Source organism: Dendrobates tinctorius, unplaced genomic scaffold (genome assembly GCF_039654945.1).
Source record: "Dendrobates tinctorius isolate UK_male_01 unplaced genomic scaffold, ASM3965494v1 ptg000017l, whole genome shotgun sequence".
Classification (NCBI taxonomy): domain Eukaryota; kingdom Metazoa; phylum Chordata; class Amphibia; order Anura; family Dendrobatidae; genus Dendrobates; species Dendrobates tinctorius.
Window position 1 is genome coordinate 10667839 of NW_027361685.1, and position 72089 is coordinate 10739927.

Here is a 72089-nt window from a genome sequence, read left to right on the forward strand (position 1 = left end):
CACTCCTCCTAAGGATTATAACCCTCAGTGAATTAATTTATAAAATGGAATCACTTTATGGGGATTTCTACTATTCTGGTTTTCTGTCATTTAGTTATATTAGGGCTTCTGCATATGGTGTGTCCAATCTCATCTGGGATCTGTTCCTGCTGTCCAGCTGGAGTAATCTGCTCCCTACTTCAGCCAATTGGAAAGTACCACACCCTACTAAAGCTCAAAGCACATGGCCGGAATCTGCCAGATACAGCGCTGTTCTCCTCTGGTTCAGTCCTCTGTGCTCAGCTTGCGGCTTGTGCATTTGTTTCCTGCTGTGACCGTGGCGCGTTTACTGACTACTCTTGTGTCTTCTGATTCTGTATTCTGTCCTTCTGGTTCTGACCCAGCTACCTGACTATTCTTCTTGCCATCTAACACCACAGAATAGCAGGTAACACCATGGTCCAAGTCAAGGGGTCCCTGTGTAAGTCCAGATTCCATGTGAGGATGTTAAAGGGCGTTAAGCAAGGCAATCCTTGGGATATGGAAAGCAGAGAAGATAGAATCATAGAATCATAGAGTTGGAAGGGACCTCCTGGGCCATCTGGTCCAACCCCCTGCTCAAAGCAGGATTCGCTAAATCATCCCAGTCAGATGTCTGTCCAGCCTCTGTTTGAAGACTTCCATTGAAGGAGAACTCACCACTTCTCGTGGCAGCCTGTTCCACTCATTGATCACTCTAACTATCAAAAAGTTTTTTCTAATATCTAATCTGTGTCTCCTCCCATTCAGTTTCATCCCATTGCTTCTAGTCTTTCCTTGTGCAAATGAGAATAAAGTTGATCCTTCTACAATGTGACAGCCCTTTAGATATTTGTAGACAGCTATTAGAGCCAAGAATGTTCATGGTGGACATCTTTTGAGCTGCCAGGTGACCACGAACAGTGCTCCGAATACATTGTGTCTGCAAACTATTCCAGCTCGATCTGCATTCAAATAGCTAAATGGCGCTCCTTCCCTTCTGAACACGGCCATGTGCCCAGACAGTAGTGTACAAACGTATGTAGGGTATAGTGCGAAGCTGGAAAATAATTTGTAAGATCCATTTGTTTCCTATTTGGCTACCAGCCTCGCTAAAGCTGAAAACTGGGGGCTGGTATTCTCAGACTTGTAAGGGGCCATGGATATTGACCCCCCAGGCTAAAAATAGCAGCCTGCAGCTGCCCAGAAAAGACGCATCTATTAGATGCGCCAATTCTGGTGCTTTGCCCGGGTCTTCCCACTTGCCTTATAGTGATGGCAAGTGGGGTTCATATTTGTGGGGTTGATATCACCCTTGTATTGACAGGTGACATCAAGCCCACAGCTTAGTAATGAAGAGGTGTCTAGAAGACACCTCTCCATTACTAATCCTATAGTTATATGGTAAATAAAGACACAGAATAAAGTCTTTTATTAGAAATAAAACAAAACGCAGTTTTTGTTTTTTACTAAAAAATAACAAACAGAATTCTCACGGTGATCTGCTGTGAAGTGACTTAGCTTGAACAGTGGTGACCTCATCACTAACTTTTTCCCTGAGGTCACTGCAGTTCAGCCTGGCTGGAAACCTCGACGATGTCACTGCTGGTCAATGATGTTGCGCTTGCAGCAGCTCATTCACCAGTGGTTCTCTGCCTGCATGGTTGCATCTTGGCACCGTCCAGGTTGAAAACTAATTATCCCCCAGACATGGATTACGGCGTGGGACAGAGCGACAGACAGATATGGTATAGTGTTGTATTTTATTTTTATTGCAGAACGAGATCTCCGGTGGAAATAGGCGTTAGGTGAGTATAACGGTGTTTGATATTTTTAAATAAAAAAGGAAAACTGTGTTTAGTTTTATTGCTAATAAAAGGCTTTATTCTGGCTGTGTCTTTATTTTCCGTGTAACCAGGGCCGGACTGGGAGTGAAATCCAGCCCTGGCATTTGTAAGACCACAGGCCCACGTCTTGTACCCTCTGTAATCTTGCTCTCTAGATAGTCTAATACAGGTCCGCGGCCTACAATCACAACGTTTAGTGTTGTGACCTGCAGAGCTGACAGCCACTGAATTATGGCCACTTTAGATGAGCCAATAATCATGAAATGTGGGATTGTAAGAGCGCGGCTTCCTGATTATCGGCTCATTTCAATAGGTCAGTAATCACCTGATGGAAGGAAAAATGATTATTAGTCACGGCTTAAAAATCCAGGTTCTTGGTGGCACATTGCTCGGGGTAAACAGGACATGCGCTCCTGAGAACAGGACAGTCTACGTGCACAGAACATATTACCAGTCGCTGTGTGCACAGAGAAGTGCGTCCTCCTGTGTGAACAGGCCGTAGAGGACACTGACTGACGTGTATATGGCTGGTCGGTGGTCGTGGACATGCTGGAGCACAGTAATGACAGGAAAGTCTCAGTCAGACGGCCGTTTCTCACGTCCATGTTCTCTCTGTGGTTTTCATTAGTTCTCTTCCATTATAGTCTATGGTGCTGCTCACAGGCTCATGTTCTTTGAGACTGTGTCTCCCCAAATAAAAATCAGAGACATTTTCATTTTTTATCGTTGTCACAGACACATTCCCTTCCACAAGTCTCTGAACCTGCGCCGATCACAGGCCCCACATAGATCGCCCCAGTGCACACTCTGCGCGGATTAACACTGTGATGTACAGGAGAAGATTTTCATTCATTTAGTTTTTTCAAACGTGAAAATCACTAAAGTTCCCGTCTGGGGGCAGCACCCATCACCGGCCCATGTGTAGTGACTCATTAACCAGGTTATCGCTGCCTTGCCTTCCTTATAGAAGCAGCAGAGATTGGACAGATGGCTTTCATGCTGGGATGCCTGTATTTTGTGGCTGCAGAACCAAGGTAAGGGGATGTGCACACATCTTTGTCAGGCGGATTGAAGAAGCGCCACAAACCTGCCGCTAAACATGAACTTAGTGCACGGCAATGGAAAACCACATTGCTGTACCCGCTCCGTCTCTCACGTCTTTTATCTGCTTCAGTGCTTGGAAACTGAGGCCATTAATACAAGTAGCACATTCTGTCACCTGCAACTATAATAGAAACTATCGAGAAAAGACGCCGGTGGCACAAAAGACATGGCGCCTTCAGGTAAAAGACTGGAGACACTTTCCTGAAGCAGCTCTGCCCCCTGAAATAAAACTGTGTGCACATACCCTAGATACAAACACTAGGCTACAGCACCCTGCAAACGCTGAGTACAAGAATCATTCTAAGGCCGGGGTCACACTAGGGTGTGTGATGCGAGAAACAACACCCGGCACTGCAACCGGCACTTGGACCGGAGTGTGCGGCTACATGGATTTCTAAGGATTTATGAAAAATGTTGTCCCAAGCTTGCGACCTTTTATTTAATTCCAAAGGTGCATAAGGACCCCCTTAATCCACCTGGGAGGCCGATTATTGCAGCTAATGATGGCCTTTGTGAAATAGAGTGTGATATTGTGGATCACTTTTTGAAACCTCTTGTGACACAACTGCCCTCTTTTATTAAAGACACTAACGCAGCTTAGGGTCATTTGGAGAGCATTCAACTTACTGAGGAAACGGTACTTGTCACCGCAGATATGGAGGCATTATATTCTTCTATCGGTCATTCAGACGGATTGAAGGCAGTAGAGAAATATTTGAGTCATAGTAACTTGAATGGAGATATGTCCTCCTTTATCTTGAAACTGTTGAGGTTTATCCTTACTCATAATGCCTTCACTTTCGATGGGAAGATATTTTTGCAGCAAAGAGGAACAGCAATGGGGGCCTCGTGCGCCCCCTCTTATGCAAATTTGTTTATGGGGGCCTGGGAATGGTCCATCTTCCAAGGTGAGGAGATCCCTAATGTTGATCGGGTCCACAACTGGATTCGTTATATCAATGATATTTTGTTCATCTGGGAGGGTCCAGTTGTGGACCTTGAGACATTTATGAATGCACTTAATGATAACGATCAAAATATCAGACTCTCTTATAAATTTGGACGAAAGATCGATTTCTTGGATTTATCCATTTCAGTGCTCCCTGATGGAAGTTTGTCTACCACGGTTTTTCGTAAACCAACATCAACTAATTCCTTACTGCATGCGTCCTCCGCTCATCCTAAATCAACAATTCAAGGCATACCAATTGGCTAGTTTCTGTGTATCAGGAGGATTTGTTCGGAAGATCCTCAGTTTGAGGAACAATCCAGTATTCTTAAAAAACGGTTCCAAGATCGAAGATACGGCCACCGGGCCATTCAAAGGGGATATAATAGAGCCAAAAATACGCCAAGAGAATCACTTCTTCACAAAAATCAGCCCCTGGTGTCGTGTGATGAGGGGGGCAAGCAGGTAAGGTTTATTACCAATTATAACAATTATAACCAATTATAAGGTGGCCGGAATTGAGAGGGATTATTGACAAACACTGGAAAATCCTTCTCACTGATCCCATTCTTAAACAATGCTTGCCAGATGCACCATCTTTTGTGGCAAGAAGGGCCCCCAACCTGCGGGATATATTGGTCCACAGTGCATATGACCCCAAAAGAAAAGAAAAAAATAAGAAAAACTCAGAACGTAAGGTGTTTTTCCCTTGCGGGTTTTGCAAGGGTTGTGCTAATATGAAAAAGGGCTTTAGTTTCTCTAACTTTGACCAGTCTAGAAAATTTGACATTATGGTCAATATCACCTGTTCATATAAGGGGGTTGTGTATTATGCAGAGTGTCCCTGTGGAAAAATTTGCATAGGTATGCAGTCATGAGCTCAAAGTTCGTGACCGTGAGCACTGTTTAGACATTCAGAAAGCTAAAACAGCCACTGTCATCAGCTCTCTAAAGACCCTTCCTAGGCATTTCAGGAAGTACCATCAATGTAATTCTAGACTGTTTAAGGTGAAGGGGATTGATATGGTGTTATGTGTTATGATGAGTCACCAAAGGAGGAAAAAACAAAATACTAGCTAAGTCCAGAAAAACCAGAGAGGTTGGCAGCTATCGGATTGCAGACCCCTGAACCTATCCACAACAACTAGCAGTAGCCGTGGGGGGTTCCTACGGTGCCCTAGACCCCTCGATCACAGCCGGAGAACTACATAGCCTAAAGACAGAAAGGGAAATCTAAACTGCCCCAGAGCAGACCCCAAAGCAATAGGCAGCCCCCAACATATAATGACGGTGAAGCAAGATGAAAACACTAACACAGATAGAAAGATAGGTTGAGCAAATGATGGGGCCCAAGCTAACTAAATAGGACAGGATAGGAAAGCCGCTGTCTGCCATCCGCAAAAACCCTATCCAAAATGTGCCAACCGACTGATAGGAAAACAGGCCCTGAAGTCGCTAGGCTTCAAAAGACTATATCAGCACTCAGGTATATTCTGAAGACAGAGCAAAAGATCAACAGATCAGAGACAAAAATGGAATTCAGCTCACCCCCGGCCGGGGATGGCAGAACTCCCAAAAAACAAGGCAAAACAAAAACAAAACTGAAGTGTACAAAGCAGAGCAGAAAAACTTAGCTTTGAGACGCAGGAATCAGACTGGTCTCCAAGAATCCAGCAGGATCACCAGCAAGGCAGAAGGGCGTCGGCTGCCTTATATCCAGTTGTCAATTCCAGCCATCCAGTCATCATCTAGCTGCCCAGGTGTTTGGTAATCAGTCTCACTACCTTCCTTCACCAGAGGAGGGAGTTCATCAGACCTCACCAGTGAAGGGAAAAATGAACTCACAACAGGTGACCCTTGGCCCTAGAGGGGGGGATGTGTCTAAAATACTGGCCAAAAAAGAATGTCAATGGATTTATAGGCTGGGGACCCTCACACCCCAGGGTCTAGATGAAAGCTCTGGCTTTAGCGCTTATCTCTGATAACTTTAGGGGTGGTTACTTTGAGGGTAGGGGGTTTTAATGTGTCAATTAGTTTGTGTGTCTCTCTTTAATTTTATTTATTTTTATGTTTAGTACTCCTGCCTCCACTCCTGTTCATATCGCAGAATGATGTACATCTTTCCTCAGATGGGATCATGAAGAGGATTTTTTACGATGGGGTTTCGTTGTCCTGCACTAATAGATGGATGGATGCCATTATGGATACGAGATGACCATGAGATCTTGTGTTTGCTGTTTTTGGTTGACACCGCAGCAGTGACGCCTTGTGTGACATTATCATCTCTTGTGCTTTGCACTTGAGTGGTGATGTTGCTGAGTGATACCGCTATGCGATATTAATAATACCATTCTAGTACGGCATTCAAATATTATGTATAGTTTTTGATATTGTCAGGTCAGTTAAATACTATAATCAAAAGTCTGATATTGCTGAGGAATATTATCATGTGATATTAATAACAAATGTATTGGTTAATCCTAGTACAGCGTATAAACGTTATATATACTTTTTTGATATTGACAGGGCATTGGAATGTCATAATCGAGTTCATGTTTGCACTAGATATGAATATTTAGACATAGCTCTTTTATCGATTTACTGATTGATACTTTAATTGCACCGTCACTTTATTATAGCTATGTATTCACTAATATGATATGATGGAATTGTGGTCGTGTTATTTCATGCCCACCCATTTGTGGTAGCACGCGTGCGTGGTATACGGGGACGGTGGAAAATGCAAAGCGGTCTGTTCATGAATTAGGTGCGCACATCTCCACATAGGACCTGGCGATGCCTTATCATGTGACCGCAAAGTATTATTCCCATTGGACTCTATGTCCCACGTGATGCAGAGCATGCGTCATAAACACCTCAGTATTGGGATTTGAGCAGGACCTTTGGTGTTCATCGCACGCAGGTGCAGCTGATCATTTGGTATAGTGACTATAGACCTATGCTGCGCAGGCGCCACCACTGATCCCCCACAACGGTACAATTGTTTTCTGCACAGGCGCCAGTAGAGATCTATTATGGTGGACATAGTGAACGCAGGTTTGCGCAACTTTTAATGATTATGCACACGTGGTACTGGTATATAAATCGGATCTCCCCCTGCCCTGACACGCCTCCCGAAGAAGCAGTGCGAAACGCGCGTTGGGGTCGAGGGACGTCCAGGCATCTCCACCCGCATTTACAGGTATAGAATTGTCTAGCCTTTATTATATTCACCGGCATTAATTTTACCTCAATTGAGGTTCATTTTTGGGATAATTGGATATAGCTGCTTTTATGCAGCAATGAAATGTCATAATACAAATGATGTGGCCAGCAAATGTTTTACCATTGCAAGGTGATGATCTGTAGGATATCAGGTGCATTGTTCTTTTACCCCCTTACTTTTTCTTTGGTGAATTTTGGTGTTTGGTGTTATGTTCCATCACTTTTCCTGTGTATATATTTTTGTGTCTTTTTGTGCAATAAAATATAAATTTTTAACAAGTATACACTATTGTGTGGGGTCAACATTTGTTGTTACCACAAAAGTAATAATATGATTCTGTGGTGTATTATTTATGCATGGATTCATGCTTTTTGCGCCAATTTTGTGATTGTATGGACTTCTAAGGGCCAATGCAGACGGCCATATATATTCCCTGATCTGAGAGAATCGGCCAATTCTACTGTACAGCTGACACTTGGATCAGGATCTGACCCGAGTGTCAGCACAGTGTGGTCCGATTGTCTAGGATGAGAAAATCAGAGAACACTGAGGAAAAGATGGAGAACAAACGCTTCTCCATTATGTCATCGGAGTGCAGTCCGGTGTTTTCCACGCACTCATTGTATTGCATTACTGAGCGTGATCGGAATATCATACGTTAACAATATATAACATATAACGTATGTTCCAACCCCATGGATAGAGACAAACACCTTGGTCGCCTCAGAAAGACCTTTTTGAGTCAGGGCTACCATCCAAGAACAATTGAAAACCAAATTACAAGAGCCACCAGAATATCAAGGAATCACCTGCCACATTACAAAGCTAAAGAAGAGAATAACCGGGAGCCTCTAGTGGTCACCTACAACCCAAATCTGGAGGTGCTAAGGGGAGCGGCACGGAAATTACAACCTTTACTACAAAAAGATGCCCGATTACAATCCATGTTTCCAGACCCCCCACTACTGTGTTTTAGGCAGCCCCCTAATCTAAGAAGCGTCATTGTCAGAAGCTCCCTGTCCTCAACAGCTGCAGGAACCTTTCCTTGCAACCAGAAAAAATGTAAAGCCTGTCCATTTATAATAACCACGGGCAAGATAAAGATCCCCACCTCACATCAGGACTACAAGATCCCAGGTACTTTCACCTGCATCACATCTAATGGGGTGTACTTAATTATTTGTACTAAATGTCCAACTGGGGGTCTGTATGTGGGGGAGACCGGGCAAAAACTGAGAATAAGGATGAATTCTCATCGCCACACAATAAGAGAAAAAAGAAGGGATCTACCTGTGGCAAACATTTTTGTATCCCCGGTCATAGCATGATGGACATTAAATTACTTGTATTAAATGGTAACTTCAACTCTCAGAGAGACAGGAGGGTCTGGGAGTATAAATTTGTGACATCTTTTGACACACTCAGTGCAGGAATGAATGTGTCACATGGATTTATGTCTTTTTACATCAATTAAGGAATTTGCTCTTCAGACCTTCTGGGGTCATCACACAACACAGAACTAGACCCCAATCAGAGGGCAATAAAACTTTCACACTCCTTATCTATGAACTCTTCCAATATTTATGTTTATACCTCTCCCATAATGACAATTCTGCTAAATGTCACTTGTCTTATCTATTGCATTATTTCTGTTTTGTTTTGTGTATAAATATGTGATTTTTCAGATGTTGTATTAGTATATCCTGATGAGGAGACCTGAGGAGTCTCAAAAGCTTGCAATGTGTTTCCATCTTTTCAGTTAGCCATTAAAAGGTATCAACCACTGAGGACTCTCAATTCTAAATATTCTTCTATCTACTGGCTAACACGGTACAAAGATATATATCTTTCCTGTATCAAAGTCATTTGAACAGTTTTGGGTGGAGGAGAATGTTGTGGTCTAGAGGCAAAATGGTGATCATGGTAATACGGCCGGACTACACCACCGATAAAGCAGCCACAGCCGGTGACTGAGAGGAATCTGTGACTTCTCTGCATTCAGTGGTTACTACTCACCTGGGTAGTCATATGTGGGAATCTCCTCTTTACACCACTCATCACCCCTCACATATGTCTCTGTAGTATTAATATGGGTCAGATCTTCACCCTGAAACAAATATTGTAAAAGTCACCGACAGATGGAGAAGTCCCATCTATGATCAGCTCTAATCCTGCCATCTCCACCGTTCTCATTACACAAGTATAAAACATATAATACTGGTGGATAAAACAAGACTGAGCACAAGACCTTCACAGCCGTCTACACATCATAGGGGAGATCTCCTGACACCTTCTCTCCATCTACCTGATGATCCTGAGGAGCACTGGTATCTTCTTGTTTCCAGTCCTGTGGAAGAAGAGGACGGGGCCATCTCTCTGGTGTTGTCCTCTTACTGGATAGATCTGGAGGAAACACATACAGGGACTGAATTCATTCTCTACATACAGATAATTATAGGCCGTGTGTATTTAGTCCTATCTATTACCTGGTGATGTGAGGGGCTGGGGAACCTCCATGACATCCTTGTACAGATCTCTGTGTCCTTCTAAATACTCCCACTCCTCCATGGAGAAATAGACAGCGACATCCTGACACCTTATAGGAACCTGACACATACAATGATACCGTCATCCCCGATCCCTTCATAGTGTTACTGTATAATGTCCCAGCATTCCCAGCAGTGTCACCTCTCCAGTCAGCAGCTCAATCATCTTGTAGATGAGTTCTAGGATCTTCTGGTCATTGATGTCCTCATGGATCAGGGGGTGAGGTGGAGGCCCCGTGATTGGGCTCAGGGGTCTTCCCCATCCCTCAGACACAGGGTCCTGACAGCGATCACTAGAGGTCTTCTTCACCACTGTGTAATCCTGGTTATGGAGAGACACATTAATAAATTTCACTACAGACATTCCCAGAGTCCTCACCTCTCCAGTTCTGTCCATCTGTTATTCCCGTAGATAAGAATGATGTAATGTGACGTCATCAGAATCTCTCACCTCTCCAGTGAGACGGAAGAGGATCTCTAGGGTGAGATGTAACATCCTCTCCGCCATCTTGTCTCTGTCCATATCCATCCTTGATGGGTAAATCAGGAAAATTCTCTTCTGTAGAAGATCTTCACTGAGAGGATCCGATATTGTAGAGACCTGAATGAGAAGAAGATGATCCGATGTAACATCATAAGAATCCTGTGTAATAATACAATTACTGGAGATAATAAGGGAAACATATGAGGAGATTTATTATCTTACAGGGTTTAGTTTTCTTCCCTGACATCTACTAATAAAACCTATATATTTAGGCCACAGACAACAAGCAGTTTCCTCCTCGGAGTCGGCAGCTGAACACGTTCCTCATAGACTCATCTTCCATAACGCTAATTCTCGTCTCATTACCGACACTGGAATCGGCATTAGCAATACTGCAGGAGAGATTCATTACATGCGACATGAGAAATAACTCCTTCATGATGAGGACGACATCTTCATCTTCTACTACGGCTCTAGAGACAGATGTGGCCAGAGTCGGTCACTGTCTCCATCCCCACCGGCCGTCTATATGAAGGTTTCCCGTCTTCCCCGCACTGGAATCTTCTCTCACGTTAGATCTCAGCTCTGAGTCACACACAGAAGTTTGAGGCTTTTCTGGAAGAACAGGACAGGAGAGATCTGAGGCCGATGTCTCCATGTACAGGGTTTCCCCTCGGGATAAGAGGCTTTTCGATCCCTTTCCCCCAATTAGAGGGGACACCTGTGGATATCGGGGTCTTTACCGGCTGCAGTCCTGGGGGGATTTACTCGGTAACGTGGACGTTGGACAAACGTCACCATCAATTCCCATCAGAGTGAAGGAACATCGCTCCTCTATTCAGCTCTATGGATCCAGGATGAAATCCACTGCGGCCCCTGCAAGAAAAGAGCGAAGTCTGGTGAGACCCCCGAGGCCGGAGATTTCTACAGTTGCTCTGTGCGCACAGGACCTGTGATGAGGTCACAGGAGGGGAGGAGTCAGGGGTCACATGATCAGGGCCTCAGTGTGTGCAGGACTCTGCTGTGCTGGTTGCCATGGTGCTGGATGAGGGGAAGTTTCTGTGTGGGGTCAGGAGGGGTTTACAGGGTGGATGTAGCAGAGCCGTGTGTGTACGAGGTGTATGGAGCAGAGCCGTGTGTGTACAAGGTGTACGGAGCGGAGCCGCGTGTGTACGAGGTGTACGGAGTGGAGCCCTGTGTGTACGAGGTGTACGGAGCGGAGCCGTGTGTGTACGAGGTGTACGGAGCGGAGCCCTGTGTGTACGAGGTGTACGGAGCGGAGCCGTGTGTGTATGAGGTGTACGGAGCGGAGCCGCGTGTGTACGAGGTGTACGGAGCGGAGCCCTGTGTGTACGAGGTGTACGGAGCGGAGCCGTGTGTGTACGAGGTGTACGGAGCGGAGCCCTGTGTGTACGAGGTGTACGGAGCGGAGCCCTGTGTGTACGAGGTGTATGGAGCGGAGCCATGTGTGTACGAGGTGTACGGAGCGGAGCCGTGTGTGTACGAGGTGTACGGAGCGGAGCCGCATGTGTACGAAGTGTACGGAGTGGAGCCGTGTGTGTACGAGGTGTACGGAGCGGAGCCGTGTGTGTATGAGGTGTACGGAGCGGAGCCGCGTGTGTACGAGGTGTACGGAGTGGAGCCCTGTGTGTACGAGGTGTACGGAGCGGAGCCGTGTGTGTACGAGGTGTACGGAGCGGAGCCCTGTGTGTACGAGGTGTACGGAGCGGAGCCCTGTGTGTACGAGGTGTATGGAGCGGAGCCATGTGTGTACGAGGTGTACGGAGCGGAGCCGTGTGTGTACGAGGTGTACGGAGCGGAGCCGCATGTGTACGAAGTGTACGGAGCGGAGCCGTGTGTGTACGAGGTGTTCGGAGCGGAGCCGTGTGTGTACGAGGTGTACGGAGCGGAGCCGTGTGTGTACGAGGTGTACGGAGCGGAGCCGCGTGTGTACGAGGTGTAAGGAGCGGAGCCGTGTGTGTACGATGTGTACGGAGCGGAGCCGCGTCTGTACGATGTGTACGGAGTGGAGCCGTGTGTGTATGAGGTGTACGGAGCGGAGCCGTGTGTGTATGAGGTGTACGGAGCGGAGCCGTGTGTGTACGAGGTGTACGGAGTGGAGCCGTGTGTGTACGAGGTGTACGGAGCGGAGCCGTGTGTGTACAAGGTGTATGGAGGGGAGCCGTGTGTGTACGAGGTGTACGGAGCGGAGCCATGTGTGTACGAGGTGTACGGAGCGGAACCGCGTGTATGCGAGGTGTACGGAGCGGAGATGTGTGTGTGCGAGGTGTATGGAGTGAAGCCGTGTGTGTACGAGGTGTACGGAGCGGAGCCATGTGTGTATGAGGTGTTCGGAGCGGAACCGCGTGTGTGCGAGGTGTACGGAGCGGAGATGTGTGTGTGCGAGGTTTACGGAGAGGAGCCGTGTGTGTACGAGGTGTACGGAGCGGAGCTGTGTGTACGAGGTGTACGTAGCAGAGCCGTGTGTGTACAAGGTGTATGGAGTGGAGCCGTGTGTGTACGAGGTGTAAGGAGCGGAGCTGTGTGTGTACTCTGTATACCACCATCTTCAGTCACACACCCCTGTGTACGCTGTATACACCCGTATACCCCCAGCTTCGGTCACAGACCCTGCATCTCTCACACTGTAGAACTGACGCCGGACACGCACGGTAAAACTGCGGTCGTCGGTCTCTCATCTCTCGCACTTATACTGATAACATAAGATGGAGTCAGACGAACCCTCCTACAAAACGTGAGAACAAAGTCATTACTACAGGACTGTGTGAGAAAGGGATTTATTCTACAAGAAACGCTGGGGCCACAAATGAGGGAATCCGGGCCCCGTGGCTGGATACTCCGGGCCCCCAGCGTGTTAGGACCAGGCGGGGTCTTTGGCCCTGGAGCTTCTCTACTCGGGATAATGAGACTCTGATCTTGGTCATCCGTGTGGATAATGGAATTACAAAGCTTGTCATAGACTTTCCATGTTAAGCACGGACGGCACATGTACAGCACACGGACGGCTCATGTACAGCACACGGACAGCACATGTACAGCACACGGACGGCACATGTACAGCACACGGACGGCACATGTACAGCACACGGACGGCTCATGTACAGCACACGGACAACACATGTACAGCACACGGACAGCACATGTACAGCACACGGACGGCACATGTACAGCACACGGACGGCTCATGTACAGCACACAGGCGGCACATGTACAGCACACGGACGGCACATGTACAGCACACGGACAGCACACGGACTGCACATCTACAGCACACGGACAGCACACGGACTGCACATCTACAGCACACGGACAGCACACGGACTGCACACGTACAGCACACAGACAGCACACGGATGGCACATGTACAGCACACGGACGGCACACGTACAGCACACGGACTGCACATCTACTGCACATGGACAGCACACGGACTGCACACGTACAGCACACGGACGGCACACGGATGGCACATGTACAGCACACGGACGGCACACGTACAGCACACGGACGGCACATGTACAGCACACGGACGGCACGTTTACATGGACCCATAGACTTGTATTGGCCCTTTGTCATCTGTGCTGCTGGGAAAACACGGACATGAGAGCAGCACCGTAGGTCAAATAGGGGACACGTGGCATCTGTGAAAAACATGACAGGTCGTGTGAAGGGGCCGTACAGTCACATAATAGAAAACATTAGCAGAATTGCCGTCTTTTTCTACATCCTACCTCACAAACAGCAGAATAAAAAGAGATTATTAACAAGTCCTACATGTCCCCCAACTACTCTGCTAAATCCCCTCTGGCTCCGTGGCCGATGGTTATTATTCACTTTGCAGCTATAATATAAGGTGAAGCCACAAGACCCCTGCAGACCAGTGCTGAGGCTGACGGAGACCCCCGGAGCCACAAGACCACTGCAGCCCAGTGCTGAGACTGACGGAGACCCCCAGACCTACAAGACCACTGCAGCCCAGCGCTGAGGCTGACGGAGAACCCCAGAGCCACAAGACCACTTCAGTACACTGCTGAGACTGGCAGAAACCCCCCAGAGCCACAAGACCACTGCAGCCCAGTGCTAAGACTGGTGGAGACCCCCGGAGCCACAAGACCACTGCAGCCCAGTGCTGAGACTGACGGAGACCCCCGAAGCCACAAGACCACTTCAGTACACTGCTGAGACTGGCAGAAACCCCCCAGAGTCACAAGACCACTGCAGCCCAGTGCTAAGACTGGTGGAGACCCCCGGAGCCACAAGACCACTGCAGCCCAGTGCTGAGACTGACGGAGACCCCCGAAGCCACAAGACCACTTCAGTACACTGCTGAGACTGGCAGAAACCCCCCAGAGCCACAAGACCACTGCAGCCCAGTGCTAAGACTGGTGGAGACCCCCGGAGCCACAAGAACACTGCAGCCCAGTGCTAAGACTGGCAGACACCCCCAGAGCCACAAGAACACTGCAGCCCAATGCTAAGACTGGCAGAGACCCCCGGAGCATTGGTGTTTGAGCCACGGGGGATTTATCATTTCATGCTAATTATTTTTACATTCTCAGAAATCCCCTGTAGTGTCTGTTCACATTCACCATTTTTGCTGTGGATTGATCTACAGTGTTGGCAGGAAATATTCTACTTTTTTGCAGCCTTTTCACTCACATTTTTTTGTCCCATTCATTTGAACAGGGAAAAAAACACTGCAGAATCTCTGAAAGATGACAGCAACAGATTTATAAAAAAAAAGTGTCTTCAGGCCGGTGTCCGTGTCTGGCCGGTGTCCGTGTCTGGTCAGTGTCCATGTCTGGCCGGTGTCCGTGTTTGGCTGCTGTCCGTGTCTGGCTGCTGTCCGTGTCTGGCCACTGTCCGTGTCTACCCGGTGTCCGTGTCTGGCCACTGTCCGTGTCTACCCGGTGTCCGTGTCTGCCCAGTGTCCATGCCTGCCCAGTGCCCGTGTCTGCCCAGTGTCCGTGTCTGCCCGGTGTCCGTGTCTGGCCGGTGTCCGTGTTTGACTGCTGTCTGTGTCTGGCCGCTGTCCGTGTCTGGCTGCTGTCCGTGTCTGGCCAATGTCCGTGTCTGCCCGGTGTCAGTGTCTGTCCGCTGTCCGTGTCTGGCCGCTGTCCGTGTCTACCTGGTGTCCGTGTCTGCCTGGTGTCCGTGTCTGGCCGCTGTCCGTGTCTGGCCGGTGTCCGTGTCTGCCCGGTGTTCATGTCTGCCCGGTGTTCGTGTCTGGCCGGCATTCATGTTTGCCCGGTGTCCGTGTGTGGCCAGCGTCCGTGTCTGCCCAGTGTCCATGTCTGCCCGGTCTGTGTCTGGTTGGTGTCCGTGTCTGGATGTTGTCCATGTCTGGATGCTGTCCGTGTCTGGCCGGTGTCCGTGTCTGGCCGCTGCACTGGGACAGGCTGGAATAGTATAGTAGACGTCACTATTCCACACAATAGGATATTAAGCCATGTTCACACTGTGCTTCTGCAGTGCGTCCGGGGGCTCTGCCTGAATCCCTCTAAAATAGGAATCACATAAATCCCCGTTGGGGCCACAGACGGCACTGACACCAGCAGAGGACAAAGGAATTTGTTTTTTTTCTGAAATTGACTGATTTATGTCCTTAGGCCGGTGCACACGATCAGGAATTGGCAGCGCTTTGGACGCAGCACATGTCCGCTGCCAGCTACTGAACACAGGTGACTCCACATGTGATCACTGAACCGTACGGATTCACTGCGTACAATACATTGTACGGGTGAGATTTATCGCATCTCCACAAGATAAATAGACATGTGATCTGGAAAGACGAACCGCATGTCCGTCTCTAAGGATAGGGAATGTAGATTGTGAGCCTCATTGGGGACAACGCCACTAATGTCTGTAAAGTGCTGTGGAATTAATAGCGTTATATAAATGAGTAACTATAAATATATAAACTGCGGGGGTTCTGGCCTTTCACAAAATGTCAGCAGAGCCCCTGCAGCACCGTACACCCGCAGCGGCGCTCCACACATCTGAACGACCCCTCATCCCAGCCTGCAGCAACGCTCCACTCCTGCCTCCTCCAGCAGCGACCCTGGGACCTCGCATCACCGCAGTCACCAACCCCGGTAAGTAATTTATTAAAAAAAGTTATTTTCCTTTTCTTCTTCTCAAAATTTGGGGGCGTCTTATAATCCGGAGCATTTTATAACCTGTAAAATACGGTAAACTACTGATTCCTATTATGGCGACACTACAATTACAGGACTATATATGCAGCATATATACACAGATACACACTATACATGTACACACATCATATATACTTTATAAATATAGAAACATACACTATATGCTGTATATACAGTACACACATACTGTGTATATAAAGTATATACACACAGAAACATTCAGTTTATATACAGTATATACAGTATGCTCACATACACATACAGCTTATATATTTACACAATATAGTGCACACATGCAGTATACAAGTATAATATACATACACATACCATATACTGTATGTACATGTATATGTATATATACAGTGGGGCAAAAAAAGTATTTAGTCAGTCAGCAATAGTGCAAGTTCCACCACTTAAAAAGATGAGAGGCATCTGTAATTTACATCATAGGTAGACCTCAACTATGGGAGACAAACTGAGAAAAAAAAATCCAGAAAATCACATTGTCTGTTTTTTTTTCCTTTTATTTGCATATTATGGTGGAAAATAAGTATTTGGTCAGAAACAAAATTTCATCTCAATACTTTGTGATATATCCTTTGTTGGCAATGACAGAGGTCAAACGTTTTCTGTAAGTCTTCACAAGGTTGCCACACACTGTTGTTGGTATGTTGGCCCATTCCTCCATGCAGATCTCCTCTAGAGCAGTGATGTTTTTGGCTTTTCGCTTGGCAACACGGACTTTCAACTCCCTCCAAAGGTTTTCTATAGGGTTGAGATCTGGAGACTGGCTAGGCCACTCCAGGACCTTGAAATGCTTCTTACGAAGCCACTCCTTCATTGCCCTGGCGGTGTGATTTGGATCATTGTCATGTTGAAAGACCCAGCCACGTTTCATCATCAATGCCCTTGCTGATGGAAGGAGGTTTGCACTCAAAATCTCACGATACATGGCCCCATTCATTCTTTCATGTACCCGGATCAGTCGTCCTGGCCCCTTTGCAGAGAAACAGCCCCAAAGCATGATGTTTCCACTACCATGCTTTACAGTAGGTATGGTGTTTGATGGATGCAACTCAGTATTCTTTTTCCTCCAAACACGACAAGTTGTGTTTCTACCAAACAGTTCCAGTTTAGTTTCATCAGACCATAGGACATTCTCCCAAAACTCCTCTGGATCATCCAAATGCTCTCTAGCAAACTTCAGACGGGCCCGGACATGTACAGGCTTAAGCAGTGGGACACGTCTGGCACTGCAGGATCTGAGTCCATGGTGGCGTAGTGTGTTACTTATGGTAGGCCTTGTTACATTGGTCCCAGCTCTCTGCAGTTCATTCAATAGGTCCCCCCGTGTGGTTCTGGGATTTTTGCTCACCGTTCTTGTGATCATTCTGACCCCACGGGGTGGGATTTTGCGTGGAGCACCAGATCGAGGGAGATTATCAGTGGTCTTGTATGTCTTCCATTTTCTAATTATTGCTCCCACAGTTGATTTCTTCACTCCAAGCTGGTTGGCTATTGCAGATTCAGTCTTCCCAGCCTGGTGCAGGGCTACAATTTTGTTTCTGGTGTCCTTTGACAGCTCTTTGGTCTTCACCATAGTGGAGTTTGGAATCAGACTGTTTGAGGGTGTGCACAGGTGTCTTTTTATACTGATAACAAGTTTAAACAGGTGCCATTACTACAGGTAATGAGTGGAGGAAAGAGGAGACTCTTAAAGAAGAAGTTACAGGTCTGTGAGAGCCAGAAATCTTGATTGCTTGTTTCTGACCAAATACTTATTTTACACCATAATATGCAAATAAAATGAAAAAAAACAGACAATGTGATTTTCTGGATTTTTTTTTCTCAGTTTGTCTCCCATAGTTGAGGTCTACCTATGATGTAAATTACAGACGCCTCTCATCTTTTTAAGTGGTGGAACTTGCACTATTGCTGACTGACTAAATACTTTTTTGCCCCACTGTATATATATATATATATACTAGCTGAAGAGCCCGGCGCTGCCCGGGCATAGTAACTAACTGTGGTTAGTTATAGCAAATTATAATTATCCTCCATCCCATAGGCCCGTGCCCATATACCCATCATACATATCCTCCATCACATAGTCGAGTGCTCATATACCCATCACACATCCTCCATCCCATAGTCCCATGCCCATATACCCATCATACATATCCTCCATCCCATAGTCCCATGCCCATATACCCATCATACATATCCTCGATCCCATAGTCCCATGCCTATATACCCATAATACATATTCGCCATTCCATAGTCGAGTGCCCATATACCCATCACACATCCTTCATCTCATAGCCCCATGCCCACATACCCATCATACACATACTCCATCCCATAGTCCCGTGCCCATATACCCCATATACCCATCATACATATCCACCATCTCATAGCCCCGTGCCCATATACCCGTCATACATATCCTCCATCCCATAGTCCAGTGCCCATATACCCATTGTGACATCGGCGGCTATGCCCGCCGATGCCCCTTCTAGAGCAGCGCGCACCGCAGCGTTTCCCTACCTGCGCGCTCCCGTCCGGCCTCGTGCCCGTCGTCCACGCTCCCTCACGGCGGCTCCTGGCTTCCGCTCTCTGTCACGCGCTCGCCCCCTCTCGTCCTCTCTCTCCAGCTGTGGGCGGCGCTGAGGGGCTGGCCTGGCGCACGCACTTCCGGGGGCTGGTATATTTCAGGCGTCCTCGCTGTTAGGAGGACGCCTGATGATTGTGTAGCAATCTGGCCCCTACAGTGCGTCTGTAGTTAGTCCTATCTCTGCCTATCCTTCCTGCCTTCCTCTGTGTCGTCCTCCCCGCTCTCCCCAGTCTGTCCACGCTCTCCTTTCTTCCATTCCATGTGCCGTTCCCTGTCTCCAGTTCGCCTTGATTCCTCCTCTTGCCTTTCCGTATTGAGTCCTTCCCTGAGCCACCTGTCCCTGCTAGTATTTCTGTCCGCTGCTTCCCCAGGCCTTTTGTTCGTGGAGCCGTCCCTCTTGGTTCCGGCTGTCGCGCCTCCGTCCTCTGAGGTCCTGCCCCAAACGGTCCCTGTATAGGGGCGGTCTTCACCTGGCGTGCTCGACCCGGGGGCTCCGGATCCGCGATCCAGAGGGTCCACTCTCTGACATAGTTTTCGTCAGCACTACACCCATCATACATATCCTCCATCCCATAGTCCAGTGCCCATATACCCATCATACATATCCTCCATCCCATAGTCCAGTGCCCATATACCCATCACACATCCTCCATCCCATAGTCCCGTGCCCATATACATATCCGCCATCCCATAGTCCCGTGCCCATATACCCGTCAAACATATCCTCCATCCCATAGTCCCATGCCCATATACCCATCATACATATTCGCCATCCCATAGTCCCGTGCCCATATACCCATCACAGATCCTTCATCTCATAGTCCCATGCCCATATACCCATCATACATATCCGCCATCTCATAGTCCCGTGCCCATATACCCATCATACATATCCTCCATCCCATAGTCCAGTGCCCATATATCCATCACACATCCTCCATCCCATAGTCCCGTGCCCATATACCCATCAAACATATCCTCCATCCCATAGTCCAGTGCCCATATACCCATCACACATCCTCCATCCCATAGTCCTGTGCCCATATACCTATCATACATATCCTCCATCCCATAGTCCAGTGCCCATATACCCATCACACATCCTCCATCCCATAGTCCCGTGCCCATATACATATCCGCCATCCCATAGTCCCGTGCCCATATACCCGTCAAACATATCCTCCATCCCATAGTCCCATGCCCATATACCCATCATACATATTCGCCATCCCATAGTCGAGTGCCCATATACCCATCACAGATCCTTCATCTCATAGTCCCATGCCCATATACCCATCATACATATCCGCCATCTCATAGTCCCGTGCCCATATACCCATCATACATATCTGCCATCCCATAGTCCAGTGCCCATATACCCATCACACATCCTCCATCTCATAGTCAACCATTATGACATCATAATGAGCGGCGGAAGGGCTTGCAACCTATGATGACATCATGATAAACCGGAGAGACTAGAGTCTAGGCTAGTTAACAAAAAATTATCAAATTTTTATTAATCATAAAAAGTGACATAAAATGTCAGTATATGCAAAAAGACACTGAACACAATACACGAGTGAGCAGACAGTATGAAAAGGGGTACTTATATAATTAAAAGTGACCTCAAAACCCTAGAACGTGGCATGAATTTCCTACGATCACGCTTAGTACATACGGGATAAAGCAGATATATATGTGCTGCCACTAGTCACAGCAGTCTTAGTGGACAAAATAGTCCCAAGTATAACAAGCATAATGCTAAACCCCAGGTACCGAGGTTCCCCCAATTATAATCAATGTCGTAAATAGACAAATCCAATAGCACTAAATAATATGGAGGGGTACCGGACACTGCGGCATGTGAAGAGACTAAAGATCCATAGTTAGTGAAAGGTGTATAAGGCAGAACAATTGAGATAAATGAATCAACCAAAATACATTGCCAATATGTAATTACCCGTCATGCTTCCAAGTGTGAAGGCAGGACGACAAACCCCGACGCACGTTTCGATGTGTAAATCTTCCTCAGGGGGCGTGGCTTTAATATGCCTAGGTTCCCATTTAAATACCCTACTTGTTTGCGAAGTTACCAATAGGAATGTAATGAAGCGAATGGGTGCAATGTATCCGCCCATGAACGTCACACTTAATCACAGTTCAATTGTTCCAGCCAGTCCCCAGAGGCGGAAAGGGCACCTCCACCAATGATATGCTCAGACATCAACGCTGACAAGCAGGAAGTGAGGGCGGTGACCCTCACTCCTGCCAGTTAAGTACACACACGTCACTTCCGCCCTCAGTACGGAGCGGTGAGTGGCAGTATGGGGGGCGGGTATTAACCCCGTGCCGCTGGTGAACCCGCACGTCACTACCACTCTGCTGCTGCGTCACGTGGGACGGCCGGCGCCTAGCCGTCACCAGGCGACGCAGTCATGCAGGAGATGGAAAGGACGCACTAAGAACATCCGGCAGTGAGATGGAAAGGACGCGTTAGGAGCATCAGGTAGTGAGGGAGACGTATAGGCATAGTAACCATGAACAGATTGCTTACAGGGAAAGTGATGATATAGGGGATATATCATGGAATTTGACCTATATCATCACTTTCCCTGTAACATTTTTGGAGCAGTTTCTCCATTTCCCGAGCCCCGTAACATTGTTATTTTCCTCCGGTGGAGCTGTATGATGGATTATTTTCTGCAGGATGAGATAACGTTTTTATTAGTACAATTGTGATCGCTCGTTACAGCATTTTTTGTGGAATTGTGCCAACCATAAATACGTAATTTTGGCAATTCTCACATTTTTCCTATTTCTGGTGTTTACTGATCGGGTTAATTGTTTTTATGTTTTTTACAGAGGGGTAAAAGACACACAGGCAGTGCTGTACAAAAACAACAGATAATGTAACAAAAAAGAACAGCGAGCACTGAAGGAGATAAAAACTGCCAAGATCCTGTTATTAGAGAAGCCGATAAAGGCAATAATGTAGTGTTAGTAGCAATGGACAATATAGTTAGGCTGAGTTCACACGTGGCGTTTTTTTCGCGTTTCCGCGGCGGTTTTAACCGCGCGATTTTGCCGCGAAAACGCGAAAAATAAGCATCCCATGCATTCCTATGGGATTCCGCAATGCTGTGCTAATGCTGCGGTTTTTACCGCGGCGGAATTGCTTCGCGGTAAAAACCGCAGCATGCTCATTAATTTGCGGAATCGCGGCGATCCCGCACCCATAGGAATGCATTGTTCCGCTTATTTCCCGCATGTGGCTGTGCACAACATGCGAAAAGTAAGCAGAACAATTGCGGATGGTACCCACGGTCCGGAGGAGAGGAGACTGTCCTCCGGGCTTTGGGTACCTTATCCCTGTAAAAAATAGAATTTAAAAATAAAAAATATTGTTATTCTCACCCTTCGACGTCCCGCGCAGCCTTCCCGCTTCTCTTCACGCTTTCGTTCCCAGTAATCCTTTGCGAAAATGCCCGCGATGGCGTCCGTTCTCACGGGATCGCGAAGTCTCGCGGTCATTCACGCGACGTCATCGCGAATTACCGCGAGACGTCGCGATCCCGCGAGAACGGACGTCATCGCGGGCATTTTCGCAAAGGATTACTGGGAACGGCTGCGCGGGATGTCGGAAGGTAAGAATAACACCGTTTTTTATTTTTTTTTACATACTATCTTTTACTACTGATGCTGCATAGGCGGCCTCAGTAGTAAAAAGTTGGTCACACTTGTCAAACACTGTGTTTGATGAGTGTGACCAACCTGTCAATCAGTTCTCCAAGCGATGCTATAGATCGCTTGGAAAACGCTAGCATTCTGCAAGCTAATTACGCTTGCAAAGTGCTAGTTTTTCCGCGGGAAAATCGTGGGAATTTAAAATGCGATTTTCCCGCGGACTGGAATTCCGGAATTCTCGCGGAAATTTCCGTGAGAATTCCGGTACGTGTGCACATAGCCTAAGGAGCAGAAAGACAGCGATCAGATAGCAGCACAGAGAAAAACAAGCGCTGATCCCACAAATAACGAGAAGGAACAACTAAGATCTTCTCTGAGATTTCACATAGAGAAGGGACGATTGTCTAAGAAATATCAGAGAAACTCTTCCCTGAATTTCCACACAAGCCGCATTGGTGTTATATTCCTAAAGTCCACAAAGACGCAGCGCCCCCACCAGGCCGCCCGATAGTGTGCGGGGTCGGATCAGTAACAGAATCTTTCTCTACATTTATAGACCGGTGTCTGAGACCATTACTGAGAATAGCACCTGCTCACATCAAGGACACCGGAGATTTATAGAGAATTGTGTCCGGTATAGATTGGCAGGAGGGTTATAAATTGGCTTTGATCGACGTCGGGAGCTTGTACGCACGAATTCCACAAATCACAGGACTGGAAGCAATAAAAAATCTATGGAAAAAACTGCTGAAACAGATGACTACAGTCATATGTTAAAGTTTGGGCACCCCTATTAATGTTAACCTTTTTTCTTTATAACAATTTTGTTTTTTGCAACAGCTATTTCAGTTTCATATATCTAATAACTGATGGCCTCAGTTATATTTCTGGATTCAAATGAGGTTTATTGTACCAACAGAAAATGTGCAATCTGCATTTTAACAAAATTTGACCGGTGCAAAAGTATGGGCACCTCAACATAAAAGTGACATTAATATTTCGTAGATCCTCCTTTTGCAAAAATAACAGCCTCTAGTCCCTTCCTGTAGCTATTAATGAGTTCCTGGATCCTGGATGAAGGTATTTGTGACCATTCCGGTTTACAAAACAATTCCAGTTCAGTTAAGTTTGATGGTCGCCGAGCATGGACAGCCCGCTTCAAATCATCCCACAGATGTTCAATGATATTCAGGTCTGGGGACTGGGATGGCCATTCCAGAACATTGTAATTGTTCCTCTGCATGAATGCCTGAGTAGATTTGGAGCGGTGTTTTGGATCATTATCTTGCTGAAATATCCATCCCCTGCGTAACTTCAACTTCGTCACTGATTCTTGCACATTATTGTCAAGAATCTGCTGATACTGAGTTGAATCCATGCGACCCTCAACTTTAACAAGATTCCCGGTGCCGGCATTGGCCACACAGCCCCATAGCATGATGGAACCTCCACCAAATTTTACTGTGGGTAGCAAGTGTTTTTCTTGGAATGCTGTGTTTTTTAGCCTCCATGCATAACGCCTTTTTGTATGACCAAACAACTCAATCTTTGTTTCATCAGTCCACAGGACCTTCTTCCAAAATGTAACTGGCTTGTCCAAATGTGCTTTTGCATACCTCAGGCGACTCTGTTTGTGGCGTGCTTGCAGAATCGACTTCTTTCGCATCACTCTCCCATACAGCTTCTCCTTGTGCAAAGTGCGCTGTATTGTTGACCGATGCACAGTGACACCATCTGCAGCAAGATGAGGCTGCCGGTCTTTGGAGGTGGTCTGTGGATTGTCCTTGACTGTTCTCACCATTCTTCTTCTCTGCCTTTCTGATATTTTTCTTGGCCTGCCACTTCTGGGCTTAACAAGAACTGTACCTGTGTTCTTCCATTTCCTTACTATGTTCCTCACAGTGAAAACTGACAGGTTAAATCTCTGAGACAACTTTTTGTATCCTTCCCCTGAAAAGCTATGTTGAATAATCTTTGTTTTCAGATCATTTGAGAGTTGTTTTGAGGAGCCCATGATGCCACTCTTCATAGGAGAATCAAATAGGGGAACTACTTGCAAGTGGCCACCTTAAATACCTTTTCTCATGATTTGATACACCTGGCTATGAAGTTCAAAGCTCAATGAGGTTACAAAACCAATTTAGTGCTTCAGGAAGTCAGTAAAAAGTAGTTAGGAGTGTTCAACTCAAGAAAATGATAAGGGTGCCCATACTTTTGCACTGGTCAAATTTTGTTTAAATGCAGATTGCACATTTTCTGTTAGTACAATAAACCTCATTTGAATCCAGAAATATAACTGAGTCCATCAGTTATTAGATATATGAAACTGAAATAGCTGATGCAAAAAACAAAATTGTTATAAAGAAAAAAGGTTAACATTAATAGGGGTGCCCAAACTTTAACATATGACTGTATATTGGATTCATCCTGGAAAGCCTGAATGTTATATTGTCCCATAAGGCCTTCTCTTTTGGGAGCAGCTGGTCCACCCAGATGACGGGGACAACGATGGGGGCGCCAGATGCTGCAGTTTCACTAATTTGTTCTTGCCAGACTTTGAAAATAAATATATTTATAGTGTAAACCCCACCTGACACCTCCATGCGGACCACCGGTACGTGGATGATGTGTTTCTGGTGTGGGCTGGGACAGAAAGGGGTTCATGATTTTATTACATATATGGTCGAGGAGAATAAGGTTAATATGAGATTTATTCACAATTTGGACAGAATAACTTAGATTTCTCAGATGTGAATAATAAAATAGTGGATGGTAGAATAATAACCAGCACCTATAAAAACCTGCAGCCATCAATATGTCCCTCCATTCTAATAATGCGCACCTGGAACATACTAACAGAGGCCGACCATACAGCCGGTATCTGAGGCTGAGAACAATGAATAGTAGAGAAGAAGGTTTCCTACAACCAGCGAATGACCTGACAGACGACTTATTACACAGAGGTTATCCGCCAACATTATTACACTGTGCTAGAGCGATGGAGGAACCCATGTGGGTCTAGTTACAAGATCCAGGAGGAAGAGCAGAAAAAAGGACGAGATAATAAAAGGTTTATTGTTACTTTTACACCTAATCCCAATATGAATGTAATAAAATCAGCGATAAACAGGAATTGGCATTTGTGAGGAGATAAAGATTTAGCCGTAGCAGCAAAGAACAACCCTCGATTGCTTCTAGAAGAAGCGGTGACTTAGATGACTTATCGCTACAGGAAAGATTCCAGGAGAAGAACAATAAAGTCACCTGGTTACATGGAAGACGTCCAAGAGGCCATTTCCATTGTGGGGATTGCTCCTTCTGTCATCTCCATCTTACAGGAGAAATCTGAGGATCGGGGCGATGACGGTAGATAAACTAATCACGGGCCGCACAGAGCAAGTGCTTTATGTCATATACTGCCCAGGACGATTATTATATTGCCCCGACTATTAGACCGCGGCACATCAGGCTCAGAGAACATTTCCATTCAGTCACACAGGGAAAGGATCTGTGACATTAATGATATAAGAGAGGTCCATAATGCGGACCCCAATGTGCTGAGATCTGCAGGAATTGAGCCCGCTGATTATCCTGTACAAGGCGGTGACCAGAATAGATTACTACTAACAAGAGAAGCAGCATGGATTGTGGATTGTGATGCACAAGTTCCCCTTGGCCTCAGTGATACATTGAATATGTCTGTGTGGCTGTGATCTATGTTATATTTCTTTTAATTTTTTGTATTAATCATCTCACTGTACTCACTGTAAATGTTTTGCCCTTCTCAGTTAACCATTTCCTAACCCTTGTTAAAAGGAAGTGGTGTAACCCCCTGACAAGCATGGACCTGTAGAAGTGCTAAGCAAGTGCGAAACGGCCGTAGTCCGTCAGGCTCTCTCATCTGTATAGCTCCCTGCTACCTGCACGCCGCACTCTAATATGGTTTGATGTCTCGTTTCACCATGGAATAAAATTGCAAGAAGGATCTGGGTGACAATTCTTTCAATTCCTTATGATTACTCTTATACGTATACACAATGGTGATGAATGGAAGGCCGCATTCGGACCGGAGGGTCATATTGAAAATTTGGTGATGCCATTCAGATTAAACAATGCTCCGGCAGTCTTTGAAAATGTCATTTTTTTTCTCACCGATGGGTAGATTTGCGGAAGTTTACCTGGATGATATATTGAGTTACTCACGTCCTCTGCAGGAGCATCATGAGCCTGTCAGACAGCTGGAGTGGGAAAAACATTACCCAGCAATCCCTTTTTGACATTTTGAAGACTTCCATCATTGAAAAATGTCCTAGCGCCAAGAAACATAAAAGAGAAGAAGGAAGATTTGCTAAAAGTCGCCTGTCTCCCGAATAAACTCATTACATGCAATCTGAAAACTTGCCTCTGTTGTGACTCGATCTGCCATGGTCTCTCTGAATTCACCCTTATTTCTACTGGTGAAATTTTCCCGACCAAAATCCCCATGTCATGTTCCACCAGTTATGTTACATACGTGATTATATGCTCATACCAGAAATTATATGTGGGAAGAACGACCCAACCCCTCCACAAAAGGCTGAACTCTCACCGTTCCAATATTCCATAGGGCTTTCTCCAACATGGGCTTTCACGTCACTGCACCATCAAACACAAGAAAGATTCCACACAACTGAGAATATTCCCCACAGAGGAGATTCCCCCACAGGATCAGAATCGCATTGGACAACTACATCGGGAAGAAATCTTCTGGATTTATAAACTAAACCCCCTTACTCCAAATGGGCTCAGTGAGATCACAGATGTTACAGAGCCTCCTGCTGCACCAGCCTGGGATAAGTCAGATCATCGCCGGATCCCCGAACACCTCCTGTGACCCGGCTCCACCAGCGCTGCCGATCCCCCCCCCCGGGTTTACTGAAATCAGACTGTGGGACAGACCCCCATTTGACACATTAACTTTTGCCCTATTTTCCTCCTGAAACTTTGGGGTGCGTCTTATGGTCCGGTGCGGCTTATTGTCTGAAAGATACAGTATATCTTTATTCATTCTTTTAGGTGACCTCACTTCATTCATAGGCACTTTATAATATAATTATTATATGTAAGTGTGTTCTGTTTTCTCATGATCTATAATTTATCTTTGTGTGACGGACTTTCTCATGAACTTTGACATTTTGTGCTTTGTTGGCGTTTTTTCATTCCAGAGACATACTGATAGGGAATTTAGATTGTGAGCCCCATCGGGGACAGCGATGATAATGTGTGCAACCTGTAAAGCGCTGCGGAATATGTTGGCGCTATATAAATAAAAAGATTATTATTATTAATATTATAAAGACTGCATATAAAACGTTCCAAGCTTGACATGTTTATCCGCTCTCAGGTTTCGTCCTGAGGAAGACGTCCTGCGTGACTGTGAAACGCGTTGACTTTGAAAACTTGTTTAAATAAACGTTTTTAGTGAAAATCTCCATCTCCGATCGTCTCCATCAGCAGCGCAGGTACAGACACATTATACCCGGATCAGCTCTTCTGTTCGGTCTTTGGCCCCGGGTCCTGCAGCAGCTGATTTATGCATTGAGCATGGTGTAAAGGCGCCACTCCATCAGGTGAGTGTAATACTCCCCTACTCTCATTATATCTGGTTATCAGGTAAGACCCTATTTTTCGCTTGTTTGTTCCTCAGTATCTCGACTACAAGAAATCTCTGTAACACTTTCAGGTTACTTGGCTAAAACCAATGAAGGGACTGGGACCGTAACGGGGTCCATCTGAGACCCCAATGCAGAAGACAAATGTCCTGAGAACTGGACCTGCTGGACCACAAATTGTCATTTCTCCAGGTTACCAAATAAATAGTTGTCACGTAGAACCTGGAGACCCTGTCTGACATGCTCAGCATGCTCCTCCAGAGGACGGGAGTAACTCACTATATCATCCAGGAAAATTATCACAAATCTACCAATCAGTGAGAAAAATATAATTACTGACATTGTCACAGACTGCCGGAGCATTGGTTACCCCGAATGGCGGCATCAGGTTGGGTTTTCTTACAGCGAATATTGGATTTATGTTGGGGCCCCCTGTCCCTGACAGCCGGTGTCGTTTCCCCTACAGAGGCTAATCCACAAGGGCACTGAGGAGCGAGACTCGGGCGAGTTTCTCCCAAGTGTGACCCCGACCTCAGCCGGACTCTGGAAGGGGGGAAATAACCGAGATTTGGGCATTTTAGCTCCTGGTGTGGAGTCGATAGCACAATCATATGCCGCCATATAGTAGACGGCCGGTAACCGGTGAGAATTCCCTCCTGTGTGGGGTCTATTTCCCTCCAGAGAAATCAAACGCTACATTCCACACATAACACTGTGTAGAGAAGGCGGCGCGGGGTAATTGTGCCAGTAGTGAGGGGCGAATAATGGCGGGAATGTCACTGACTGAGGAGAAGGCTCCATGGAGCGTCTTCACTCCGGAGATCATGTGACCCCTGACTCCTCCCCTACTGTGACCTCATCACAGGTCCTGTGCACAGAGCAGCCATATATGTGGAGTGCGGCTCTGCAGGTTAGTGATGGGCAGTCCGGCTCTTCTGGCTCCTTTCCCCACTTTTCTCCCTCCTGTCCCTTCACTATAAAGCCTGGGCCTCATTATACAGCTGTACAGGGGTCTAGTGAAGGCTTTTTCACCCTTTCCTCAGACTGTAGCTCCTGGGAACAGGCCCTCACTCCTGTCCCTTCACTATAAAGCCTGGGCCTCATTATACAGCTGTACAGGGGTCTAGTGAAGGCTTTTTAGCCCTTTCCTCATACTGTAGCTCCTGGGAACAGGCCCTCACTCCTGTCCCTTCACTATAAAGCCTGGGCCTCATTATACAGCTGTACAGGGGTCTAGTGAAGGCTTTTTAGCCCTTTCCTCAGACTGTAGCTCCTGGGATCAGGCCCTCACTCCTGTCCCTTCACTATAAAGCCTGGGCCTCATTATACAGCTGTACAGGGGTCTAGTGAAGGCTTTTTAGCCCTTTCCTCAGTCTGTAGCTCCTGGGAACAGGCCCTCACTCCTGTCCCTTCACTATAAAGCCTGGGCCTCATTATACAGCTGTACAGGGGTCTAGTGAAGGCTTTTTAGCCCTTTCCTCAGACTGTAACTCCTGGGAACAGGCCCTCACTCCTGTCCCTTCACTATAAAGCCTGGGCCTCATTATACAGCTGTACAGGGGTCTAGTGAAGGCTTTTTAGCCCTTTCCTCAGACTGTAGCTCCTGGGAACAGGCCCTCACTCCTGTCCCTTCACTATAAAGCCTGGGCCTCATTATACAGCTGTACAGGGGTCTAGTGAAGGCTTTTTCGCCCTTTCCTCAGACTGTAGCTCCTGGGAACAGGCCCTCACTCCTGTCCCTTCACTATAAAGCCTGGGCCTCATTATACAGCTGTACAGGGGTCTAGTGAAGGCTTTTTAGCCCTTTCCTCAGACTGTAGCTCCTGGGAACAGGCCCTCACTCCTGTCCCTTCACTATAAAGCCTGGGCCTCATTATACAGCTGTACAGGGGTCTAGTGAAGGCTTTTTAGCCCTTTCCTCAGACTGTAACTCCTGGGAACAGGCCCTCACTCCTGTCCCTTCACTATAAAGCCTGGGCCTCATTATACAGCTGTACAGGGGTCTAGTGAAGGCTTTTTAGCCCTTTCCTCAGACTGTAGCTCCTGGGAACAGGCCCTCACTCCTGTCCCTTCACTATAAAGCCTGGGCCTCATTATACAGCTGTGCAGGGGTCTAGTGAAGGCTTTTTAGCCCTTTCCTCAGACTGTAGCTCCTGGGAACAGGCCCTCACTCCTGTCCCTTCACTATAAAGCCTGGGCATCATTATACAGCTGTACAGGGGTCTAGTGAAGGCTTTTTAGCCCTATCCTCAGACTGTAGCTCCTGGGAACAGGCCCTCACTTCTGTCCCTTCACTATAAAGCATGGGCCTCATTATACAGCTGTACAGGGGTCTAGTGAAGGCTTTTTAGCCCTTTCCTCAGACTGTAGCTCCTGGGAACAGGCCCTCACTCCTGTCCCTTCACTATAAAGCCTGGGCCTCATTATACAGCTGTACAGGGGTCTAGTGAAGGCTTTTTAGCCCTTTCCTCAGACTGTAGCTCCTGGGATCAGGCCCTCACTCCTGTCCCTCCACTATAACGCCTGGGCCTCATTATACAGCTGTACAGGGGTCTAGTGAAGACTTTTTAGCCCTTTCCTCAGTCTGTAGCTCCTGGGAACAGGCCCTCACTCCTGTCCCTTCACTATAAAGCCTGGGCCTCATTATACAGCTGTACAGGGGTCTAGTGAAGGCTTTTTAGCCCTTTCCTCAGACTGTAGCTCCTGGGAACAGACCCTCACTCCTGTCCCTTCACTATAAAGCCTGGGCCTCATTACACAGCTGTACAGGGTTCTAGTGAAGACTTTTTAGCCCTTTCCTCAGACTGTAGCTCCTGGGGACAGGCCCTCACTCCTGTCCCTTCACTATAAAGCCTGGGCCTCATTATACTGCTGTACAGGGGTCTAGTGAAGGCTTTTTAGCCCTTTCCTCAGACTGTAGCTCCTGGGCACAGGCCCTCACTCCTGTCCCTTCACTATAAAGCCTGGGCCTCATTATACAGCTGTACAGGGGTCTAGTGAAGGCTTTTTAGCCCTTTCCTCAGACTGTAGCTCCTGGGAACAGGCCCTCACTCCTGTCCCTTCACTATAAAGCCTGGGCCTCATTATACAGCTGTACAGGGGTCTAGTGAAGGCTTTTTAGCCCTTTCCTCAGACTGTAGCTCCTGGGATCAGGCCCTCACTCCTGTCCCTCCACTATAACGCCTGGGCCTCATTATACAGCTGTACAGGGGTCTAGTGAAGACTTTTTAGCCCTTTCCTCAGTCTGTAGCTCCTGGGAACAGGCCCTCACTCCTGTCCCTTCACTATAAAGCCTGGGCCTCATTATACAGCTGTACAGGGGTCTAGTGAAGGCTTTTTAGCCCTTTCCTCAGACTGTAGCTCCTGGGAACAGGCCCTCACTCCTGTCCCTTCACTATAAAGCCTGGGCCTCATTATACAGCTGTACAGGGGTCTAGTGAAGGCTTTTTAGCCCTTTCCTCAGACTGTAGCTCCTGAGATCAGGCCCTCACTCCTGTCCCTCCGCTATAACGCCTGGGCCTCATTATATAGCTGTACAGGGGTCTAGTGAAGACTTTTTAGCCCTTTCCTCAGACTGTAGCTCCTGGGAACAGGCCCTCACTCCTGTCCCTTCACTATAAAGCCTGGGCCTCATTATACAGCTGTACAGGGGTCTAGTGAAGGCTTTTTAGCCCTTTCCTCAGACTGTAGCTCCTGGGAACAGACCCTCACTCCTGTCCCTTCACTATAAAGCCTGGGCCTCATTACACAGCTGTACAGGGGTCTAGTGAAGACTTTTTAGCCCTTTCCTCAGACTGTAGCTCCTGGGAACAGGCCCTCACTCCTGTCCCTTCACTATAAAGCCTGGCCCTCATTATACAGCTGTACAGGGGTCTAGTGAAGGCTTTTTAGCCCTTTCCTCAGACTGTAGCTCCTGGGAACAGACCCTCACTCCTGTCCCTTCACTATAAAGCCTGGGCCTCATTATACAGCTGTACTGGGGTCTAGTGAAGGCTTTTTAGCCCTTTCCTCAGACTGTAGCTCCTGGGCACAGGACCTCACTCCTGTCCCTTCACTATAAAGCCTGGGCCTCATTATACAGCTGTACAGGAGTCTAGTGAAGGCTTTTTAGCCCTTTCCTCAGACTGTAGCTCCTGGGAACAGGCCCTCACTCCTGTCCCTTCACTATAAAGCCTGGGCCTCATTATACAGCTGTACAGGAGTCTAGTGAAGGCTTTTTAGCCCTTTCCTCAGACTGTAGCTCCTGGGCACAGACCCTCACTTCTGTCCCTTCACTATAAAGCCTGGGCCTCATTATACAGCTGTACAGGGGTCTAGTGAAGGCTTTTTAGCCCTTTCCTCAGTCTGTAGCTCCTGGGAACAGGCCCTCACTCCTGTCCCTCCACTATAAAGCCTGGGCCTCATTATACAGCTGTATAGGGGTCTAGTGAAGGCTTTTTAGCCCTTTCCTCAGACTGTAGCTCCTGGTCACCATGTGATCTCACCATAACCCTAACAAGCTAATTAAGGTGTGAAATCTTGGTCAAAATTATCTCAGTACACAAATCTCCAAGGGTGCCCAAAGTTTTGCATCGCCCCTTTTTCCTTTTTAGCAATTATGAAAGTGTAAAATAGTCTATATATGTATTTTTTATTAGTATTTTTGCCTAAAATGCAAAGGCCATGTGTCATCTTAGAGGTTCGGCCTTTTAGAGATCATTTCATCTTCATCTTACTACTGCTCACAATAACAGTCATTTTGACCAGGGGCGCTCACACTTTTACATGCCGCTGTCAATGCTTCATCCCGCTGGTGCTCAATATTTAATAGGGTCTTTCTATTAAACTTAATGAAAAGTTTGGTGAATTCCTTTGAGCTGTTATTACTAGAGATGAGCGAATATCGTCGGAGAAGTTGTTATTGGCTAATATCACTTACCGAATAGCTGCATCGGGACCCCGGATCCCTGGAGCGCTCCCGATAATCAGCTGCATGTGTCGCCCTCCATGCAGGTGCTGTGACTATCACACAGCGCGACACATGCAGCTGATTATCGGGAGCGCTCCAGCACACTGAGTCCTGCACACACTGAGGCCCCTAATCATGTGACCCCTGACTCCTCCCCTCCTGTGACCTCATCACAGGTCCTGTGCGCATAGAGCAGTCATATATGTGGCAGACACTCCTGGACCTTCTGCTTTCTGGGCCGGTTCCTCCTGTGAGTCCTATTAACCCTTTCTCTCCCTGTATTCTCCTTTCTGACAGGACAATATCTGAATTCGGACAGTGTGAGAGGAATTTAAGCAATGTGGAAGGAAAAAATGACAATTTTACTTTTTTCCTCACAAAAATGTGACTTTACCCCAAAATTGGCAGCGTAACAAATCCTTATTTTCCCCACTGTAGTTTGTAGACTCCATATACAGATCCCTTAAGTGCAAAAAGAGCTGAATTCCCCACTTAAATTATTGCATTTTGGAAATTGCACCCCACTGGGAATTTATCTACTGGTAAAGGCACATGTTGTGAACTTATTTTCTGGTCTGCCTCTGGTTTCTGGTGAAGGAGCTGGTTGTGTTGACAGAGGAGTCGTGAGTTCTCTTTCTGGGCTCCCTCTGCTAGTGGCAGGAGGTAATGAAGCTGATCTAATTAACAGAGACCTGCCACCTGATAATGAGGATGAGGATTGGACATCTGGAGTCTCAGACTGGATTTAAGACAGCCGATTCCCTCTTCCCATGCTGGTGATTTTTTCCTGCCTCCTGAGGTTCTGGTTTCCAGTTCAGTTCCTGCTTTCTCAAGCTAAGTGTTCTCTGCTATTGTTCACACTTGATTTGGTTTGATCTATTCAGTTTTTGTGTGGTTAGCCAGCCCCGGCTGGGGCTGTGCTGAATTTCCATTCCTATGTCACTGCATGTGCCAGTTTGCTTTTTGTACCTTATTAGATTGGCCTTTTTTTTGCTCTGTTCTCAGAATATGCTGATATAGTGGGAGAAGTCTAATGACTTCAAGGTTTTTTGCTATCAGAAGTGTTGGACATTTTTGCATGTTTTTTTGGCGTGATTGCAGACAGTATCTTTCCTTTCCTGTCCTGTCTAGTTAGTTTTGGCCCCATCGTTTGCTCAGTCTATTTTCCTACCTGTGTTTGTGCTTTCATCTTGTCTCACCATCAATACATGTGTGGGGGCTGTCTATTCCTTTGGGGTCTGCTCTGGGGCAGTTTAGATTTCCCCTTGTCTTGCTTTAGGCTTAATTAGTCCTCCGGCTGTGACGAGGCATCTAGAATCATCGTAGGTACGTTCCGCGGCTACTTCTAGTTGTGTGGTTAGGATCAGGGGTCTGCAATCCACTTAGATACCAACCTCTCTGGTTTTCTGTGACTTAGCTTGGTTTTGTTTTCCTCCTTGGTTACCCAATCATAACAGGCACAATTTTGTCTGCATGCGGGTTGTGCTCAAAGCCCAACATCGTGTGATCCTCCAAAGAAATGCCACCCCACACCATTACTGACCACTGCCAAACCGGTCATGCTAAAGGATGTTGCAAGCAGCAGATCGCTCTCCACGGCGTCTCCAGACTCTGTCACATCTGTCACATGTGCTCAGTGTGAACCTGCTTTTATCTGTGAAGAGCACAGGGCACCAGTGGCAAATTTGCCAATCCTGGTGTTCTCTGGCAAATGCCAAGTGCCCTGTACGGTGTTGGGCCGTGAGCACAACCCCCATCTGTGGATGTTGGGCACTCACACCATCCTAATGGAGTCAGTTTCTAACCGTTTGTGCAGAGTCAGACACATGAACATTTGTGGCCTGCTGAAGATCATTTTGCAGGGCTCTGGCAGTGCTCCTCCTGTTCCTCCTTGCACAAAGGTGGAGGTAGTGGTCCTGCTGCTGGGTTGTTGCCCTCATACGGCCCTCTCCACATCTCCTGGTGTACTGGCCTGTCTCCTGGTAGCGCCTCCAGCCTCTGGACACTGCGCTGACAGACACAGCAAACCTTCTTGCCACAGCTCGCATTGATGTGCCATCCTGGATGAGCTGCACTACCTCAGCCACTTGTGTCGGTTTTAGAGTCCGTCTCATTTTACTACGAGTATGAAAGCACAACCAACATTCAAAAGTGACCAAAACATCAGCCAGAAAGCATTGGTACTGAGATGTGGTCTGTGGTCCCCACCTGCAGAACCACTCCTTTATTGAGGGTGTCTTGATAATTGCCAATAATTTCCATCTGTTGTCTATTCCATTTACACAACAGCATGTGAAATTGATTGTCAATCAGTGTTGCTTCCTAAGTGGACAGTTTGATTTCACAGAAGTTTGATTTACTTGGAGTTATATTCTGTTGTTTAAGTGTTCCCTTTATTTTTTTGAACAGTGTATATAGATAGAGAGATTTTTTTTTCTTTACATTGGAGGGTCCAATTCCAGCTATTGCTGTGGGATCTGTGATTTCTATCTACTCCACTGTGTACAGGATAATAGAGTATAATAAAGTAGTTATGGACGTGACGTAACTAACATTGTGCAGTGACTCTGCTTTCCATATAGTGATGGATATTTCTTGTTGCTGAAACTGTGATATTTTTTTTCACTTTAAACCTTTTTTAAACCCCTCTGATCAGTGCGATCATACAACATACAAGCCTCTGATGGCTCCGGTGATGCCCTGTACTGTAGTGCCGTGTATCATCACTGCCTGTCAGAGTAATACTAACGGCCCCATACACATGAGATCAGAGTTGGCTGAACGGTCATTTGGCAGACGGCGATCTCTCCCGACTCCCCCATACACACAAATATTCCAGCTTTCCTCTGGTCTGTATGAGAGAGTCGCCTCCAGACTCCTCTAGAGGAGGATTATCTACAGGAAGAGCAAACGGATTATCCTCTGAAATTCAGGATGCCGGATCCTTCTCTGCCCTGACATCATCTGTCGGGAGGCCCCCAAATACATTATATGGTCGGCCAAACCCCCCGAAATCAGTGCTTTCATGGAACTTTAGTCTAATGTGTATGGGGGCGTTATAAGGTAACTTATTGGACGCTGCCTCTGGCCTAATAGACCTTCATACATTGCAGCCCAGACCCCATTATTAGGCATGTAAGTATGGGAGTAACTAGGCCGCCCCATACTATCGAGTACTTGGGGGCGGGGGGCATTCAGCCAAACTCTGTCACACCTTCTTAGATATCATGTTTGCTTTTCACAGCAGCAAGTGGTTAAACTGTCAGGGATTTTGTTGCAGCCTCATCTGTGCCGTCCCTGCTGTGTACATCTATGTTCTGGGGCACAAAAAGATTCATTTCTTTTTAATAAATGTTTAACATGTTAAAAATTATACAATGTGTCTTCTGCTTTTTGCTCTTTTTTTCTTCTTACAAGAATTGTTGGAGCCAATTTTCTTTAGAAACATTTTAATATCGGCTTTTTCTGGAGTTTTTCATGTAATATAGGAAAGCCTAAGGCCAGAAATAATCCCCATAAATCACTGTACATGGAGACTTTGGGATCAGATCATTTTTGTCCGTTGTGTTTGTGGAAACAAAAAATCTTTTCTAAAAGCCTCAAACTTCTGTGTGTGACTCAGAGCTGAGATCTAACGTGAGAGAAGATTCCAGTGCGGGGAAGACGCGAAACCTTCATATAGACGGCCGGTGGGGATGGAGGCAGTGACCGACTCTGGCCAAACCTGTCTCTAGAGCCGCAGTAGAAGATGAAGATGTCGTCCCCATCATGAAGGAGTTATTTCTCATGTCGCGTGTAATGAATATCTCCTGCAGTATTGCTAATGCCGATTCCAGTGTCGGTAATGAGACGAGAATTAGCGTTATGGAAGATGAGTCTATGAGGAACGTGTTCAGCTGCCGACTCCGAGGAGGAAACTGCTTGTTGTCTGTGGCCTAAATATATAGGTTTTATTAGTAGATGTCAGGGAAGAAAACTAAACCCTGTAAGATAATAAATCTCCTCATATGTTTCCCTTATTATCTCCAGTAATTGTATTATTACACAGGATTCTTATGATGTTACATCGGATCATCTTCTTCTCATTCAGGTCTCTACAATATCGGATCCTCTCAGTGAAGATCTTCTACAGAAGAGAATTTTCCTGATTTACCCATCAAGGATGGATATGGACAGAGACAAGATGGCGGAGAGGATGTTACACCTCACCCAAGAGATCCTCTTCCATCTCACTGGAGAGGTGAGAGATTCTGATGTCGTCACATTACATCATTCTTATCTATGGGAATAACAGATGGACAGAACTGGAGAGGTGAGGACTCTGGAAATGTCTGTAGTGAGATTTATTAATGTGTCTCTCCATAACCAGGATTACACAGTGGTGAAGAAGACCTCTAGTGATCGCTGTCAGGACCCTGTGTCTGAGGGATGGGGAAGACCCCTGAGCCCAATCACGGGGCCCCCACCTCACCCCCTGATCCATGAGGACATCAATGACCAGAAGATCCTAGACCTCATCTACAAGATGATTGAGCTGCTGACTGGAGAGGTGACACTGCTGGGAATGCTGGGACATTATACAGTAACACTATGAAGGGATCGGGGGATGACGGTATCATTGTATGTGTCAGGTTCCTATAAGGTGTCAGGATGTCGCTGTCTATTTCTCCATGGAGGAGTGGGAGAATTTAGAAGGACACAGAGATTTGTACAAGAACGTCATAATGGAGGTTCCCCAGCCCCTCACATCACCAGGTAATAGACAGGACTAAATACACACGGCCTATAATTATCTGTATGTAGAGAATGAATTCAGTCCCTGTATGTGTTTCCTCCAGATCTGTCCAGTAAGAGGACAACACCAGAGAGATGTCCCCGTCCTCTTCTTCCACAGGACTGTAACCAAGAAGATCCCAGTGCTCCTCAGGATCATCAGGTAGATGGAGAAGGTGTCAGGAGATCTCCCCTATGATGTGTAGACGACTGTGAAGGTCTTGTGCTCAGTCTTGTTTTATCCACCAGTATTATATGTTTTATACTTGTGTAATGAGAACGGTGGAGATGGCAGGATTAGAGCTGATCATAGATGGGACTTCTCCATCTGTCGGTGACTTTTACAATATTTGTTTCAGGGTGAAGATCTGACCCATATTAATACTACAGAGACATATGTGAGAGATGATGAGTGGTGTAAAGAGGAGATTCCCACATATGACTACCCAGGTGAGTAGTAACCACTGAATGCAGAGAAGTCACAGATTCCTCTCAGTCACCGGCTGTGGCTGCTTTATCGGTGATGTAGTCCGGCCGTATTACCATGATCACCATTTTGCCTCTAGACCACAACATTCTGCTCCACCCAAAACTGTTCAAATGACGTTGGGCAGTGAAAGCCCTTTTCTATAGAACTTACAACCAATTACATTGTTTTTGGTCCTAAGGAATTCAGATTACTGCACAATCTCTCCTGAAATGTGGAGCAATATTATTTTCTCTAATCTTCTGCTCAAGATCCATAGTAGCTCCAATGGTCCACCATAAATGAGGGCAACTCTGGTTTACTGTTGTGTAATTTGTATTTGTAGTTTCCAGTTAATGAGATTCTCGTGCTCTGGGGCGGGGCTGTGGGCGGGGCTGTGGGCGGGGCTTTATGTGGTGCTCTGATTACATAGTCATCTGTATTGGCTTATGACAGGTCGCTGACCCCTCACTGACCTGCCCCCCATTATTACATAATGCATATAATAGCATTGATATTATTGGTGATAATGCCTATAATATTGTGGCTATTGTGAGGCTTAGAAAAGAAAAATTGCATCCAGTAAAATGTCACCGGCGATGACGGCGCCTGCGCAGTAGCCTCTATATCAACTATATCAAATTTTTTTTTCATTAGGAAGTTATAAGGGTTAAAAGTTGACCAGCGATTTCTCATTTTTACAACAAAATTTACAAAACCACTTTTTTTTAGGGACCACCTCATATTTGAAGTGAGGTTGGGGGTCAATATGACAGAAAATACCCAAAAGTGACACCATTCTAAAAACTGCACCCCTCAAGGGGCTCAAAACCACATTCAAGAAGTTTATTAACCCTTCCAGTGCTTCACAGGAATTAATGGAATGTGGAAGGAAAAAATAACCATTTACTTTTCTTTCACAAAATTTTTCCTTAAGACCTGTTTTTTTTTTTACATTTGCAAGTGTAACAGGAGAAAATGGACGATACATTTTGTTTTGCAACTTCTCCTGAGCATGCCAATACCCCATATTTGGGGAAATCTACTGTTTGGGCACACGGCAGGGCTCGAAAGGGAAGGCGCGCCATTTGACTTTTTGAATGTAAAATTTGCTGGAATAATTAGTGGTTGCTATTTTGTGTTTGGAGAGCCCCTGATGTACCTAGACAGTGGAAACCCCCAACAAGTGACCCCATTTTCGAAACTAGACCCTTTAGGGAACTTATCCAGATGTGTATTGAGCACCTTGAACCCACAGGTGCTTCACAGACGTTTATAGCGTAGAGCCGTGGAAATAAAAAAAAAAAATTATCCAAATCTTTTTAGCTCAATATATATTTTAGTTTGTACTGACTATGCAGACACCCCATATGTGGGGGTAAACCACTGTTTGGGTGCATGGCAGAGCTCGCAAGGGAAGGAGCGCCATATTAGAGAGCATATTTTGCTGGAATTGTTTGTGGGTGACATGTCACATCGTCAGAGCTCCTGAGGTGCCAGAACATCATAAGCCCCCAAAAGTGACTGCATTTTACCAAATACTTCCCTGAATGAATTCTTCTAATGGTGCAGTGAGCATACTGACATCACAGCTGTTCCATAAAAAATTATACCATTGGGCAGTGAAGAAAAAATAATTATATTTTTACCACTAAAATGTTGTTTTAACCCCAGATTTTACATTGGAAAATAGGTAGATAGATAAATGGTCACTACACCCATAGATGAATTCGCAGAGGGGTGTCATTTCCAAAATGGAGTCACTTCAGGGGGGATTCTGCTGTTGTGGCACTTTGGAGAGCCGCTAAGTGCCAGAACAACAGAAAAATTGCAAAAATGTCATTGTAGTGCCCAATATATTGTGCCCAGCTTGTGTCTCTGGAGACCTTCCCCCACCTACCCCCGGAAATTGTTAAGTCAGCTCTACTCAAATGTGTCTATCACTAAATAAACCAAATGCTTGAATGTCAAAACAGTTCAAAAACGTGGTTCTGTGTGGAAGATTGTAAAGCCGTCATGGAGGCATAAGGCTGGCAGTGATGGGCATTGTGGGTAATAATAGCGGGGATCATGCCTCATTCCTCTCTATGAACATACACGACATCTTCTCTGGGGGATCTTTCTTGTTTCAGTTACTGGGATGAGTGCAATAAAATGTCGCTCAGTGAGTCTTCTGACATCTTCACATTCTAAAGGATTGGCGGGGACAAAATTTTCAAAAACAAGATTTTCAGTGACCTTTTCTTAATAATCAAGGAAAGTATCTGCATTTCCGGCTTTTTTGTATAACACAAAAGAATTATATGTGGCCACCTGAAACAAATACATGACTAACTTTTTATACCAGATCTATGATTCTCTTGATACCTGGTATGGCTGTAGAACCTGATCTGCAAGGTCCACACCCCATATATTTGTTGTAGTCAATGACTAAAAACAGGGTTTGGAGTAGTGGATCCCCGTTGGTCTGCAGTGGCCCTTGTGGCATCTGTGTGGATCGAGCTCAGGATAAAAATATCTTTTTTATCCTTATACTTAAGGACAAGCAGCTCTCCATTGTGTAAAGCCCCTGACTGCCCCTTTCGGTACTTTTTGCTGACCAATGATTGTGGAGACCCCTGATGGTTTTTGCGAATGCTCTCACAAGCCCCTATGTTATGTTCAACCAGACTTTTAAATAGAGGTATGCTGGTGTAGTAGTTGTCAACATATACATTGTAGCCTTTTTGTAAAAATGGAGTTATCAGCTCCCAAACGATTTTTCCAGATGTCCCCAGATAAGTAGGGCGTCTTCGTGGGTTTAGTTGGCCATCTTTCCTCTCATACATGCGAAAAGCTTTCATAATGGGTCCTAGGAAGAACGGCAGAAAACATAGGGGTGGCTTGAACAGGGCGGTTGGACCAATAGGACTGAGTGCTCATTTTTTAACAAGCCCCATAGCTAATGTACTGTAAGTCCTGAAAATGTTTTCATTTCTAGGATATTAGTTGGTCCCATAAATTTGACCTAGCATAATAGGATCGTGGATTCTGGCTGATGAATTGGGATGCATATAAATTTGTAGGACAGTATGCTCTAGCAAGCTATCTGTCATAAATTAAAAAAAAAATTAATTGGTGCAAAATTTTCCACCTCCACATTTATACCAGGAATGGCATTAAAATTAGGGATGAATGGAGTAGCCGAATCCGAAGCCTCCCATCTGGGAAATGCTACATCAAGAGGCGAAGCCCCTTGGACATTGGTGTGCGCCAATTCACGAGCACTAGGGACAGCGCTAGTACTGGGCATTGTTCCCTGAGTTGGAGACATTTCTCCAGAAGTGCTATTTGTCCTTCTTGTTGTACTGGTCCTTGTGTGTGAGGATGGACCAGAATCACTGCTCATTTCTGAGCTATCACTGTCGCTGCTACTAAAGCCCTCGAAATCCACATCGCCATCTGACACTGCACTTTCTTCACTGTCAGAGCATAAAAGTGCATAAGCCTCCTCTGCTCTATAATACTGACCGGCCATTTTATTCATTTTTATTTTTTTTCTGGAAATAGAAAACTGACGTGACCAAATTATTGGGGAGACAATTGAGAAAAACCTAACCCTATCTTTAAAATGAACCCTAACTATAGCACTAACCCTAACCTGCCTTATCTGTTTTTCCATTGACAAATGATGGACCTGAGTGGGGACTTGTTTTTGTGAAGTGAGAACTGGTATTACTTTCGCCTACATAACATTGATTGGCTTCTTTATATTCAATATTTGGGAGGCAGAATGAACAGTTGAACACCACACACTACTGTTTCATCCAACAAGGTTTTCTATTAGACTGTGGACTGTCATAGTCTTGGTAAATAATTAAGGTTTTTTACATAGCTTGCCATTTTTATGGACAGTTTAAGTAGCAATGTTCAAAAATATAAAACTCAAGGATATTTTATTAAAAAAATTGTTTTTTACCTTAGCAGATGACTGTACCAGGAGATCAGAGGGACAGCTGACATCTTCAATTTTTAAATCTGATAATCTTGAGATCCTACAAGATTCAACTGAAGTGATTGATATTACTCCAGATATATTATCATCCATTCACAGCAAAGATCTGTCATCTGGTCCTATGAAACAGGTCCCATCTTTTGATTCATTACCAACTACTAAGGAAAATCAAAGTCACAAAAGAGGCATTAAAAAACAAACTGCTCCTAAAGCAAAGAAGTCATTTTCATGTTCAGAATGTGGGAAATGTTTTAACAAGAAATCTCTTTTTGTTACTCACCAGAGAATTCACACAGGGGAGAAGCCTTTTTCATGTTCGGAATGTGGGAAATGTTTTAGCCGGAAAGCGATTCTTGTTAGACATCAGAGCATTCACACGGGGGAGAAGCCTTTTTCCTGTTCAGAATGTGGGAAATGTTTTAACTGGAAATCAGATTTGGTTAATCACCAGAGAATTCACACAGGGGAGAAACCTTTTTCATGCTCTGAATGTGGGAAATGTTTTAACCAGAAAGCGATTCTTGTTAGACATCAGAGCATTCACACGGGGGAGAAGCCTTTTTCCTGTTCAGAATGTGGGAAATGTTTTAACAATAAATCAGATTGTGTTATGCACCAGAGATTCCACACAGGAGAGAAGCCTTTTTCCTGTTCAGAATGTGGGAAATGTTTTAACTGGAAATCACAATTTGTTAATCACCAGAGAACTCATACAGGGGAGAAGCCTTTTTCGTGTTCAGAATGTGGGAAAACTTTTAACCAGAAATGTCATCTTTTTAGTCACCAGAGAACTCACACAGGGGAGAAGCCTTTTTCCTGTTCAGAATGTGGGAAATGTTTTAACCGGAAATCATATTTGGTTGATCACCATAGAACTCACACAGGGGAGAAGCCTTTTTCGTGTTCAGATTGTGGGAAATGTTTTAACCAGAAATCACATTTGCTTGATCACCAGAGAACTCACACAGGGGAGAAGCCTTTTTCATGTTCAGAATGTGGGAAATGTTTTGCACATAAATCACTGCTTGTTACTCATCAGAGAACTCACACAGGGGAGAAGCCTTTTTCCTGTTCAGAATGTGGAAAATATTTTAGACTGAAAGTCAATCTTGTTCAGCACCAAAGAACTCACACAGGAGAGAAGCCTTTTTCCTGTTCAGAATGTGGAAAATATTTTAGACTGAAAGTCAATCTTGTTAAGCACCAAAGAACTCACACAGGGGAGAAGCCTTTTTCCTGTTCAGAATGTGGGAAATGTTTTAACCATAAAGGGAATCTTGTTAGGCACCAAAGAACTCACACAGGAGAGAAGCCTGTTTGATGTTCAGAATGTGGGAAATATTTTACTCAGAATTCAAGTCTTGTTACACATGAGAGAATTCACACAGCAGAGAAGCCATATTCATCTTAAGAATGTGGGAAATGTTTTAAATGGAAAATAGATCTTGATCGCCATCAAAGAACGCACACAGGGCAGAAGCCTTTTTTCCTGTTCAGAATGTGAGAAATGTTTTAACCGGAAAGCGATTCTTGTTAGACATCAGAGCAGTCACACAAAGGAGAAGCCATTTTCATTTTCTTAATGTGGGAAATATTTTACTTGGAAATCAACTGTTAATAAACATCAGAGACGTCACATAGGGGAGAAGCCTTTTTTATGTTCATAGTGTTGGAATAGTTTTAACCAAAATTGAATCTTCTTAAATGGGTTGTCTCTTGTCATTTTTCATGTTTGCTGACAAAAGGATAAAACTTAACTTTATTAATTCCAAATGTAAAACTATACCCATAATTCACCCCCTGAAGATTAGTTAATAGGGGACTAATAGAAAAAACATGCACCCCACAGTTGAATACATAGAGTGAGGTGACTCACTGTCCAAGCCTCTCATTTCTACTGGTTTCATCGTCCTCACCAAAGGCGACTCATCAGAAGACTATTTAATATTGACCTACAGTATATTCAAGCGAGACTAGACAAAAAAATTAAAATAATGTATCATGTTATCCGAAACAGTCAGAAAACTAGCCACATATTGGCAGATCCCAGACCTCAAACTATATACTGTGTAAGTTTATAAGCCCCTCCAGTGTCAGGAATAGATAGTATGTGACAATACAGTATAATTCTTGGGTTTTCTCCTATAGGGACTGCCCTAGTTTGGTAATGTAACAGCTGATAATTAGTAGTGCAGACAAATTGTCCTAGACTAAACTCAGTCTTCAGACGGCCCAATATGTACCACTCAGGGAAAACTTACCTGCTCCAAAGATCATTAGCAGCTTCTAACTAATGGCCATGCTGCGGTCTGTCAGGGAATGAGTGCAATATCGGTATAAAGACTAGGGATATGTGCAATCATAATGTCTGGGAGATCTGTGCCATTATTTAGTATGAAGATGGAAATTATCTCTGAAAGTTACGTGTTCCCTGAGCGGTATATACGGTATTTTCACATACTATCTATTCCTGACACTGGAGGGGCTTATAAACTTACACAGTATATAGTTTGAGGTCTGGGGTCGCCCAATATGTGGCTAGTTTTCTGACTGTTTTGGTTAACATGATTTTAGGGTTTTCTTCGTCTAGTCCCGCTTGAATATACTTCAGTATTAAATAGTCTCCTGATGAATGAATGAATGAATGATGAATCCAATGAATATATATTTCTCTTAAGTAGCGGCACACGTGACCGCCAGCAGCAGCAGGAAGCCGATGGCTGACACTGCGCGCTACTGAAGAGCAATGAATAGTCACCCCGGTCTCCAATGAACAGTCCCGGTAAGTACTCCAGCAGTTGTGCTCTGCTTGTGAGCAACGCATGGCGTCCCTGCCATGTGCTGCTTACAAGCATAAAGCAGTTGCTGACACTGGAGCAGGACGCAGCGTGTGAGCGCTGGGTAGGTAAGTTTAATTTTTTTTTTTTTTTAAAGTTTTCTGATGGTGCCATGCATACCAGGATGGGGGTGGGGGCAAATGGGATGGGGCCATGCATACCAGGACGAGATGGGGGCCCTGCATATTAATATAGGGATGAGGGCGATCATTCCTGCCAGGATAAGGATGAGTGATCCATGCATACCAGGATAGGGATGAGGGGGCCTTGTGTATCAGGATGGGGGTGAGACAACCATATATACCAGGATAAGGGATACTAAGTACAGAATTGACCACATTTTTTGCTTTAACCCCTTTACTCCCAAGGGTGGTTTGCATGTTAATGCCCGGGCCAATTTTTACAATTCTGACCACTGTCCCTTTATGAGGTAATAATTCTGGAGCTTCCATTGATCCCAGTGATTCTGACAATGTTTTCTCGTGACATATTGTACTTCATGTTAGTGGTAAAATTTAATTCATATAACTTGCGTTTATTTGTGAAAAAAACAGAAATTTGGCGAAAATTTTGAAAATTTCGCAATTTTCCAACTTTGAATTTTTATGCTCTTAAATCACAGAGATACGGCACTCAACAAACTTAAGTAATATTTCCCACATGTCTACTTTACATCAACACAATTTGGGAACCAAATTTTTTTTTGTTAGGAAGTTATAAGGGTTAAAAGATGACCAGCGATTTCTCATTTTTGCAACACCATTTTATTTTTACGGACCACATCACATTTTAAGTCACTTTGAGGGGTCTATATGATAGAAAATACCTAAAAGTGACACCATTCTAAAAACTGCACCCCTCAAGGTGCTCAAAACCAGATTCAAGAAATTTATTAACCCTTCAGGTGCTTCACAGGAATTTTTTAAATATTTAAAAAAAAATGAACATTTAACTTTTTTCACAAAAAAAATTACTTCAGGTTCAATTTTTTTATTTTAGCAAGGGTAACAGGAGAAATTCAACTGGAAAAGTTATTTTGAAATTTGTCCTGAGTACGCCGATACCTGATATGTGGGGGGAACCACTCTTTTGGCTCATGGCAGAGCTCGGAAGGGAAGGAGCGCCGTTTGACTTTTTTTTTGCAAAATTGGCTGGAATTCAGATCGGATGCCATATCAAGTTTGGAAAGCCCCTTATGTGCCTAAACAGTGGAAACTCCCCACAAGTGACCCTATTTTGGAAACTAGACACCCCCAAGGAACTTATCTAGATATGTGGTGAGCACTTTGAACCCCCAAGGGCTTCACATAAGTTTATAACGTACAGCCGTGCAGTTAAAAAATAATATTTTTTCCACAAAAATGATCTTTTCACCCCCAATTGTTATTTTCCCAAAAGTAACAGGACCCCAAAAGTTATTGTGCAATTTGTCGTGAGTACGCTGATACCCCATATGTGGGGGTAAGCGGCGCCATTTGACTTTTTTGGCTGGAATTGAGATCAGACGCCATGTTGTGTTTGGAGAGCACCTGATGTGCCTAAACAGTTGAAACCCCCAATTCTAACTCCAACCCTAACCCCAACACACCCCTAACCCTAATCTCAGCCTTAGCCCTAACGGGAAAATGGAAATTGTCACGATCCCACCGCTGCCACCAACATGTGACAATCCCACCGCTGACACCAATATGTCAGCAGGCGGAGGGATGTGACGCACTACCAGCACACGGCTATCACAGGCACAGTGGGGGCTTATCTTAGTTATCCCGCCACTGGCACCATGTGACAAAAATATACAGCAAGCTAATCTTGCCCTAGCAATTTATCGCAGGGGGGTTATTTTGGATGCCCCACCACCGCTAACAACCTTCCAAGAACTGTGGGGATTTATGGATATCCCACTTTCTCAGTTCCACTTTGGAACTCGCAGCTCTTCAGCGCCCCCTTACCCTCAGGTCAGTCAGGGAACTGCACCTAGGATAATTAGTCGTCGGATGGGCTGCTTGGTGTGCACAGTCAATTAGACTACTGCAGTAAGGGAATTATCAAAGAGTTAATTAAGAGGGTCTGTAGCAAAACCCCAAATTAGTAGCGATGATCTAAAAAAGCACATAGTTCGTTTCTTAAAGCATGAAGGCAGACTGATAATTTTATGATTTATTCCCCAAAGAGGGCAGTGATTACATAGATAAAAAGTTGTTACAAAGGTGAGACATTAAATATGTACAAGGCAAATATAAAATAACAGGGATGATAGCAGAAAGTACACTTACATGTGCTTAGTTGGTATTAGGCAAACAATGTGCTAGGGGGAGGGGCAGCCAGCCAGCCACACATCCCCAGACATCTGCAGGTCTTTGCAGCATGAAAACTCCAGCTTAACTGAAGAATTTTAAGGGAGGGATATCTTATAGCCTAGGGTCGGTTACATCACGAAAGGGGCAGTCTGGAGAAGTTCAGCCCCCCTTTCTGCAAGTTGCAATTCAGCTGTAAAACTTATAATAACTATATCTTAATGAGGGAAGCTCGTATAAACTCACTGATGGTCTCATTTTTCTCAGTTTATCGAATCCAGTAAAACAACACCAAGCATGCCATGATATGGATACTCCATTTGGGAATAATCCATATCTCAGTTTCGGGAGGTTTTAGAACTTTGCAAGATCCACCGTAGCGAAGCCGGGTCTGCGCAGATCACAGAAATGTCTGTATAATTTTTCTGCCGCGACCGGAGCCCGTGCTAGCTTAGTTTAATATCTCTCATAATTTTATTCAGCCACATGTCTCAAACAAAGAAATGCTCTCCACTCCAGCTTAATTAACACTCCTTTCACTTAGCTGTGACAGGCCGATTTTCATCTGTGTGGAGCAAGGGAAGATTCTAGTGTTCCAGAACATCATATCTTACAGTAATATCTCACATAACATTACAGAAATAAATAAATTTTTAATTTTATTATTTTTCCCTAACTAAGGGGGTGATAAAAGGGGGTTTGATTTACTATATATGCCGGGTTTTTATGTTTGGCAGCTGTCGCACGCTAAAAGACGCTTTTTATTGTAAAAATAGTTTTTGCATCACCACATTTTGAGAGCTATAATTTTTCCATATTTTGACCGACCGAGTCATGTAACATAGTAACATAGTTATTAAGGTTGAAGGAAGACTTTAAGTCCATCTAGTTCAACCCATATCCTATCCTAACTTGCCCTAACATGTTGATCCAGAGGAAGGCAAAAAAAACCCATGTGGCAAACAGTAAGCTTCACATTGGGGAAAAAAATTCCTTCCCGACTCCACATACAGCAATCAGACTAGATCCCTGGATCAACGCAATATTAAGGAAATTAGTGTATATACCCTGTAATATTATACTTTTCAAGAAAGGCATCCAGTCCCTTCTTAAATTTTAGTAGGGAATCACTCATTACAGCATCATATGGCAGAGAGTTCCATAGTCTCACTGCTCTTACAGTAAAGAATCCGCGTCTGTGAGTATGCTTAAACCTTTCCTCCAGACGCACAGGATGCCCCCTTGTCCCCGTCACAGGTCTAAGAGTAAAAAGATCATTAGAAAAGTCTTTGTACTGTCCCCGCATATATTTATACATTGTAGTAAGATCACCCCTAAGCCTTCGATTCTCCAAACTAAATAACCCCAAGTGTAATAACCTGTCTTGGTATTGCAGACCCCCTAGTTCCCTAATAACCTTGGTCGTTCTTCTCTGCACCCGCTCCAGTTCAGCTATGTCTTTCTTATACACCGGAGACCAGAGCTGTACACAGTATTCTAAGTGTGGTCGCACTAGTGACTTATATAGAGGTAAAATTATGTTCTCCTCATGAGCATCTATGCCTCTTTTAATGCATCCCATTATTTTATTAGCCTTTGCAGTAGCTGCCTGACACTGGCCTCTAAATGTGAGTTTGTCATCCACCCATACACCCAGGTTGTTTTCAGTGACAGTTTTGCCCAGTGTTTTACAATTAAGCACATAATTATACATCTTATTCGTTCTACCCAAGTGCATGACCTTACATTTATCCCCATTAAAGCTCATTTGCCATTTATCAGCCCAAGCTTCTAGTTTACATAAATCTTCCTGTACTATAAAATTATCCTCCTCTGTATTGATTACCCTGCAGAGTTTAGTGTCATCTGCAAATATTGAAATTCTACTCTCTAAGCCCCCTACAAGGTCATTAATAAATAAGTTAAAAAGAAGCAGGCCCAAAACTGACCCCTGTGGTACCCCACTGCTAACCGTGACCCAGTCCGAGTGTGCTCCATTAATAACCACCCTTTGTTTCCTATCCCTGAGCCAGCTCTTAACCCACCTACACATATTTTCATTTTATGTATCAACCTTTTGTATGGCACCGTATCAAAAGCTTTTGAAAAGTCCATGTACACCACGTCCACTGCATTCCCTTGGTCCAGTCCGGAACTTACCTCTTCATAAAAGCTTATCAGATTAGTCTGACAGGAACGGTCCCTTGTAAAGCCAAGTTGATATTGGGTCATGAGGTTATTCTTCTCCAGATACTCCAGTATAGTATCTCTTAGAAAACCCTCCAGGATTTTACCCACAGTTGAGGTTAAACTCACTGGCCTATAATTTCCAAGTTCAGTTTTTGTCCCCTTTTTGAATATTGGCACCACATTTGCTATACGCCAGTCCTGTGATACAGACCCTGTTATTATGGAATCCTTAAAGATTAAAAATAATGGTCTATCTATGACTGTGCTTAATTCCTGCAGTACTCGGGGGTGTATCCCATCCGTGCACGGGGATTTGTCAATTTTACTGATTTTTAGACGCCGCCGTACTTCCTGCTGGGTTAAGCAGGTGACATTTAATGGAGAATTTTTATCCTTGATCATGCTATCAGTCATGGGATTTTCTTGAGTAAATACTGTTGAAAAAGTCATTTAGCATATTGACTTTTTCCTCATCCTCATCCACTATTTCACCCAGACTATTTTAAAGGGGACCAACACTATCATTTTTTAGCTTCTTACTATTTATGTAGTTAAGGAATATTTTGGGATTATTTTTACTTTCTCTGGCAATGAGTTGCTCTGTCTCAATCTTTGCTGTCTTGATTTGCTTATTACAGAATTTATTTAATCTTCTGTATTTAGTTAATGCCTCATCATTACCTACTTGCTTTAATTCTCTAAATGCTTTATTTTTGTCTCTTATTGCGCCCCCTACAGCTCTATTTAGCCATAGTGGTCTCCTCCTATTTCTTGCATGTTTATTCCCATATGGTATACCTTCGGCTTGGGACAGATCATAGAATCCCACGGTTTGCAGTATCACCTCTATGCCGATGACACGCAGATCTACCTATCTGGACCCAACGTCGCCTCCTTATTGAATGAAATCCCACAATGTCTGTCTGCTCTCTCAGCCTTCTCTGCTCGCTTTCTCAAACTGAACATGGACAAAACAGAATTCATCATCTTTCCCCCATCTCGCTCAACCCCTCCACCAGACCTATCCATCAATGTCAAAGACTGCTCTCTTTCCCCAGTCCCGTACGCTCGGTGCCTTGGGGTGATCCTCGACTCTGCACTCTCTTTCAAGCCACATATCCCAGCCCTCGCCTCCTCCTGCCGCCTCAAACTCAAAAATATTTCCCAGATCCGCTCATTCCTCAACCACAAAAACACTAGTGCATGCTCTTATCATCTCCTGCCTCAACTACTGCAACCTCCTACTCTCTGGCCTCCCCTCTAGCACTCTGTCTCCGCTCCTGTCCATCCTACACTCTGCTGCCTGACTAATCCACCTGTCTCCCCGCTATTCCCCAGCCTCCCCCCTATGCCAGGCCCTTCACTGGCTTCCTATCGCCCAGAGGCTCCAATTCAAAACCCTAACCGTGACATACAAAGCCATCCACAACCTGTCTCCTCCATACATCTGTGACATGGTCTCTAGGTACCTACCCGCACGCAACCTTCGATCATCTCAAGATCTCCTTCTCTACTAACCCCTTATCTCTTCTTCCCACAACCGCATACAAGACTTCTCCCGTGCTTCCCCCATACTCTGGAACTCCCTGCCGCAACACATCAGACTCTGACCATCAACAGAAACCTTCAAGAAGAACCTGAAGACCTACCTGTTCCAACAAGCCTACAGCCTGCAATGATCCTCGGTCTACTGAACCACAGCACGACCTGCTCTACCCTCTCCTACTGTATCCTCATCCATCCCTGTAGACTGTGAGCCCTCGCGGGTCCCCTCTCCTTATGTACTTGTGTGTCCCTTGTCTTGCACATGTTTGCTATACTTGTCTATATTTCCTCTTTTTACATGTAAAGCACCATGGAATAAATGCATAATAATAATAATATGGTATATATTGTGCACAGGTCCTATTCAGGATGCTAATAAATGTCTCCCATTTTCTTTGTGTATTTTTATGTCTCAGGATATCGTCCCAGTTAATTGCACTTAGATCATCTCTCATACGTTGGAAATTTGCCTTCCTGAAGTTTAGTGTCCTTGTAACCCCTCTACTACACATCTTATTAAGGCTATGTGCCCACGTAGCGATTTTTAAGCGTTTTTGCCGTGATTTTCGGCGCGAAAACGTTTAAAAATCGTGTAAAGAACGCCCCCCATGCATTCCTATGGCATTCCGCACATGCTGTGCTAATGCTGCGCTTTTTTCCGCGGCGGAATCGCATCGCGGAAAAAATCGCAGCATGCTCATTCTTTTGTGCGGAAGCGCAAAGAATTGCCACGATTCCGCACCCATAGGTATGCATGAGAACCGCTTACTTCCCGCATGTGGCTATGCCCACCATGCGGGAAGTTAAGCATCTCATGTGCGGTTGGTACCCATGGTGTGGAGGAGAGGAAACTGTCCTCCAGGCCCTGGGTACCATACCCCTGTAAAAAAAAGAATAAAAAAATCGGGGTATATTTACCTTCCGATGTCCCGCGCTGCATTCCCGACCTCAGCGTTCCCAGTAATGCCTTGCGGCAAGGCCCTGTACTGATGTAGTCTCGCGTGACTCTAGCGGTCTCGTGAGATCGCTATAGCAATGCGAGACTACGTCATCACAGGTCTCGCAAGGCATTACTGGGAACGCTGAGGCCCGGGAATGCAGCGCGGGACGCCGGAAAGTAAATATACCCCGATTTTTTTATTTTTTTTTAGCATTTTAACATCCTATCTTTTACTATTGATGCCGAATAGGCGGCCTCAATAGTAAAAACCTGGTCACACTTGTCAAACACTATGTTTGACGAGTGTGACCAACCTGTCAATCACTTTCCAAGCGATGCTTCAAATCGCTTGGAAAGTGCTTGAATATCGCACACGAAAATCGCGATCATAATCGCGGTGAAATCGCGCGGAAAAAAACGCGATTTCTGGGACAGAGTCCGGTTTTTAGTGAGCGTTTTAAAACGCTACGTGTGCCCACAGCCTAAAGGAAACATGAAAACTTATTATTTTGTGATCACTATTACCCCAGTGACCCCCAACCCTTACATTTGATCTGCGGTCTGGCCTGTTGGTTAATATTAGGTCTAGCAGTGCCCCCCCTCTTGTTGGGTCCTGAACCAGTTGTGAAAGGTAATTGTCTCTCATAGTTGTCAGACACCTATCACCTTTGCTGGAACTGCAGGTTTCTGTTCCCCAATGTATTTCAGGGTAGTTGAAGTCCCCCATAATAATGACTTCTCCTTGAGTCGCTGCTTCATCTATTTGCTTTATGAGGATATTCTCTGTTGCTTCCATCATTTTTGGAGACTTATAACAAACCCCTATCACTAATTTACTATTTTTCCCCCTCCCCTTATCTCCACCCACCGATTCCTGCCCTAAAAGGCATCTGCCCAGGTGATGAGTCGCCACATCTTTTCTTCCCTGTTTTGGCCCACTGCTATGATGCACAGTGGCTGTGGATAACGTGGGTTGCAGCGCTTTAACATTACGTGGCTGCTGAGCTGTCCGGGTCTATAGCCCATGTGGACACTTGGGCACCCTGGCCGGGTCTGACCTAACTTTCTAGAAACTCCTGTCTTACCACCCGGCAGCCCCTCCTACACTTCACCCTCTATAACCATCCTATCAACTATACCTAACAGAGCACACTAGTATGCAATAAGGGCAATGGCCACACTTATGGTTTCATTTCGTTATGCCGTTGTGTATCCAATTCACACTATGCATCCCAATGCGATTTTTTACCAAGATGTCCCTTAATCTGGTGCTTCTACATGAAACAAGAGGTCCCCTTGCTACAATCTCAGCTGGTTCTTTGTCCCTTTCCCTTAGTTTACCCTTGTATATAAGAACTGTATACTAAGGTGTCCTCTCTAATGTCCCCAAAAGAAAGCACCTTAGGCCTGTTTCACACTTCAGTTTTCTGTGTCAGTTAAAATCCGCCAAAAAGGCGGAAAAGCAGATCCGTTCCTAACTGATGTGAACGTATGCTACCGGATCCATTTTTTTGACGGATCCGTCGAATGACCAATTTTGCACTGCGTTCCAAATTATTATGCAAATTGAATTTAAGTGTCATAAAGATGTAATTTTTTGTTTTTCAAATAAACTCATAGATGGTATTGTGTATCAGGGCTCTTTGGATCACTGAAATCAATCTCAAATTCCTGTGATAATTAGTTTACCAGGTGAGCCCAATTAAAGGAAAACTACTTAAGAATGATGTTCCACATTATTAAGCAGGGCACAGGTTTCAAGGAATTTAGGAAAGAAAAAGGATCTCTCTGCTGCTGAAAAGCATCAAATAGTGCAATGCCTTGGTCAAGAGATGAAAACATTAGATATTTCCCAAAAATTTAAACGTGACCATCGTACTGTTAAGAGATTTGTGGTTGATTCTGAGCACAGACATGTTTGTGCTGATAAAGGCAGAATGAGGAAGGTTTCTGCCAGGCAAGTTTATTGGATTAAGAGAGCAGCTGCTAAAAAGCCATTACAAACCAGCAAACAGATATTTAAAGCTGCTGGTGCCTCTGGAGTCCCTCGATCCTCATGGTGTAGGATCCTTCAAAGGCTTGCTGTGGTGCATAAACCTACTATTCGGCCACCCCTAAAAAGTGTTCACAAGCAGATATTGTAGCAGTGGGTCCAGACATACATGAAGACTATTTTTCATACAGTCTTGTTTACTGATGAGTGTCGAGCAACCCTGGATGGTCCAGATGGATTGTTGGTGGATGGCCACTATGTCCCAACAAGGCTGCGACTTCTGCAAGGAGGAGGAGGAGTCATGTTTTGGGCCGGAATCATGGGGAAACAGCTGGTAGGGCTCTTTAAGGTTCCTGAAGGTGTGAAAATGACCTCTGCAAAGTATATAGAGTTTCTGACTGACAGCTGTCTTCCATGGTATAAGAAGCAGAAATGTGCCTTCAGGAGCAAAATCCTCTTCATGCATGACCCTGCACCATGTCATGCTGCAAAGAAGACCTCTGAGTCATTGGCTGCTATAGGCATAAAAGGAGATAAACTCATGGTGTGGCCACCATCTTCCCCTGACCTCAACCCTGTAGAGAACCTTTGGAGTATCATCAAGCAAAAGATCTATGAGGGTGGGAGGCCGGTCACATCAAGACAGCAGCTCTGGGAGGCTATTCTGACTTCATGCAAAGAAATACAAGCAGAAACTCTCCAAAAACTCCCAAGTTCAATGGATGGAGAATTGTGAAGGTGATGTCACAGAAGGGTTCCTCTGTTACCATGTAACTTGGCCTGTTAGGATGTTTTGGAGTTAAATATCCATTTTGTTCAGTGAATGTGACCTCCTAATGCTGCAAATTCCACAAATGAACATTTTCAGTTCTTTAAAACATATCAAATGTTTAGAAATTCTACTGTGCCTAATAATTTGGAACACTGCAATTTGAGTTTTTATTCATTTTGGAGATTATACTGTTATCATTGGGAGGTTTCTGCAATAAAACTTGATGTATACTCTAACCGGTGATGACTTTTATTAGAATGACTGTCATTTGTACCGACTATTTAGAAAATCATAGAAAAATATAATTTGCATAATAATTTGGAACACAGTGTAAAGGAACCGCTGCCCGGGGGGGGGGGGGAGAGAAGAGAGAGAGAGAGAAATGATCTCAGGGTTAAATTTCCTCCTGACTTCATTCCTCCAGGCATGCGCTGTATAAAAATGCGGATCCTTCAGTTAAAAAAACATTGCAAGGTCCGTCCAGGCATCTCAGCGGATGCAAAAAAATTGACGGATCTGCAAAAAAACGGATCCAACGGATGGCCATCCATCAAGATCTGCCAGTAATGCAAGTCAATGGGGAAAAAAACGGATCCGCCCAAAAAAATGGCGGATCCATTTTTTTGCAAAAACGGCGGATTTTGACTGATGGCCAAAAACGGAAGTGTGAAACAGACCTTCCTCTCCCTAAACTGTACATGAACATTAGTACACATCACAAAAGTTATATAGAATATTATGCTAAAGGAACACAACACAATATAATTCAGCTCTCTAAAGAATGGTAACACATATACTACTATTCAAAAGTTTAGGATCACGTAGAAATGTCCTAATTTTTGAAAGAAAAGCACAGTTTTTTTCCAATGAAGCCATCATTAAATGATTCAGAAATACACTCTATACATTATTAATGTGATAATTGACTATTCTAGCTGCAAACGTCTGGTTTGTAATTAAACTGATAGGACTTGATTTGTAAAGGCGCATACCTGTCTATATAAGACCTCACAGCTCACAGTGCATGTCACACCAAAATTTTCGGGTCACCCAGACAATTTTCTGTTTTCCATGAAAACTCATACTTTTATTAATTAAATGAGTTGCCAAATTAATTTAAAATCTAGTCCAGACATTGACAAGGCACAAAAAAAAAGATTTTTATTTGAAATAATAATTTTCTCTTTCAAATTTTGCTTTCGTCAAAGAATGCTCCCTTTGCAGCAATTCCAGCATTGCAGACCTTTGGTATTCTAGCAGTTAATTTGCTGAGGTAATCTGGAGAAATTTCACCCCATGCTTCCAGAAGCCCCTCCCACAAGTTGGTTTGGCTTGATGGGCACGTTTTGCGTACCATACGGTCAAGCTGCTCCCACAACAGCTAATTTCATCCTACAACAGGACAATGTCCCAAAGCACACCTCCAAATTATGCAAGAATTATTTAAGGAAGAAGCAGGCAGCTGGTATTCTATCTGTAATGGAGCGGCCAGCACAGTCACCAGATCTCAACCCCATTGAGCTGTTGTGGGAGCAGCTTGACCGTATGGTACGCAAAACGTGTCCATCAAGCCAAACCAACTTGTGGGAGGGGCTTCTGGAAGCATGGGGTGAAATTTCTCCAGATTACCTCAGCAAATTAACTGCTAGAATGCCAAAGGTCTGCAATGCTGGAATTGCTGCAAAGGGGGCATTCTTTGACGAAAGCAAAATTTGAAGGAGAAAAATATTATTTCAAATAAAAATCTTTTTTTTTGTGCCTTGTCAATGTCTGGACTAGATTTTAAATTCATTTGGCAATTCATTTAATTAATAAAAGTATGAGTTTTCATGGAAAACAGAAAATTGTCTGGGTGATCCTAAAATTTTGAACGGTAGTGTAAGTGATAATACAAGAATGCTGTGGTATTTGAGTATACTGTGTGGCCGAGACCAGTTTGTGACATGCGTTCCACCATATCATTAGATGTGGAACGCATTATACACTCCACCATATTACCACTAGTGGTCCAGGCTGAAGTATATGTGGGTCTATATTTGGTGTGCGGCTCCTTCCGGTCCCGAGTGGAGTTCAGTGCGTTTCATTGTACGAGCGCATCTGGCTCATAGTACGCATGTACTGGTGCATTACTTCCAGGTCGTGGAAGAACCAGTATTTCTGGTCCAGAAGGTGTGACCGGTGCATGGTATCCGGTCTCGCGGAGACTTGGGTCTATAAAATGAGAGCCACCATTATAATAGAGTCCACACATTGGCACAAATTCTTCTAAAAGGTCAGTGTAATTGGTAGCTGATTCGAGCCCATCACCCTTTGAAATCCCCTGATGAACCCCTGTATCCATCCAAGAGAGGGAGGAAACGCGTCGGGATGGGATGCATGCATCTAGAAGCTAAGTTATAACCTCTATGTTGATACATGCTGTTGAACTTGCCTGAAGGCTCAGTGAGAGCTACTCAATGGTAGAACTAAGAAATATCTCTGATGTGTCATTGAGACATAAAGCACCCTAATATTGGATGTGGGGTGCACCTTTTTTTAGACATTATTTATTAAGGGTTAAGACATCCTGAACCTTATACATGTAAAATACTTCTTATGTGTCATTGTGACATCTCTACCTTTAACATGTGATTGGGAGTGTATCCTCTTGTGAGGTGATTTATTAAGGGATATTATACCCCGGATATATTCAAATCTATTATATGTCATTGAGACATGATCTACTCTAACATTTCATTTGGAGTGTATTTTCTTGGGAGGTGGTCTATACATATAGTTTTGTGCTCACCCTAGAGGTATTGAAGATACAATATATACACAATATATATTAATATATGGTCATTTGAGTAAAATACTATACCCAAGCACTGGAGACATATTTGTTATCAATACATTACATCTACAGTAGGTTCAACACTTGGATGAAGCACTTAAGCACTTTTTAGGTGACAGTGATGGCTTGGTGAGGGATTTCCTTATAGGGTCAGACAGGGTCAGTGGACATTGAGCGGAGGCACCAGAACGCTTTCCCCTCGGGTTCCAAACTCCGCTGCCAGGTAGGGAAATGGTGTATTGTGGATCTGTTCATTTTTTTCTCATTAATGTGCACTCTGCACCCCATCTTGACTGAAAAAAAAGTAGACATTTTTGCAAATTTATTAAAAAAGAAAAAACAAAATATCACATGGTAATAAGTATTCAGACCCTTTGCTCAGACACTCATATGTAAGTCCCATGCTGTCCATTTCCTTGTGATCCTCCTTCAGATGTTTCTACTCCTTCATTAGAGTCCAGCTGTGTGTAATTAAACTGATAGGACTTGATTTGTAAAGGCGCACACCTGTCTATATAAGACCTCACAACTTACAGTGCATGTCAGACCAAATGAGAATCATGAGGTCATATGAACTATCCAAGGAGCTCAGAGACAGAATTGTGGAAAGGCACAGATCTGGCCAAGGTTACAAAATAATTTTTTCAGTACTCAAGGTTCCTAAGAGCACAGTGGCCTCCATAATCCTTACATGGAAGAAGTTTGGGATCACCAGAAGTCTTCCTAGACTTCCTAGCCATGTGTCTTTGCTCAAACCATTCAGTGAGAACCTGTTTCCTGGAAGAACTCAACCACCTCCTCCACCACAAAAAGGTTTATGGTGAAGAATACTTTGTGGATACAATTCTGAGCTCTAGAAGACTTAGAGAAAGATTACAATATTTGGTGTACTGGAGGGGTTACAGACCATAAGATAATTCATGGGAGCCAGGATACAATGTTTATGCACCCATGCTTACAAAAGCCTTTCATTGGAGACATCTGAAGAAGCCAGCTACATCTTGGAAGGAGGTGGACTACTGTCAGAATCCGAACCCAACAGCTCTTGTGCATTACGTGGCAGCTTTTCCTTTTGAGCTATTCAGCTCGTTGGACAGTTCCTTGCTAACCAAGGTACTAGAACCTGTGTTGTTCCTGATTGTTTCCACTTTGTAATCCCTTAAATTGAACTCCCTACTTAAATCTGGCATTGCACTTCCTTCCTTGCGTGATTATTGAGCCTCACCCAAACTATACTGCTGCTCCCGTGTACCGACCTCTGGGTGATCCCTGACTACGCAACCTGCCAGTGGTGCCCCTAGTGGTTGCAATACCACTACTCCAACCCAAGTCATAACACTCATTAATATCCATGCAGTGAAGGGCTTCTTTTGAATCTTGAAAAACGTGCACAGTAGCTCCAGCTACCACCCTTAACTCAACATCATATTTCATCTCTCAGATGTTTTTGATATCAAAGAATGTGGCTCTTTATTTCTAAACTTCTATAGAATAATCTGGAAAGATGGAGACTTTGGATCCCTTAATCGTTAGATCTGAGTGATCTGTTGCCTGTCGCAGTATCATACCTCTGTCCCAGTAGTGTAAAATTTTAGCCAGCGCAGGTCTTGGTGGAATCCCAGGAGGAAGAGGACATGTCGGCACTCTATGAGGTCGTTCTACAGCCTACAAGGGGAGAAGATAAGGTATTAGGCCTGATTATTAATTTCAGCAAGTTTTCAAAAACAAAGAAAAACTATTGCCTGTAGCCAAGCCATCAGATACAATCAGATATGTTCCAACCGAATAGCCAAACACCTTGGTGACCTCGGAAATCTTTTGTAAATGCTGGCCCAGACGACGATACCTCATGCAGGGCTGATTGCTGCAGTGCCATGCTACAGTGTGTACTGTGGGTGAATTGAGGCCACTTTCCTGATATCTGTTCCTGTTTGGCAGATTTTGAGGCCATTAGAAGGTGTTGTGCATGCGTTTGCTTTTGCCTCCCATAGACTGAATAAATAGGCGATAGTAATCCGAACATTGAAATATTCGCTCATCTCTAATCCTAATTATCAATGTATATTGTAAACTATTACTAGAGTTGAGCGATACCGTCCGATACTTCAAAGTATCGGATCGGAATGGATCGGCCGATCTTAAAAAAAAGTATCGGTATCGCCGATTCCGATACCGGAAGTCCCATTCAAGTCTATGGGACTTCCGGTATCGGAATAAGAAAAACCCTGTTTTTCCCTTGTACAGCCTCTCTGGGGTCTGTACGGGCCTTTCGGGGGGCTGTGCCGGCCTGCCGGGGGGGCTGTGCAGGCTCCGGTGGGCTGTTCCGGCCTGCCGGGGGGCTGTGCAGGCTCCGGTGGGCTGTGCCGGCCTGCCGGGGGGCTGTGCCGGCCTGCCGGTGGTCTGTGCAGGCTCCGGTGGGCTGTGCCGGCCTGCCGGGGGGCTGTGCCGGCCTGCCGGGGGGCTGTGCAGGCTTCGGGGGTCTGTGCAGGCATCGTCCGATGGTACTACAAGTCCCATCGGGCGATGCCTGCTACCATGACAGTGATTGACACATTAGCCAATGATGGGACAGTAGTAGTCCCATCATCCGGCTAATGTGTTGAATGTAAAAAAAAAAAAAAAAAAAAAAATTACATGCTACATACATGCTACATTCATACTACATACATGCTACATTCATACTACATATATACTACATGCAACATACATACTACATATATACTACATGCATGCAACATGCATACTACATATATACTACATGCATGCAACATGCATACTACATATATACTACATGCTACATACATACTACATATATGCTACATATATACTACATGCATGCTACATACATACTGCATGCTACATACATACTACATGCTACATACATACTACATATATACTACATGCATGCTACATACATACTACATGCTACATACATACCACATACATACTACATATATACTACATGCATGCTACATACATACTACATGCTACATACATACCACATACATACTACATATATACTACATGCATGCTACATACATACTGCATGCTACATGCATGCTACATACATACTACATACATACTACATGCTACATACATACCACATATATACTACATACATACTACATACAATACATTCATACAATACATACATAGACATACAGTACATATAACATAGAGTAACATACTTACCAATACTTGTCACATTGTTCCCCGAAGCCATTGTCTTTTAAAGGAATAAATATTAACATAACAAACCACAAAAATACTCACCCACGATCCGAAGCAGTCCACGAGTGTGTCCCACGACGATCTTGGGTAGAGAACTGCAGCATCAGCTGATGCCGCCGTTCTCTACGGGCTGCAGGAATCCAATGACGGAAGGTAGGTATCCTTCCGCACTGTATTCCTCCGCCACTTAAAAAAAAAAAAAGTCCCTAGTCTCACTTTATGCCATTGCTGCGTGGGAAATTCCCACACAGCAATGGCATAAAGTGAGACTAGGGACTTTTTTTTTTTAAGTGGCGGAGGAATACAGTGCGGAAGGATACCTACCTTCCGTCATTGGATTCCTGCAGCCCGTAGAGAACGGCGGCATCAGCTAATGCTGCAGTTCTCTACCCAAGATCATCGTGGGACACACTCGTGGACTGCTTCGGATCGTGGGTGAGTATTTTTGTGGTTTGTTATGTTAATATTTATTCCTTTAAAAGACAATGGCTTCGGGGAACAATGTGACAAGTATTGGTAAGTATGTTACTCTATGTTATATGTACTGTATGTCTATGTATGTATTGTATGAATGTATTGTATGTAGTATGTATGTAGTATATATGTGGTATGTATGTAGCATGTAGTATGTATGTAGTATGTATGTAGCATGCATGTAGCATGCAGTATGTATGTAGCATGCATGTAGTATATATGTAGTATGTATGTGGTATGTATGTAGCATGTAGTATGTATGTAGCATGCATGTAGTATGTATGTAGTATGTATGTAGCATGCATGTAGTATGTATGTAGCATGTAGTATATATGTAGCATGTAGTATGTATGTAGCATGCATGTAGTATATATGTAGTATGTATGTAGCATGTAGTATGTATGTAGCATGCATGTAGTATGTATGTAGTATGTATGTAGTATGTATGTAGCATGCATGTAGTATGTATGTAGCATGCATGTAGTATGTATGTAGTATGTATGTAGTATATATGTAGTATGTATGTAGCATGTAGTATGTATGTAGCATGCATGTAGTATGTATGTAGTATGTATGTGGTATGTATGTAGCATGTAGTATGTATGTAGCATGCATGTAGTATATGTGTTATGTATGTAGCATGCATGTAGTATGTATGTAGTATGCATGTAGTATGTATGTAGTATATATGTGGTATGTATGTAGTATGTATGTAGCATGCAGTATGTATGTAGCATGCATGTAGTATATATGTAGTATGTATGTAGTATGTATGTAGCATGCATGTAGTATGTATGTAGCATGCATGTAGTATGTATGTAGCATGCATGTAGTATGTATGTAGTATATATGTAGTATGTATGTAGCATGTAGTATGTATGTAGTATGTATGTAGCATGTAGTATATATGTAGTATGTATGTAGTATGTATGTAGCATGTATGTAGTATGTATGTAGCATGTATGTAGTATGTATGTAGCATGTAGTATGTATGTAGCATGCATGTAGTATATATGTTATGTATGTAGCATGCATGTAGTATGTATGTAGTATGTATGTAGCATGCATGTAGTATGTATGTAGTATATATGTGGTATGTATGTAGTATGTATGTAGCATGCAGTATGTATGTAGCATGCATGTAGTATACATGTAGTATGTATGTAGCATGTAGTATGTATGTAGCATGCATGTAGTATGTATGTAGTATGTATGTAGTATTTTTTTTTTTTTTTTTTTAACATTTAACACATTAGCCGGATGATGGGACTACTACTGTCCCATCATTGGCTAATGTGTCAATCACTGTCATGGTAGCAGGCATCGCCATATGGGACTTATAGTCCCATCGGACGATGCTTGCACAGACCCCCGGACATTAGCACAGCCCCCCGGCAGGCCGGCACAGCCCCCCGGCAGGCCGGTACAGACCCCCACAGGGTGCACAGACCACCGTCAGGCCGGCACAGCCCCCCGGCAGGCCGGTACAGACCCCGGGCAGTCCACACAGCCCCCCGGCAGGCTGGCAGAGACCCCCGGAAGGCCCGAAATGACGGCGCATCATGATGCGCACACACCGCGCATCATGATGACGTCAGGCTGTCAATCAACTTTGAACTTCCGATTCCGATGCCGACTTCCGATATTGAAAAAATATCGGAAGTCTGTATCGGAATTCCGATACAGCAAGTATCGGCCGATACCCGATACTTGCGGTATCGGAATGCTCAACACTAACTATTACATTTAATCTTAACCCCTTTCTGCCATATGACGTACTATTCTGTCCATGTGCCCTGGGACTTAATTCCCATGGACGGAATAGTACGTCATACGCGATCAGCCGCGCTCACGGGGGGGGCTGATCGCGGCCGGGTGTCAGCTGATTATCACAGCCAACACCCGGCACTAAGTGCCAGGAGCGGTCATGGACGCTCATGGCACTTTAACCCCCTGCACACTGCGATCAAACATGATCACAGCATTCCAGGAGCAGGCAGAAGAGCTGTCAGCTGTGACAGCCCCTCTGCCTATGGATTGGAGACCTGGCAGCATGACGCTGGGTCCCGAACGCTGCCATGGAGACCCGATGTCGTGACAATGACATCTGGGTCTCCACTATTGAGAGACTTCCTGTCATGCGCAGTGATGACCAAGAAGTCTCTCAGGTCAATGTGCAACTTTGTGTAGCGCTGACCGCTTCTAGAATATGCAGATCTGCATGCTATAGAAGTGATCAGCCTGCACAAAATGAGTGTCCCATAGTGCGTAAAAGTGTAAAAGTAAGAATTAACTTAAATTTTTTTTTAAATAATTGTAAAAATATTTTAAAAAATAATTAAAGATAATAAAAAAATCAATATTTATTCAATCAATCAATAAATATTTAAATAAAAAATCTACACAATAAAAGTACACCGCGTACGTAACGACCCGCCCTATAACACTATCCCACTTGTTAACCCCTTTAGTGAACACCATAAAAAAGTTAAAAAAAGGCTAAAAAAACAATGCTTTATCATACCGCCGAACAAAAGGTGGAATAACGCGTGATCAAAAAGATGGATATAAATAAACATAGTACCACTGAAAAGATCATCTTTCCCCGCCAAAATACGAGCCGCCACACAGCATCATCAGCGAAAAAATATAAGTTATAGCTCTCTGCTATGAGCTCATTTTCTGCTCCACCAGTTGAGAGTTCTCCTTCCGTTCTCCCTCTGGTGGTGACAGGAGGTAGTGAGGTTGGTTTAATTGGTAGTGATCTGCCACCTGGTGAGGAAGATAACGATTGGATCTCTGGAGTATCAGACTGGATATAAGACAGCCGACGCCCTATCCTGGTGCTGGTGATTCAGTCTGCTTCTCAGGTCTTGGACTCAGCTCTGTTCCAGTCTTCTCAAGTTAAGTTTGTTTTTGCTAATGTTCACACTTGCTCTTGTTGGTCAATTCAGTTTTTTGTGTGGTCAGCCAGTCCGGCTGGGCTATGCTGAATTTCCACTCTTATTTATCTGTATTTGCCAATTTGCCTTTTTTTTGTCCCTTATTAGATTGGCCTCTTTTTGCTCTGTCTCAGAATATTTCTGAGTGCTGATATAGTGGGAGAAGTCTAGTGACTTCAGGGTTAATTTTGCTATCAGTTGTGTTGGACATTATTTTTGGTAGGGTTTTTGGCAGATTGCAGACAGTGGCTTTCCTTTCCTGTCCTTTCTAGTTAGTTTGGCCCCATCGTTTGCTCAGCCTATTTTCCTGCCTTTGTTTGTGTTTTCATCTTGTTTCACCGTCAATACATGTGGGGGGCTGTCTTTCCTTTGGGGTCTGCTCTGGGGCAGTTAGTTTTCCTCTTTTCCTGCTTTAGGCTTATTTAGCTCTCCGGTTGTGACGAGGCGTCTAGGACCACCGTAGGAACGCTCCACGACTGCTGCTAGTTGCGTGTTAGGATCAGGGGTCTGCAGTCTGTATAGTTACCAACCTCTTTGGTTTTCTGAGACTTAGCTTGTGTTGTTTTTTATTTCCTCCTCAGACCGATTCATAACAGCTCTCAAAATAAAGCAATGCAAAAATAATAATTTTTATATAAAATTGTTTTTATTGTAGAAAGTGCCAAAACATAAAGAAAATATGAATGAGGTATCGCTGTAATCATACTGACCCGAAGAATAAAGCTGCGTTATCAATTTTGCCGCACGCGGAATGGTATAAACGCTCCCCCCAAAGAAATTCATGAATTGCTGGTTTTTGTTTATTCTGCCTCATAAAAATCGAAATAAAAAGTGATAAAAAAGTCATTTGCCCAAAAATGGTACCAATAAAAACGTCAACTCGTCCCGCAAAAAACAAAACCTCACATGACTCTGTGGGCCAAAGTATGGAAAAATTATCGCTCTCACAATGTGGTGATGCAAAAACTATCTTTTGAAACTAAAATCGTCTTTTAGCGTGCGACAGCTGCCAAACATAAAAACCCAGTATAAATAGTAAATCAAACCCCCCGTTATCACCCCCTTAGTTAGAGAAAAATAATAAAATAAAAAAAATTATTTATTTCCATTTTCCCATTAGGGTTAAAGTTAGGGTTAGGATTGAGATTAGGGTTAGGGGTGTGTTGAGGTTAGGGTTGGAGTTAGAATTGGGGGGGTTTCCACTGTTTAAGCACATCAGGGCTCTCCAAATGCGACATGGCGTCCGATCTCAATACCAATCAATTCTGCATTTAAAAAGTCAAACAGTGCTCCTTCACTTCCGAGCTCTGCTGTGTGCCCAAACAGTGATTTACCCCCACCTATAGGGTATCGGTGTACTCAGGACAAACTGCACAACAACTTCAGGCATCCAATTTCTCCTGTTACCCTTGTGAAAATAAAAAATTGGGGGCGAAAAGATCATTTTTGTGAAAAGAAATATGATTTTTTATTTTTATGGCTCTACTGTTGTGAGTTCATTTTTCCCTTCACCATTGAGGTCTGATGAACTCCCTCCTCTAGTGAAGGAAGGTAGTGAGACTGATTACCAAACACCTGGGCAGCTAGATGATGACTGGGTGGCTGGAATTGAGGACTGGATATAAGGCTGCCGATGCCCTTCTTCCTGGCTGGTGATTTTCCTGCTGGATTCTTGGAGACCAGTCTGATTCCTGCATCTCAAAGCTAAGTTTTTCTGCTCTGCTTTGTACTCTTCAGTTTTGTTTTTGTTTTGCCTTGTTTTTTGGGAGTTCTGCCATCCCTGGCCGGGGGTGAGCTGAATTCCATTTTTGTCTCTGATCTGTTGATATTTTGCTCTGTCTTCAGAATATACCTGAGTGCTGATATAGTCTTTTGAAGCCTAGCGACTTCAGGTCCTGTTTTTCCTATCAGTCGGTTGGCTCATTTTGATAGGGTTTTTGCGGATGGCAGACAGCAGCTTTCCTATCCTGTCCTATGTAGTTAGCTTGGGCCCCATTATTTGCTCAACCTATCTTTCTATCTGTGTTAGTGTTTTCATCTTGCTTCACCGTCATTATATGTTGGGGGCTGCCTATTGCTTTGGGGTCTGCTCTGGGGCAGTTTAGTTTTTCCCCATTCTGTCTTTAGGCTATATAGTTCTCCGGCTGTGATCGAGGGGTCTAGGGCACCGTAGGAACCCCCCACGGCTACTGCTAGTTGTTGTTGATAGGTTCAGGGGTCTGCTATCCGATAGCTGCCAACCTCTCTGGTTTTTCTGGACTTAGCTGGTATTTTGTTTTTTCCTCCTTCGGTGACTCATCATAACAGAATCACCAGCCATACCGCAGATCCTAGGGTACTCAATAGCAGGAGAGAATTGTAAAAAAAAAAAAAAAAAAGTGTCAGAATTTATTTTTTCTGTGTGCATATTTTTTCCTCTATATCTCTGAGGCCATAGGGGGAATTTTTCTCTCAATGGAGATGAAGCAATTGTCTGATCGTGTGGAGCAGCTCGCTGCTGAAGTGCGGGGAATTTCCGCCTATCTTGCTCATTCACATGCTGCTGAACCAAAGATTCCTTCTCCTGATGTATTTTTGGGGGATCGGTCTAAATTCTTGAATTTCAAGAATAATTGTAAATTATTTTTTGCCTTGAAGCCTAACTCATCAGGGAACTCCACGCAGCAGGTTAAAATTGTCATCTGTTTGCTGCGCGGTGATCCCCAGGATTGGGCGTTTTCTTTGAAACCTGATGATCCTATTCTGAATAATGTGAACGCATTTTTTCAAGCCTTGGGGTTGTTGTATGATGAACCTAATGCTATTGATCAGGCTGAAAGGACCCTGTTGGCATTAAGCCAGGGTCGGGATTCGGCAGAGTTGTACTGTCAAAAATTCCGAAAGTGGGCGGTCCTTACTACCTGGAATAATGGTGCCTTGGCAGCCCTCTTTTGGAAGGGTTTGTCAGAAACTGTAAAAGATACTATGGTGGGATTTCCTGTTCCCTCTGGTCTTGACGATTCTATGTCATTAGCCATTCAGGTGGATCGGCGTTTACGTGAACGCAAAACTACACGAGAGATGTTACCCCCTGTTGAACAAATGTCTGAACCTATGCAATGTGATAGAGTTTTGTCTAGGGCGCAACGTCAGGAGTTCAGAAGGTGTAATAAGCTGTGTTTTTTTTTGTGGAGATGCCTCGCATATTATTTCTGTCTGCCCTAAACGAGAGAAACGTGCACACACGTTTTCTGTGGGTGGTGTACAACCTAAGTTTCTTCTGGCAATTACTCTGATCTGCTCCTTATCCACATTTTCCGCTAAGGCTTTTGTGGATTCAAGAGCAGCTCTGAACCTGATGGACTTGGATTTTGCTAAACGTTGTGGATTTCCTATGACACCTCTGCGGACGCCTATCCCTTTGAGGGGTATTGATGCTACTCCTTTGGCGAAGAATAAACCTCAGTTTTGGACCCAGGTGGTAATGCGGGTCGCCCCAGACCATCAAGAAAATTGCAGATTTTTGGTGTTGCATAATTTGCATGATACCATTGTTCTGGGGTTTCCCTGGTTGCAAATACATAATCCAGTTCTGGATTGGAAATCTTTGTCTGTGGTGAGTTGGGGTTGTCGGTGTGCCCTTAGTGATGCTCCTGTTTTCTCCACCTCTCCCCAGTCACATGATGTTCCTGACTATTTGGCTGACTTTTATGATGTATTTAGTGAGAGTGAGTCTGCGTCTTTGCCTCCTCATAGGAGTTATGACTGTGCTATTGAGCTGAACCCGGGGTGTAAATTCCCCAAGGGTCGACTTTTCAATTTATCTGTACCCGAGCACGAGGCTATGCGATCCTATATTAAGGAGGCATTGGAGAAGGGTCATATTAGACCATCCTCTTCACCCTTAGGTGCTGGGGTTTTTTTTTGTGGCTAAAAAGGATGGTTCATTAAGGCCTTGTATTGACTATCGTGCCCTCAACAAAATTACTGTTAAATATCAGTATCCGTTGCCCCTGATTTCTGATCTATTCTCCAAAGTTAAAGGTGCTTGCTGGTTTACCAAGCTTGACCTCAGGGGGGCATATAATCTTATTCGCATTAAGCATGGGGATGAATGGAAGACGGCGTTTAATACTCCAGAGGGACATTTTGAGTACCTGGTGATGCCTTTTGGGCTCACTAATGCCCCTTCTGTCTTCCAGTGCTTGATGAACAATATATTCCGAGACATTTTGGATAAATTTTTGATTATCTAACTGGATGATATTTTGATCTTCTCCAAGAATTGGGACTCTCATGTGGAACATGTTCGGACTGTGTTCCGGATTTTGAGGGAGAATTCCCTGTATGTCAAGGGATCGAAATGCCTTTTTGGGGTACGGAGGATTTCATTTTTGGGATTTATTTTGTCTCCGTCAACTATTGAAATGGACCCAGCCAAGGTACAGGCCATTTATGATTGGGTTCAGCCCACTTCTTTGAAGGCCCTCCAGAAGTTTTTGGGTTTTGCTAATTTTTATCGGAAATTTATAGCTAATTTTTCTGGTATTGCCAAGCCATTGACGGATTTGACTAGGAAGGGTGCTGATGTGCTGAATTGGTCTCTGGAGGCTGTTTCTTCCTTTCAGGAGCTGAAGCGAAGATTCACTTCTGCTCCGGTTTTGCGGCAACCTGATGTCTCACTCCTGTTTCTGGTGGAGGTGGACGCTTCTGAGATTGGTGCAGGAGCTGTTTTGTCCCAAAAAGATCCTGTGACATCTAAAATGAATCCTTGTGCTTTCTTTTCCCGAAAGTTCTCCCCATCCGAACGTAACTATGATGTGGGGAATCGGGAACTGTTGGCCATGAAATAGGCATTTGAGGAGTGGAGACATTGGTTGGAGGGAGCCAAACACCAAGTCGTGGTCCTTACTGACCACAAGAATTTGATTTACCTGGAGTCGGCCAAGCGCTTGAATCCTAGACAGGCTAGGTGGGCCTTGTTTTTCACACGTTTTGATTTTGTGGTCTCTTTTCTTCCGGGCACTAAGAATGTCAAGGCAGACGCCCTCTCTAGGAGTTTCCTTGCTGATTCTCCTGTTGTGACTAAGCCTGCTACCATCTTAGGCGAGGGGGTAGTTCTTTCTGCCATCTTGCCCGATTTGAGACGTGCTCTGGAAGAGTTTCAGGAGGAAAAACCTGAGCGTTGTCCCAGTGGAAAGTTGTATGTTCCTGACCAGTGGAGGAAGAGAGTGATGTCTGAAGTTCATTGCTCTACATTGGCTGGTCATCCAGGTATTTTTGGTACTAGAGATCTGGTGAGTCGATCTTTTTGGTGGCCCGCCTTGTCTCGTGATGTCAGGAATTTTGTGCAGTCCTGTGGGACTTGCTCCCAGTCTAAACCTTGTTCTCGCTCTAGTGGCTTGTTGATGCCTTTGCCGGTGCCCAGGAGGCCATGGACCCATATTTCAATGGATTTTATCTCTGATATGCCTGTCTCTCAGAGAATGACTGTTATTTGGGTGATTTGTGATAGATTCTCTAAGATGGTCCATCTTGTACCACTCCCTAAGTTGCCATCTTCCTCTGAGTTGGTGCCCTTGTTTTTGCAACAGGTGGTTCGCTTGCACGGGATTCCTGAGAACATTGTATCTGACAGAGGAGTTCAGTTTGTGTCTAGATTTTGGAGGACTTTCTGTTCCAAGCTGGGAATTCAGTTGTCCTTCTCCTCTGCGTTTCACCCTCAGACCAATGGGCAGACGGAGAGAACAAACCAGACTTTGGAGTCGTATTTGAGATGTTTTATTTCTGCCGATCAGGATGATTGGGTTTCATTTTTGCCCTTGGCCGAATTTGCTTTAAATAATAGAGCTAGTTCTGCCACTTTGATGTCACCTTTTTTTTGTAACTTTGGTTTTCACCCTCGATTTTCTTCAGGGCAGGTGGAGCCTTCTGCCTGCCCAGGTGTTGAAACTGTAGTGGAGAGAATGCACCAGATCTGGGACCAAGTAGTGGATAAGTTGTCTCTCTCCCAGGAAAAGGCCCAGCGGTTTTCCAACCGGCGTAGGACCGTTGGTCCCCGGTTTAAGGTGGGTGATATGGTTTGGTTGTCATCAAAAATTATCGCTATGAAGGTGGCTTCTCCTAAGTTTAAGTCTAGATTTATTGGACCTTACAAGATTTTGGAGATTATTAATCCGGACTCTTTTCGGTTGGCTCTTCCTGTCACATTTAAAATTCATAATGTGTTTCATAAGTCCTTGTTTTAGAGATTTGTTGAACCAGTAGTTCCTGTGGTGGCACCTCCTGACCCTATATTGGTTGAAGGTAACATGGAATATGAGGTAGAGAAGATACTGGATTCCCGTCTGGCTAGACGGAGACTCCAGTATTTGGTTAAGTGGAAGGGTTATGGTCAGGAGGATAATTCCTGGGTCTCTGCCTCTGATATTCATGCCGAAAGATTGGTGCGTGCCTTTCATCGGGCTCACCCGGATCGCCCTGGTGGCATGGATGAGGGTTCGGTGACCCCTCCTCAAGGGGGAGGTACTGTTGTGAGTTCATTTTTCCCTTCACCATTGAGGTCTGATGAACTCCCTCCTCTAGTGAAGGAAGGTAGTAAGACTGATTACCAAACACCTGGGCAGCTAGATGATGACTGGGTGGCTGGAATTGAGGACTGGATATAGGGCTGCCGACGCCCTTCTTCCTGGCTGGTGATTTTCCTGCTGGATTCTTGGAGACCAGTCTGATTCCTGCATCTCAAAGCTAAGTTTTTCTGCTCTGCTTTGTACTCTTCAGTTTTGTTTTTGTTTTGCCTTGTTTTTTGGGAGTTCTGCCATCCCTGGCCGGGGGTGAGCTGAATTCCATTTTTGTCTCTGATCTGTTGATATTTTGCTCTGTCTTCAGAATATACCTGAGTGCTGATATAGTCTTTTGAAGCCTAGCGACTTCAGGTCCTGTTTTTCCTATCAGTCGGTTGGCTCATTTTGATAGGGTTTTTGCGGATAGCAGACAGCAGCTTTCCTATCCTGTCCTATGTAGTTAGCTTGGGCCCCATCATTTGCTCAACCTATCTTTCTATCTGTGTTAGTGTTTTCATCTTGCTTCACCGTCATTATATGTTGGGGGCTGCCTATTGCTTTGGGGTCTGCTCTGGGGCAGTTTAGTTTTTCCCCTTTCTCTCTTTAGGCTATATAGTTCTCCGGCTGTGATCGAGGGGTCTAGGGCACCGTAGGAACCCCCCACGGCTACTGCTAGTTGTTGTTGATAGGGTCAGGGGTCTGCTATCCGATAGCTGCCAACCTCTCTGGTTTTTCTGGACTTAGCTGGTATTTTGTTTTTTCCTCCTTCGGTGACTCATCATAACACTCTACATTATAAACTTCTGTGAAGCACTTGGGGGTTCAAAGTGCTCACCACATATCTAGATAAGCTCCTTCGGGGATCTAGCTTCCAAAATGGGGTCACATGTGGGGGTTTCTACTGTTTAGGCACATCAGGGGCTCTGCAACGCAATATGACGCTCGCAGAACATTCCATCAAAGTCTGCATTCCAAAATGGCGCTCCTTCCCTTCCGTGCTCTCCCATGCGCCCAAACAGTGGTCCCCTCAC

The 72089-nt window shown here is 44.7% G+C and overlaps 1 protein-coding gene, 1 long non-coding RNA gene and 1 pseudogene across 2 annotated transcripts in view; 2 read left to right on the plus strand and 1 right to left on the minus strand.

Annotated features, from left to right (window-relative positions):
• LOC141082279 (uncharacterized) overlaps positions 1-9223 on the minus strand; it is an 11655-nt gene extending 2432 nt beyond the window's left edge. Inside the window, exon 1 of the mRNA XM_073566220.1 lies at positions 9140-9223. The gene's annotated coding sequence lies outside the window, so the exon portion shown is untranslated. The remainder of the gene's footprint in view (positions 1-9139) is intronic.
• A 29137-nt stretch (positions 9224-38360) lies between these two features.
• On the plus strand, positions 38361-51724 carry LOC141082280 (uncharacterized). Its single transcript, XR_012230484.1, has 2 exons — positions 38361-38455; positions 51338-51724. It is a non-coding gene; the product is annotated as an uncharacterized lncRNA (long non-coding RNA).
• On the plus strand, positions 42377-44103 carry LOC141082338 (uncharacterized; annotated as a pseudogene).
• Positions 51725-72089: the final 20365 nt, after the last annotated feature.